The 72089-nt window shown below is 46.5% G+C and overlaps 3 protein-coding genes across 3 annotated transcripts in view; 2 read left to right on the plus strand and 1 right to left on the minus strand.

The window, feature by feature from the left end:
* Positions 1 to 512: 512 nt before the first annotated feature.
* On the plus strand, positions 513 to 20151 carry LOC138647492 (extracellular calcium-sensing receptor-like). The gene is made up of 8 exons (XM_069736517.1): positions 513 to 715; positions 1018 to 1312; positions 5199 to 6029; positions 10368 to 10595; positions 10797 to 10920; positions 12590 to 13362; positions 13601 to 13606; positions 19463 to 20151. Exons 1-8 carry the CDS (start codon positions 513 to 515, stop codon positions 19598 to 19600), a joined length of 2598 nt encoding a protein of 865 aa, XP_069592618.1. The 3' UTR covers positions 19601 to 20151.
* A 511-nt stretch (positions 20152 to 20662) lies between these two features.
* LOC138647493 (extracellular calcium-sensing receptor-like) lies at positions 20663 to 37070 on the plus strand. The gene is made up of 6 exons (XM_069736518.1): positions 20663 to 20910; positions 27904 to 28192; positions 28946 to 29767; positions 32331 to 32558; positions 35697 to 35820; positions 36175 to 37070. The coding sequence occupies exons 1-6, from the start codon at positions 20663 to 20665 to the stop codon at positions 37068 to 37070; spliced, it is 2607 nt and encodes an 868-aa protein (XP_069592619.1).
* Positions 37071 to 68972: 31902 nt separating this feature from the next.
* The window catches only part of PDE6H (phosphodiesterase 6H), a 14258-nt gene continuing 11141 nt past the window's right edge, over positions 68973 to 72089 (minus strand). The window contains exons 2-4 of the mRNA XM_069736127.1: positions 71179 to 71359; positions 69559 to 69599; positions 68973 to 69367 (exon numbers count right to left, since the gene is read on the minus strand). Of these exons, the coding sequence (XP_069592228.1) occupies positions 69291 to 69367; positions 69559 to 69599; positions 71179 to 71327 (267 nt within the window). The 5' untranslated portion in view covers positions 71328 to 71359 and the 3' untranslated portion in view covers positions 68973 to 69290. The remainder of the gene's footprint in view (positions 69368 to 69558; positions 69600 to 71178; positions 71360 to 72089) is intronic.

Here is a 72089-nt window from a genome sequence, read left to right on the forward strand (position 1 = left end):
CTATCTATTATTTATCTATCTATCTATTATTTATCTATCTATTATCTATCTATTATCTATCTATCTGTTATCTATCTATTATCTATCTATCTATCTATCTATCTATCTATCTATCTATCTATCTATCTATTATTTATCTATCTATCTATTATCTATCTATCTATTATCTATCTATTATCTATCTATCTATCATCTATCTATTATTTATCTATCTATTATCTATCTATCTATCTATCTATCTATCTATTATCTATCTATCATCTATTTATCTATCTATATCTATTATCTATTATCTATCTATTATTTATCTATCTATTATCTATTATTATCTCTCATCTATCTATTTATCTATTATGTATCTATCTATCTATCTATCTATCTATCTATCTATCTATCTATCTATCTATCTATCTATCTATTATTATCTCTCATCTATCTATTATCTATATATATCCATCCATCCATCTTTTTTTTGTCCCCTTTTTCTCGCCCTCCTGTCCTCCGCTCAGACGATGCTTCCCTTTCTCTGGATCTCTACGTTCCTCCTGGTATCGGTGACTGAATCTTCTCCATCCTGTCGATTCTCAGAGACGCCATTAGCGACTTATAAACATGGCGGACAGATCATCCTCGGGGCGCTTATTCCTGTGCACCAAAAAACTGTCAAACAAACATTAAGATTTACAGCAAAGCCTCCGTCCCGCATGTGCGAAAAGTAAGTGAACCCTGTCCATTATTTACGGACGGGCGATGATGTAGATCGCAAGACGAGGATAGAAAACTGCGCGAGATCTGAGGTTCCGGGTCTGAGAGAAGATTATTTCTGCATTATTCTCCATTATCAGGAGATAGGAGACCCCTCACATCTGTAGACAATCGTGTCTGTGCGTTGACCGATACTTTGTAGGAAAGGAGAGATTTGTGCTTCGCATTTTTTACCCCCATTTCTAATATTTGGGGTCTTCACATCAGAATATAGAAGTCCTGAGATTTCTCTTTTCACCTCTTATTCCTTAGGTTTTACATGGAGAAATACCAGTACATCCTCGCAATGTTATTTGCCGTGGAGGAAATCAATGCGAGTCCTCTGCTGGCGCCGAACGTCTCGCTGGGCTACGAGGTTTATGACTCTTGTTATTCGGACCTGGCCGCCATAGACAGCGTCATGTATTATCTGTCAGGACACCGATCCAAGGTGCCAAATTACAGCTGCCGCTCAGAGCCCCCCAAACTGTCTGCCGTGGTGGGAGACTCACCGTCGTCTGGGTCGGTTGCAATCGCACGAATATTGGGGCTCACACATTTCCCACAGGTAAAGAGGTGAAAGGAAAGAGGTCTGAGGTCTGCGCAGGGCATGGTACTGTATGCACCGGACAGAGGTCTGGGGTCTGCGCAGGGCATGGTATTGTATGCACCGGACAGAGGTCTGGGGTCTGCGTAGGGCATGGTATTGTATGCACCGGACAGAGGTCTGGGGTCTGCGTAGGGCATGGTATTGTATGCACCGGACAGAGGTCTGGGGTCTGCGCAGAGCAAGGTACTGTATGCAGCGGACAGAGGTCTGGGGTCTGCGCAGAGCAAGGTACTGTATGCACCGGACAGAGGTCTGGGGTCGGCGCAGGGCATGGTACTGTATGCACCGGACAGAGGTCTGGGGTCTGCGCAGGGCAAGGTACTGTATGCACTGGACAGAGGTCTGGGGTCTGCGCAGGGCATGGTATTGTATGCACCGGACAGAGGTCTGGGGTCTGCGCAGGGCAAGGTACTGTATGCACTGGACAGAGGTCTGGGGTCTGCGCAGGGCATGGTATTGTATGCACCGGACAGAGGTCTGGGGTCTGCGCAGGGCAAGGTACTGTATGCACTGGACAGAGGTCTGGGGTCTGCGCAGGGCATGGTATTGTATGCACCGGACAGAGGTCTGGGGTCTGCGCAGGGCATGGTATTGTATGCACCGGACAGAGGTCTGGGGTCTGCACAGGGCATGGTACTGTATACTTGTACATCAGTCACTGTTGGTCACATCTATTCCTGTACGTCAGTCACTCTTGGCCACGTCTATACCCGTACGTCAGTCACTGTTGGCCACGTCTATACCTGTACGTCAGTCACTGTTGGTCACGTCTATACCTGTACGTCAGTCACTCTTGGCCACGTCTATACCTGTACGTCAGTCACTGTTGGTCACATCTATACCTGTACGTCAGTCACTGTTGGCCACATCTATACCTGTACGTCAGTCACTGTTGGCCACGTCTATACCTGTACGTCAGTCACTGTTGGTCACATCTATACCTGTATGTCAGTCACTGTTGGCCACGTCTATACCCGTACGTCAGTCACTCTTGGCCACGTCTATACCTGTACGTCAGTCACTGTTGGTCACATCTATACCCGTACATCAGTCACTGTTGGTCACGTCTATACCTGTACGTCAGTCACTGTTGGTCACGTCTATACCTGTACGTCAGTCACTGTTGGTCACGTCTATACCTGTACGTCAGTCACTCTTGGCCACGTCTATACCCGTACATCAGTCACTGTTGGTCACATCTATACCTGTACGTCAGTCACTCTTGGCCACGTCTATACCTGTACGTCAGTCACTGTTGGTCATGTCTATATCTGTACGTCAGTCACTGTTGGCCACGTCTATACCTGTATATCAGTCACTGTTGGTCACATCTATACCTGTACATCAGTCACTGTTGGCCACGTCTATACCCGTACGTCAGTCACTGTTGGCCACGTCTATACCTGTACGTCAGTCACTGTTGGTCACGTCAATACCTGTACGTCAATCACTGTTGGCCACATCTATACCCGTACGTCAGTCACTGTTGGTCACGTCTTTACCTGTACCTCAGTCACTCTTGGCCACGTCTATACCTGTACGTCAGTCACTGTTGGCCACGTCTATACCTGTACGTCAGTCACTCTTGGCCACGTCTATACCTGTACGTCAGTCACTGTTGGTCACGTCAATACCTGTACGTCAATCACTGTTGGCCACATCTATACCCGTACGTCAGTCACTGTTGGTCACGTCTATACCTGTACATCAGTCACTCTTGGCCACGTCTATACCCGTACGTCAGTCACTGTTGGTCACGTCTATACCTGTACGTCAGTCACTGTTGGTCACATCTATACCTGTACATCAGTCACTGTTGGTCACATCTATACCTGCACGTCAGTCACTGTTGGTCATGTCTATACCTGTACGTCAGTCACTGTTGGTCACATCTATACCTGTACGTCAGTCACTGTTGGTCATGTCTATATCTGTACGTCGGTCACTGTTGGCCACGTCTATACCTGTACATCAGTCACTGTTGGCCACATCTATACCTGTACGTCAGTCACTGTTGGTCACATCTATACCTGTACGTCAGTCACTGTTGGTCATGTCTATATCTGTACGTCAGTCACTGTTGGTCATGTCTATATCTGTACGTCGGTCACTGTTGGCCACGTCTATACCTGTACATCAGTCACTGTTGGCCACATCTATACCTGTACATCAGTCACTGTTGGTCACATCTATACCTGTACATCAGTCACTGTTGGCCACATCTATACCTGTACGTCAGTCACTGTTGGTCATGTCTATATCTGTACGTCAGTCACTGTTGGCCACGTCTATACCTGTACATCAGTCATTGTTGGTCACATCTATACCTGTACATCAGTCACTGTTGGCCACGTCTATACCCGTACGTCAGTCACTGTTGGCCACGTCTATACCTGTACGTCAATCACTGTTGGCCACATCTATACCCGTACGTCAGTCACTGTTGGTCACGTCTTTACCTGTACGTCAGTCACTTTTGGCCACATCTATACCTGTACGTCAGTCACTCTTGGCCACGTCTATACCTGTACGTCAGTCACTCTTGGCCACGTCTATACCTGTACGTCAATCACTGTTGGTCACGTCAATACCTGGACGTCAATCACTGTTGGCCACATCTATACCTGTACATCAGTCACTGTTGGTCACATCTATACCTGTACATCAGTCACTGTTGGCCACATCTATACCTGTACGTCAGTCACTGTTGGTCATGTCTATACCTGTACATCAGTCACTGTTGGCCACGTCTATACCTGTACGTCAGTCACTGTTGGCCACGTCTATACCTGTACGTCAGTCACTGTTGGTCACATCTATACCTGTACATCAGTCACTGTTGGCCACATCTATACCTGTACGTCAGTCACTGTTGGCCACGTCTATACCTGTACGTCAGTCACTGTTGGTCACGTCAATACCTGTACGTCAGTCACTGTTGGTCACGTCTATATCTGTACGTCAGTCACTGTTGGTCACGTCTATACCTGTACTTCAGTCACTGTTGGTCACGTCTATACCCGTACGTCAGTCACTGTTGGTCACGTCTATACCTGTATGTCAATCACTGTTGGCCACGTCTATACCTGTACGTCAGTCACTGTTGGCCACGTCTTTACCTGTACGTCAGTCACTGTTGGCCACGTCTTTACCTGTACGTCAGTCACTGTTGGCCACGTCTATACCTGTACGTCAGTCACTCTTGGCCACGTCTATACCTGTACGTCAGTCACTGTTGGCCACGTCTATACCTGTACGTCAGTCACTGTTGGACACGTCTATACCTGTACGTCAGTCAATGTTGGCCTCGTCTATACCTGTACGTCAGTCACTGTTGGTCACGTCTATACCTGTATGTCAATCACTGTTGGCCACGTCTATACTTGTACGTCAGTCACTGTTGGACACGTCTATACCTGTACGTCAGTCAATGTTGGCCTCGTCTATACCTGTACGTCAGTCACTGTTGGTCACGTCTATACCTGTACGTCAGTCACTGTTGGCCTCGTCTATACCTGTACGTCAATCACTGTTGGCCACATCTATACCTGTACGTCAGTCACTGTTGGCCACGTCTTTACCTGTACGTCAGTCACTGTTGGCCACGTCTATACCTGTACGTCAGTCACTGTTGGCCACATCTATACCTGTACATCAGTCACTGTTGGCCACGTCTATACCTGTATGACAGTCACTGTTGGCCACGTCTATACCTGTACATCAGTCACTGTTGGCCACTTTGTTACCTGTATGACAGTCAGTGTTGGGCTATGCTGATGTGGTTGATGTATTGTTACCGCTTTTGGGGTCTTTTGAATCACTATTCTCCCGGTTTTCTTTCCAGATTAGCTATGCCTCAGCTCTTCCCTCCTTGGCCGATAAGACCCAGTTCCCTTCCTTTGTCCGCACAGTCGGTACCGTGGACTCTCAGCCCGTTGCTGTGGTCCAGATGATGAAGCACTTTAACTGGTCCTGGGTTGGCATCTTGTCTTCCAATAATGACTATGGAGATGAAGGAAGCCAGAAGCTGAAGGTGGAGATGGCAAAGAACAGCATCTGTGTGGCTTTTGCCAAAACCCTCTCTACCCCTCCAAGCAAAGAAAGTCTCAATATCATCATCGCCTCCATACAAAAAACCAAGACCAATGTCATTGTCCTGTACGCGTACGCCACCGAGCTGATCGCTTTTTTCCAGGCCATCATTGCCAGCAAGATCTCTGGGAAAGTCTGGATCGCGGTAGGGAGTTGGCTGCCCTCAGCCGTCTTTACACAAAAAGATCTATGGACCGTCCTTAATGGGACTCTTGGTCTGGCCAAATACAGCTCTAACATCCCAGGTTTCCAGGACTTCCTCTACGGCGTAGAACCAGCAAAGTACCCCAATGATATCTTCATCAGGGAGTTTTGGGAACAAGTGTTTCCTTGTAAGTGGAAGGAGAATTATACGGGCAACAAATCCAGTGCCACCAATGTCACGTGGTGCACCGGCAAAGAAGACCTGACCAAAGTGGACAATTCAGTGTACGACACCACAAACTTCAGGTTATCTGTGTCGGTGTACAATGCTGTGTACGCCGTGGCACACGCTATACATAACATGCTGTCCTGCCAGGAGGGGACCGGACCGTTCAGCAATGGCACATGTGCAGACGTCAAGGATTTCCAACCATGGCAGGTATGGAGCGAGTGAGAATGTGTAGAATCGTCAGTGAAAGTATAAACTATATCCTCTGATACGTTGTGTCCTCTGCTCTGGACTCACCATACAGTTAGGTGCAGGAATATTTGGACAGTGATACATTTTGGCATTTTAGCCGTTTACTAAAACATATTCCACATCCAGTCCTATCATCAATCAGGGCTTAAAGTGGCGACTCTCAGCTTTAGTCTGAGGGATTTGCATCCTAATCGGAGGAAGGGTTTAGGAATTACAGTTATTTAATATGGACCTACCTCTCTTTCAAGGGACCAAAAGTAACTGGACAATTCTCTGAAATGCTCTTTAATGGCTGCTTGGGCTATTCCCTTGTTAACTCATCATAAATTAAGCAGCTAAAAGGTCTGGAGGTGATTCCAGGCGAGGCATTTGCATTTAGAAGCTGTTCCAACGTGCGGCCAGAGGAGCACTCAATGGAAGATAAACAGACCATCCTTAGGCTGTAAAAAATAAGAGATCCATCAGGGAGGAGATAAAGCAGAAATATTGGGTGGCCTAATCAACAATTTGATGCATTCAGTAAAAAAAAAGAGCGCACTGGTGAGCAGCGAACGGAAAAAGGCCTGGACGTCCCCGGAAGACAACAGCGGTGGATGATCGCTGAATCCTTCTCATGATGAAGAAAACCCCAAGTGAAGAACACTCTCCAGGAAGTCGGGGTCTCAGTATCTAAATCTGCCATGCAGAGAAGACTTCAGGAGAGCGAATACAGAGAATTCACCACAAGGTACCAACCAATAATTAGCCGGGAAATACAAAGGCCAGATTAGACTTTGCCAAAAAACATCTAAGGAAGCCGTTCAGTTCTGGAATAACAAAACTAAGATCAACCTGTACCAAAATGGTGGGAAGAAGAAAGTCTGTAGAAGGCTTGGAGCGGCTCCTGATCCTCGGCACATCCTGTGTAACACATGGTGGAGGCGGTGTGATGGCGCGGGCTTGCATGGCTTCCGATGGCATCAGGTCACTAGTGTTTATTGATGACATCACTGAAGATAGAAGCAGCCAGATGAATCCCGTATGTACAGGGCGACATTTTCTGCTCAGATTCAGCAAATGCAGGGTTGATAGGACAGCACTTCACAGGACAGATGACAGTGACCCAAAACATCCTGCAAAAGCAAAGAAGTGGAATGTTCTGCAATGGCTGAGACATCACTAGCCCCATCGAGCCGCATTTCACAGGCTGAAGACAAAACTGAAGGTAAAAAAGCTACAAACAAGTTAGAACTGAAGTTATTGCAGTAAAGGCAAAAAAACTCACACCGGAGCACACCAGTGATGGTGACGGCCATGGCCTCCAGACTTCAGCTGTCATTACTCGTATATAAAGCCTCAAACCGGAGGAGAACAGTGATGGTGACGGCCATGGCCTCCAGACTTCAGCTGTCATTATATAAAGCCTCAAACCGGAGGAGAACAGTGATGGTGACGGCCATGGCCTCCAGGCCGTCATTATACAAAGCCTCACACCGGAGGAGACCAGTGATGGTGACAGCCATGGCCTCCAGACTTCAGCTGTCATTATATAAAGCCTCAAACCGGAGCACACCAGTGATGGTGACGGCCATGGCCTCCAGACTTCAGCTGTAATTATATAAAGCCTCAAACCGGAGCACACCAGTGATGGTGACGGCCATGGCCTCCAGACTTCAGCCGTCATTATGCAAAGCCTCAAACCGGAGGAGACCAGTGATGGTGACGGCCATGGCCTCCAGACTTCAGCTGTCATTACTCGTATATAAAGCCTCAAACTGGAGGAGAACAGTGATGGTGACGGCCATGGCCTCCAGACTTCAGCTGTCATTATATAAAGCCTCAAACCGGAGGAGAACAGTGATGGTGACGGCCATGGCCTCCAGGCCGTCATTATACAAAGCCTCACACCGGAGGAGACCAGTGATGGTGACAGCCATGGCCTCCAGACTTCAGCTGTCATTATATAAAGCCTCACACCGGAGGAGAACAGTGATGGTGACGGCCATGGCCTCCAGGCCGTCATTATATAAAGCCTCACACCGGAGGAGACCAGTGATGGTGACGGCCATGGCCTCCAAACTTCAGCCGTCATTATATAAAGCCTCACACCGGAGGAGACCTGTGATGGTGACAGCCATGGCCTCCAGACTTCAGCTGTTATTATACAAAGCCTCACACCAGAGGAGACCAGTGATGGTGACAGCCATGGCTGTTATGAACAGGTAATTCAGAACCACAATGGACCTTGAAGTTCAGAGCACACAAGGTGACCTGACATTTACCAAAAACATAGGACGAGCTCTGAGACGTGGAAACTCTGCTGACTGCAATCCCTAATCCTAACACACCACACTAGAGGTAGCCGTGGATTGCGCCTAACGCTCCCTATGCAACTCGCACAGCCTGAGAAACTAACTAGCCCTGAAGATAGAAAAATAAGCCTACCTTGCCTCAGAGAAATTCCCCAAAGGAAAAGGCAGCCCCCCACATATAATGACTGTGAGTAAAGATGAAATACAAACACAGAGATGAAATAGATTTAGCAAAGTGAGGCCCGACTTACTGAATAGACCGAGGATAGGAAAGATAGCTTTGCGGTCAACACAAAAACCTACAAACAACCACGCAGAGGGGCAAAAAGACCCTCCGCACCGACTAACGGTACGGAGGTGCTCCCTCTGCGTCTCAGAGCTTCCAGCAAGCAAGAAAAAAACCAATATAGCAAGCTGGACAGAAAATATAGCAAACAAAAATAACACAAGCAGAACTTAGCTTATGCAGGATAGAGAGGCCACAGGAACGATCCAGGAGGAAGCAAGACCAATACTAGAACATTGACTGGAGGCCAGGATCAAAGCACCAGGTGGAGTTAAATAGAGCAGCACCTCACGACTTAACCTCATCACCTGAGGAAGGAAACTCAGAAGCCGCAGTACCACTCTCATCCACCAAAGGAAGCTTATAGACAGAACCAGCCGCAGTACCACTCACGACCACAGGAGGGAGCTTGGCCACAGAATTCACAACACATGGCCTCCAGACTTCAACCGTCATTATACAAAGCCTCACACCGGAGGAGACCAGCGATGGTGACAGCCATGGCCTCCAGACTTCAGCTATCATTATATAAAGCCTCACACCAGAGGAGACCAGTGATGGTGACGGCCATGGCCTCCAGACTTCAGCCGTTATTATACAAAGCCTCACACCGGAGGAGACCAGCGATGGTGACAGCCATGGCCTCCAGACTTCAGCTGTTATTATACAAAGCCTCACACCAGAGGAGACCAGTGATGGTGACAGCCATGGCCTCCAGACTTCAACCGTCATTATACAAAGCCTCACACCAGCGGAGACCAGCGATGGTGACGGCCATGGCCTCCAGACTTCAGGCTGTCATTATACTAAGCCTCACACCAGAGGAGACCAGTGATGGTGGCGGCCATGGCCTCCAGACTTCAGGCCGTCATTATACAAAGCCTCACACCAGAGGAGACCAGTGATGGTGACGGCCATGGCCTCCAGACTTCAGGCCGTCATTATACAAAGCCTCACACCAGAGGAGACCAGTGATGGTGGCGGCCATGGCCTCCAGACTTCAGCCGTCATTATACAAAGCCTCACACCAGACGAGACCAGTGATGGTGACGGCCATGGCCTCCAGACTTCAGGCCGTCATTATACAAAGCCTCACACCGGAGGAGACCAGTGATGGTGACGACCATGGCCTCCAGACTTCAGCCATCATTATACAAAGCCTCACACCAGAGGAGACCAGTGATGGTGACGGCTATGTCCTCCAAACTTCAGGCCGTTATTGCTGAGATGGATTCTCTACAAGGGGTTAAACATGGAAATTTTATTTATGGGGAAGTGAATGTATCTAATTACTTATGAGCCCCTGAAATGAGGAGGCTTTATAGGAAAATGACTGCAATTCCTAAACGTTTCACAAGAGATTAATATTTAACCCTTTTTGTGTAAATCAATTTTATTGAATAAAATCACTTTTACAAAAACCATTAAAGTAAGTTAATAGCAAAATGATACAACTTGAAATAACATTCGAGTCATTGACCCTATAAACAATATTCTATAAGCCCACACCATGACTCCGTTGTCTTATTTAACCCTTTTTAATTTAACCTGAAAGTCTCTACTTCAATTGCAAAATAGCGGCCTGCAGAGCTGAAATCTTGAAGATTTGTCACTGGCCAAATATTTCTGGACCAAACTGTATGTGATACTTTGTATCCTCCGCTCTGTGCTCGCTGTAGATACAATGTCACCATTTTCTGCCTCTTCTTTGCCTTCAAGCTTTTCTATTACATTAAGCGTGTGCTCTTCCTGACCTCGGCCGGGGAGAGAGTCGCCTTTGATGAAAAGGGAGAATTGAAAGGACTTTATGATGTTCTGAACTGGCAAATGTCTGAGGATATGAAGGGAGAACTCGTCAACGTCGGGATCTTTGATGACTGGGGCCCCAATGGTAAAAAGCTGATCCTGAATGAAAAAGGAATCATATGGGGAGAGAAGTACAAGGAGGTGAATGGTCCTGATTCTTCATTCTTGCTACATTACCTGATGTTCTGCAGCAGCTGTCTCTGACCTGTGATTCCCTAGCTGGAACTACAACTCCCAGCATGCCCTAACAGCTGCTTGCCCACTTGGATTTCACATTGCCAATTGTTGTTTCCCATTATTACTACAATATTATCAGGTCACTCATCTGTTGTCTTCTTTCAGGTCCCCCCATCTGTGTGTTGTGATAGTTGCCCCCCAGGATTCCGGAAGGCTCCCAGAGAGGGGCAACCCTTTTGCTGCTATGATTGTCATCCTTGTTCAGATGGAGAAATTTCCAACCAGACCGGTGCGATCCTAGTTTATAAAAATGCCGACATTTTCTTTTCTAGCTCTGGATCTCTTGCAAAGTTCGAAGTTTATTGGTTCAGTTATTACTGTGATATCGATAATAGAGGAGACGTCAGTCGATCGCTGCACGTTATAAAGACGGAGCGATTACTACTAGTGATGAGCGAGTGTACTCGTTGCTCGGGTGGTCTCCGAGTATTTGTGACTGCTCGGAGATTTAGTTTTTCTTGCTGCAGCTGAATTATTTACATCTGTTAGCCAGCTTGTATACATGTGGGGATTCCCTAGCAACCAGGCAACCCCCACATATACTCAGGCTGGCTAGTAGCCACAAATCATCCAGCTGTGGCAAGGAAAACTAAATCTCCGAGCACTAAAAAATAGTCGGAGATCACCCGAGCGTGCTTTAGAAAACCCGAGCAACGAGTATATTCACTCATCACTAATGATTACCACTACTATTTTTACTAATATTACTACTGTTACTATTACTACCACTATTATTACTGCTACTAGATGGTGGTCCGATACTAACGCATTGGGTATTCTAGAATATGTATGTAGTTTATTTATGAAGATTTCCATGTAGTATATTGCTCAGCCACGTAGTACATTGCACAGCCGCGTAGTATATTGCAGAGCCACATAGTATATAGCACAGCCCACGAAGTATATAGCACAGCCACATAGTATATAACACAGCCCACGTAGTATATAGCACAGCCACGTAGTATTTAACACAGCCGCGTAGTATATTGCACAGCCACGCAGTATATAACGCAGCCACGTAGTACATAACACAGCCCACGCAGTATATAACACAGCCCACGCAGTATATAACAGCCCACGCAGTATATAACACAGCCACGTAGTATATAACACAGCCACGTAGCATATAACACAGCCACGTAGTATATAACAGCCCACGTAGCATATAACACAGCCACATAGTATATTGCACAGCCACGCAGTATATAACACAGCCACGTAGTACATAACACAGCCCACGCAGTATATAACACAGCCCACGCAGTATATAACACAGCCACGTAGTATATAACACAGTCACGTAGTATATTGCACAGCCACGCAGTATATAACACAGCCACATAGTACATAACACAGCCCACGCAGTATATAACACAGCCCACGCAGTATATAACACAGTCACGTAGTATATAACACAGCCCACGCAGTATATAGCACAGCCACGTAGTATATAGCACAGCCCATGTAGTATAGTATAGTGTAGTATGCCCGCTGCATAGGCAGCATCAATAGTAAAAAGTTGGTCACACAGGGTTAATGGCAGCGTTAATGGACTGCTAAAACCCTATGTGGGCACTGACTGGAGGGGAGTAGGGAGGGGCCAATTCGCGGCCGGACTGTGCCTGTCGCTGATTGGTCACAGCCAGCCGCGACCAATCAACGACGCGGGATTTCCGCGACAGACAGACAGACAAACAGACGGAAGTGGACCTTAGACAATTATATAGTAGGATTACTACCACTACTGTTACTATTACTACCATTATTACTATTCCTGCCCCTCTCTATTGATTTTTAGCCTTAATAAGATGTATCTATGGCAGACATTCAATAGAAATGTTACAATTCTGGAATAGACTTGATACATTGTATCTAAGCATTGTTCACTCTTTATTCAGATGCCACCGAGTGCATGAGGTGCCCAGAGGATCAGTGGTCCAATGAAGACCGAGTCAAATGTATCCCGAAGGTGGTTGAGTTTCTCTCGTATGGAGAGCCCTTGGGCGTAGCATTGTCCACCATCACCAGCGCCTGCTCGCTCCTCACCATCTCAGTTCTCTATATCTTCATCCGTTTCCGGGACACTCCACTGGTGAAGGCTAATAACAGGAGCCTGAGCTATCTTCTGCTGGTGGCTCTGCTCTTCTGCTTCCTCTGCTCCTTCTTGTTCATCGGCCGTCCTTCCATCATCACCTGCCTCATACGACAGGCCGTGTTCGGGACCATATTTTCCCTTTGCGTCTCTTGCATCTTTGCCAAAACTATTACTGTTGTCATTGCCTTTAGTGCCACAAAACCAAACAGTTCCCTCAGGAAATGGGTGGGATCCTCAATTCCCAACTCCATGGTCCTCACTGGCTCAAGCATCCAAAGTGTGATCTGCATGTCGTGGGTCATCATGTATCCGTCATTTCCAGAACTCAACATGAAGACAACGAAAGGTGTCATCACCGTGGAGTGCAGGGACAGGTCCATCACCTTCTTCTACATCATGTTGGGATTCCTGGGATGTTTGGCTCTTTTGACCCTGGTCATTGCCTTTCTGGCCAGAAACCTCCCTGATGGATTCAACGAGGCCAAGTTCATTACATTCAGCATGTTGGTCTTCACCAGTGTCTGGATCTCCTTTATCCCTGCCTATATCAGCACCAAGGGCAAGTACACGGTGGCCGTGGAGATTTTTTTTTTTTTTTTTAAATTCGTTTATTAATTTCAGAATAGACAAACATTGCACATATTACATTTATCATTATTAAACATACCATCAGATACAAATGATTACAAACATCATCGCATCCAAAGTTCAGAGGCAATAGACTGTGCATGTTGAATCACTAGTACCTACAAAATACCTACTATACAACTTAAACAACTTTAACCTTTAGTAATAAGTCGCCAAAAGAAAACAGATTCAAGTTTGCTCTGCAACGATGTCCCCAAACCCCATGCCCTCCTCCCCGTGCATATATCTAATCCACGCAGACTACAGAGTATGATGAGATGAGTTCCATCTACCCCAAATTTTTTCGAATTTACCTGGACATCCTCTATTATGGTACAGTGTTCTTTCATATGGGATAACCGAGTTCACCAGGTCAATCCAAGCTCTGAGAGACGGGGAGGAGCCACCCATCCACCTTAATGCCAGTACCTTTCGTGCTAAGAAGAGCGTTTCTCGAAGGAAGATCCCAGTATGGTGATCCCAGGTCTCTGTATCCCACACCCCAAATAGGCAAGTCAATGGTTCAAGTGGGACAGGGATTAACAATAAAGACGTTAACAATGTCGTGACTTCTTTCCAATAATGAAGGATTACCGGGCACCGCCATATCATGTGGGTAAAATCCGCATCATGTGCGTGACACCGTAAGCAGTCTGACGTCTGAAGGCGGCCCATTTTAAAAAGTCGTGTCGGAGTCAGATAAGTCTGATACGTAATATATAGCTGGGTCATCCTATTGTTAACTGAGGGAGAAACTTTAGTTGGAGATTCCAAAATATCTTCCCACTCCTCTCCCAGTGTATCGGGAAGGAGTCCCTCCCATTTCTTTTTTAAGGTGTTAATAGTGAGCCCATCTCCCACGGATAATAGGTATGTGTATAAAGAGGAGATGAGCCCCTGAGGACCCTGTGATTTGAGAATGCCTATAAGGGGTAAAGATGAAATTGCTCGACTTGCACCTGCATTTCGCATATGTGACTGGAAAGCTGACCTCAGCTGTAAATAACGGAAGAATTGAGATCTTGGGATATTGCAGGTATCCCGCAATTGCTCAAAGGACACAAAAACATCCTGGTTATACAAATTACCTACCGAGAGAACACCACATGAGATCCAGAACTCAGTAGACGGGTGATTTAGTAATTCTGGAAAATAACTATTATACCACAGTGGCATTTCGGCTATTATATCTGTATATTTAATAACTTTTTTAATTTGTCTCCATATTAATCTCGCTTGTCGAAGCAATGGCAGCAAACGGGGAGCACTGACTTTCTCCATTTCCAAAAAACCCAGTGGACAGTCAATACGGGCAGAATGGATTATATGGCTTTCTGAATTAGGTAGGGGGTTGCTAGGCATCCATTTGCTTATCGCCCTAGCCTGCCCAGCAAGATAATATAGATAAAAGTCTGGTAAGGCTGCCCCTCCCCCCCTTGTCGGTCTCTGTAGAGTAGATAGCTTGAGTTTGGGTCTAGTCTTCCCCCATATAAAGGACGTGGTCAGGGAGTTTAAGTTTGCAAAGAAAGATTTGGGTATTGGCACAGCACTATGTTGTAGACAATAATTAAATTTGGGGAGCAATATCATCTTAACTAAATTAATGCGACCTGCAACGGAGAGAGGGAGTTTGCTCCAAGCTATGAATTTAGATTTGGCCAGGTCCAATAGTGGATAAATATTAAGTCGTAGGTCCAGCTGACTATATTGAGACATATGTATTCCTAGATATTTGAAATTGGAGACTACAGGTAGTGACGAGAGATTTTCGAGACGGGGCATCGGCGCATGAGACAGAGGCATCAGAGCAGACTTATCCCAATTGATATAGAGACCAGAGAATTTGCTAAAATTATCTATAGTCGTTATTACTCGCGGTAGTGTTTCTTCTGTTTTATCCATAAATATGATCATATCATCAGCATATAGACCGATGGTATCTACACGATCCGCAATACTTATTCCCTTGATATCTGTGGAAGACCTTATGCGTATTGCCAATGCTTCTATCGCGAGGGCAAAGAGGGCCGGGGACAGAGGACATCCCTGACGGGTTCCCCTATGTAAAGTAAAGGAATCAGAGATAGAATTATTCACAATTACCCGTGCCCTAGGATTCCTATATAGTGTATCTATCCCTCTAATAAATTTATCTCCAAAACCGTATTTCTGCAGACATGCAGAAAGAAAAGGCCACTCGAGGGAGTCAAACGCTTTAGCTGTGTCTAGGGATGCCAGAGCCCAGTTATTATCCAATTCTAGGGAGCTATATTGAATCACTGATTGGACCCGCCGAATATTAATAGAGGTACTTTTCCCAGGCATAAAGCCTGTTTGATCTGGGTGTATAAGATCTAATATGATTGTATTTAGTCTAGTGGCCAATATTTTAGTGAAGATTTTATAATCTACGTTTACCAATGATATGGGGCGATATGATCCACATTCCAAGGGGTCCTTTCCCTCCTTCTTAAGTACAATGATATTTGCATCATAAAATGTTTCAGGCATAATTTCTCCCTCCCATATATTCTGAAGCACCTTCAATAAGAGTGGTGCCAGGTGGTCCCGATATTTTTTATAGAACTCAACGGGAAACCCGTCAGGTCCAGGGGCCTTCCCGGTGGCCATATCCATTATAGCCTGTTCCACCTCCTCCAGAGTAAACTCGGCTTCCATAAAAGCTTGCTGGGTTGGGCTCAGTAAGGGGAATGTCATGTCTGATAGATAGTCTATACATTCAGGGACCCCAAGACCACTACCCGATTTGTACAGTGACTTATAGTAATTGCAAAAACTTTGAAGAATTTCCTCGGTGGAGGATACCAACGAACCATCGAGTGTCCGAATCTGTAGTACCGTGTTGGAGGTGTTATGCTGACGTACCAAAAAAGCTAGGAGTTTACTGGCCTGATTCCCCATTTCAAAATAAGACTGACGGGTAAAAAATAATTTACGTTTTGATTTAGTGTCTATATTTTGGGTGTATAATCTTTGGGAAGTGAGCCACTCCACCCTGTTGCCGTTAGTTTGATTGGCCACATAGGCGGCTTCCGAGTCCTTCAGCCGTCGCTCAATCTCGTCATCTTCCCCCGCCGTCACCCTCTTTATATAGGAGATTGTAGAGGACAGACATCCCCTCAAGTATGCCTTTAGAGTGTCCCAGAACAGATTGAGATTCGAGGGGTCTGGGTGAGTAGAGACAAAGCAGTTTAACTGATCAACCGTTCTATCACTAGCATCTATTAGTTTCAGCCAGAAGGGATTCAATTTCCAAGGTATATTATTATTTGACTGACCGTATTTAAGTTTGAGAACAATTGGGCTGTGATCTGATATCCCCCTGTTACCATGTTCGACACTATTCACCCACAGCGCTAGGTCGCTAGATCCAAATATGTAATCTATACGGGATAGAGACTGTCTAGTTGAAGAATGACAAGTATATTCCTTTATCTCAGGGTGACGTGTTCTCCATAGGTCTAACCATCCGCTACCGTTCATAAATGATGCCAATTGAGAGTGAGATTGAGAAAGGGGCCCCCTTGACATCTCGCCGTCTAGTCTCAGTCTGTCTTTAAGATTATCCATGACTAAATTAAAGTCTCCCATACAGATAACACTAGCATTAGGATAATTTAGGGAGAAACCCAGTGCCATGCGGAGAACCGATATGCCGGCCGGGGGTGGGTTATAAACACATAATATCACATATTCCTTCATATTAATAAAGGCATGAACAAAAACAAAGCGACCTTCGGGATCGCGTCGTGACTCTCTAGCCTCCCACCTGACATTCCTATGTACCAACAGGGAGACCCCTCTGGAGTAACTGGTGTGAAATGCGTGAAGGGACCATTGCACCCACGGTTTTTGAGTACACTTAGCTGTGTCTCTGGTCAAATGCGTCTCCACAAGTGCTACAATATGTGGATGATACCTTTTAATTTGTGAAAATACCTTAATTTTCTTTCGAGGAGTCTTAATACCCCGTATGTTCCACGTCATACATACAATCTCAGATCCCATATCTACGTTCGGGAAAAGGCATAATATACACCACAGCCTGGGCGGGAATCAGGAACATCATACAGAGCATAAGGTTATCACTGGCGACTAATAAACATAACAAACAATTGAAACTGGTGTAAAATACCAAACCAAACAACATTTGAACAGTGGAGGAGTGTAATCCTACACTCCTATAGTTGAGTAGAATAGGGGATACCCTCACTAGAATCAGCGTCCGGTATAGTTGACAAACTCAGCACCCACATAGAGAGCTCTAGATTGTGTTGCCATCAGATAGAAAGAGCTACTCAAGAGTCCGGGGTACTAGGCCCCTTGTATGACCGTAACCATTCGACCGCCTCCGCCGGGTCAGTGAAGAACAGGGAGGAGCCTTCATGAACAATACGGAGTCGAGCTGGATAAAGCATGGAGTAAATGATGTTTTTATCCCTGAGCTGCTTTTTGACTTCCATAAATCGAACTCGCTGCTTTTGAAGTTCCATAGAGAAGTCCGGGAAGATTGATATAGTGGCATTATTGAATTTAATAGGGGCCTTCTGCCTTGCCAAGCGAAGAATTGCATCCCTGTCTCTGCAGTTAAGGAGACGTGCCAGAAAGGGTCGGGGCGGAGTTCCAGGAGGAAGAGGTCTCGTTGGGACCCTATGGGCCCTTTCCACAGAAAATGTTGAGGAGAATCCGTCTCCCAGGGAGGTTTTAAGCCAGTCCTCTAGAAATTGTTCAGGTTGCTGACCCTCCGAGCGTTCTGGTAGGCCAATAATTCGGATATTATTACGGCGCAGCCTGTTTTCCAGGTCATCTGCCTTTTGCTTCCAGGCATTCACAGAGCCAGTGGCCTTTGATAACTTAGCCTCCATTGGGGCAATGGTGTCCTCTATCTGAGACACCCTTGTTTCAACCTCTGAAATACGCCCTCTCATAGTTTGTATATCTTGTCGCAGACGGCCCACTTCAGTATGCACGTCTTCTATTTTCTCAGTGAGAGAGGACCTGGTGAGAGATATGGCCTGCATCAACTGCTCAGATGCTTGTTTAAGAGTCAGTTCGTCTTGTTCTCCCTCCTCATTGCTGTCAGAAAGACGATTTTTGCGTTGACTCTGCGTGGGATTATTTCTGAGAGAGCGTGTATTATCTGGGGCATCTTCTCTGGCATATTTCCTCAACTTGTCAGCAGCCCCCGCTCCTTTAGGATGATGCATAGTGATTGGCAGAAGATCCCCACCAAAGGACCAGAGTTATTATTATGGCAGTCTATTCTCCACTAGCAGACCGGACAGGGCCAAACACCGGGATGCACCCCCGAGAGGCAGCAAACCAAGCAAAAAGTCTCAGATATCTGCAAATGTATCAACTTAGGGGTTTGCCCAGGCACCGTGTCCCAGAGCAGCCACAGTTCCCCAGGAAGAACAGCAGGGAGGGGGAACGATCCCTCCAAAGTAATGGTGCAAGCAGGGGTTTTGATAAGGGGAGTGCAGGGCCCAATTTTCCAGGGCGCACACCGCTCTGCCCCTTTTAGTGTTTCAGGCCGGTAGCTCACCTCCTGAATGCACCGCAGTCTTGCTATATAGCGCCTCTCTCCTTGCTGCTGGAGAGTGCGCTATGGTAATGGCCGCCGTCTCCCAGGGCCCGCCCGCCGCTCCAGACCCGGCACCTGTCTCCTGCTCCTCGATGTTCCACAGCGTCCCCGCTGTATGTAAGTGCCTGCCGTGCTCCCCGGGGGATCCACCCGGCTTCAGCCGCCGCCGGCACTGCGTCCCGCCCGTCGGAGCCGCGCTCAAAGATGGCCGCCGCAGCTCAGGGACTCTGCCGCTCTTCCAGGCCGCCACAAATACCGGCTCTCCAGCGTTCCACCGCCGCCGCCCGAGGAGTCGCCGGTCTCCCGAGCTCTCAAAGCACCGTCTCAGCCGGTGCAGGCTGCAGTTCAGGGGAATTAGTGGCCGGATTCAGGTCAGGATAATGGGAGCCTCCAAAAGGTGCGTCTTCTCTCTTGGCTTACATAGCCACGCCCCCCGCCGTGGAGATTTTTGCTATCCTCACCTCCAGCCTTGGACTGACTTGCTGTATTTTTGCCCCGAAATGTCACATTATCGTTTTGAAACCTCATATGAACACTAAAGAGTATTTAATCTCAAAGAGTCAGATCGTAAAGAAAACATAGAAATCATCTGAGTGGTGGCAGACTGGGCACCAGACTAAACAATCAATCTTTATAACTTGCACCCACAATATTTGACTTATCAGAATGTGATATTTTATGTGACAATCAATGTATAAAATGTGCAGCTGATATCTGGGCCGTTAGAGCAAAATCAGTTGGGTTACATTTCCTGCGTTCCCATCCCACTGGTTAGCTTTACTGTGTAGACTGAGACATGTTCAGCAGAGCCATCTCATGATCACTAGAGGGCAGGGATCTATTGTATGGCCTTGGTAATACAGGATGGTAATGCCATACACTGACCCTCCATTATCCCTGCGGGAGGTGCCGTATCTGTCCGGAAAGTGTATCAGTCTGTCTCTCATTCTTTGCAGCTGCCATAAAGCGCACTCCCCCTGCTGCGCCGGATATACAGACCGTACAGGGATTATCTACTACAGGCGGAAATATACAAAGGGGGGAAATAACCTTCCCCAACAATAGGAATAACATAGACGACACGTCCGCTGTCATTTCTTAGGTCTTTATACCTTTGTTTGAGGCCGGGTAATAAATTCACCGTTTTCACAATGTTCACGTCTTCTTCTCTTTCGTTTAATATTCTGTGGATATTTGTAATGATTTTCACATATGCAATTTTCCAATCACCTGCCGTGGTCACGGTTGTCAGCAGATGTCATGGATCAATGACCATGAAGGCGGCCAACGCTTTCCTCATCCTGCGTCTTTCCATCATCTCGCTCCTCGGTGGCCTCCAAAATCTCACCGAAAACAAATCTGTGGCTTTACTACGAACCCCAGATGTCTGGAAATAACGAGTCTCCCGAGCGGCCGCTAATCGCAGGCCAGACTTGTCCTGGAGGACCAGAGAATTGGATGTTTCACAGGAGGCTTCGCCAGATCCACCAGGAATAGATGAGTGGATTGGAAACTGACACAATGATTTATTCAATTTTCCCCAATTATCCCATTAGAACATCTCAATTATCCTGTCACTTGGCGGCTGATCAGGTAATCATGGGGGCACAGCTATAAGAGAGGCTCCTCCCGGTGGTCACACACATGACTCCGGCCGTTCACTGCCGCGTCTCCGACCTCCCGATGAGGTTATCCAAGATTCTAGTTTTTCTAGCGCTCATTGTAGTCGTCCAAGAATCTGCCCAAAATCGATGCCACCTGGAAAAAGAAAGTATTAAATCCTTCTCCTCCCGGGGAGACATTGTCCTCGGAGTCATCACTCTCATCCATTCCACCATCAACCAAACATACGAGACGTTCAACGAGAAACCGGAGGCTGCGACCTGCGAAGAGTAAGAGAAAGACCTGATGGAGAAGACGTAGGAAGAGAGAAGAGGGGATTTGTCTATAAATCATCTATTTATTATCTATTATCTATCATCTATTATCTATCTATTATCTATTATCTATCTATCTATTATCTATCGATTTATCTATTTATTATCTATGATCTATCTATCTATTATCTATCTATCTATCTATCATCTATCTATCTATTATCTATCTATCTATCTATCTATTATCTATTATCTATCTATCTATCTATCTATTATCTATCTATTTATTATCTATCTATTTATCTATCTATCTATTATCTATCTATTATATATCTATTATCTATCATCTATCTATTAACTATCTATCTATTTATCTATCTAATATATATCTATTATATATCTATTATCTATCTATTAGTGATGAGCGAATATACTCGTTACTCGAGATTTCTCCAGCACACTCGGGGGTCCTCCGAGTATTTTTTAGTGCTCGGAGTTTTAATTTTTCTTGCCGCAGCTGAATGATTTACATCTGTTAGCCAGCATAAGTACATGTGGGGATTCCCTAGCAACCAGGCAACCCCCACATGTACTTATGCAGCTAACAGATGTAAATCATTCAGCTGCGGCAAGGAAAATTAAAACTCTGAGCACTAAAAAATACTCGGAGGACCCCCGAGTGTGCTGGAGAAATCTCGAGTAACGAGTATATTCGCTCATCACTTCTATCTATCTATCTATTATCTATCTATCTATCTATCTATCTTTCTATCTATCTATCTATCTATCATCTATCTATCTAATAGAAAAAAGGAGGCAGCACTCCAATAAATGATGAAAAAAGTGGACTTTATTAGTCCATATGGTGAGGCCACAGCATATGGGCTAATAAAGTCCACTTATTTCATAATTTATTGAAGTGCGCCTGCTTTTTTCTTCTATATTATTTATACAAATGGATATTTGGAGGGTTTTGCATCCTGAATTTATGTATACTGTGCTGTTCCATTTTTCTTCAACCTATCTATTATCTATCTATTATCCATCTATCTATTAATCTATTATATATCTACTATCTATTATCTATCCATCTATCTATCATCTATTATCTAGCTGTTATCTATCTATCATCTATCTATCCATTTATCTATCTATCATCTATCTATTATCTACTGAAACGCAGCGGTCGTACCGTTACGCAGTGAAGAGGCAGTGACCCACAAAGTTCAAACACAAAACTCCTTTAATGTGTTACTTCACGGCATTAAAGTCCAATTCACACACAAGTGCAGATAATATTAGTGTCCATTTCACAGCACTACATACTACACGGCGTCCTTTAGACTATTTTATTATTATTATTTATATATCATTGATTCCATGGTGCTGTACATGAGAAGGGGTTACAGACTACAGTCACTAAACACGCTTGCCTGCCCTGTGACCAGTAGTCATGGGCGACTGCGCCACCGTGTCAATGTCTCTTACTCAGTCCATGATATCCTCCGGATAGCAGCTGGGAACCATATCCCCCTTTTTTGCAGCCACTAAACACGCCAGTCCTCCTCTGACCAGTTGCTGTGGGCGTATGCACCGCTGTGTATGTTGTGGGTGCCAGACCTTTCATCTACCTTGGCTGTTCGGCTTTGCTTGCTTGTGTCGCTTCACACACAGCCAGCGCTCTGCAGAGCCTCCTGCTCTGCACTCCTGCCAAACACCAGACTCACACTGACATTACACCTGACACACCCAAACCCTTTACTTCAGGGCTTTTAACAAAGAAATCTGTGGCCTCCAGCCACATGGAAAAAAAAGGCAACAGCCCAGAGCAGGTTTCCCCTACATCTGCCTTGGACACTAGCAGGTCCAAGACTACACTTATTTTTATTATTTCTAGTCTGCATTGCAGCTACCGCTATGCCCATGACTGCGACGCACTCCTGTGGCCTTCATATAGTGACCCATACCTGTGACACTGGTCACTGCTTCACCATTGCAATCACAGCTACACCTGCGACTGCAATGCCCCCTCATGGCCTCACTACGCCTCGGGGAGAACAAACAGTGACCCCTACCTGTGACACGGGTCACTGCCTCACACTATCTACAGTTGAAATCAGAAATTTCCATCCACTATATATAAAGACGCATCTGCAGGTTTTTCTCAATATCTGACTTGAAATCAGAATAAACCTTTCCTGTTTTAGGTCAGGTAGGATTACCATAATTATTAATATTTGCCAAATGCCAGAATAATGAGAGAGAGAGAGAATGTTTTAAGACATTTTTCTTACTTACTGCAAAATCAAAAGTTTCCATACACTAAGATTACTATGCCTTTAAACAATTCTGTTCTGCCCATGTAATGATGTCATGTGTTTGGAAGCTTCTGATAGATTTTTATGGCAACATCTGAGTTAATTAGAGACACACCTGTGGATGTATTTTAATGCACACCTGAAACACACTGGTTCTTTATCAGCCAAGATATCAGGAAGAGAATTGTGGACTTGCACAAGTCTTGCTCATCTTTGGGTACAATTTCAAGACACCTGAAAGTGCCTCGTTCATCTGTGCAAACAATTATACGTAAGTATAATCAAGATGATAATGTCCAGCCATCATAAAGCTCAGGAAGGAGATGGGTTCTGTGTCCCAGAGATGAACGTGCTTTGGTCCGACATGTGCACATCAACCCAAGGAGAAAAGCAAAAGACCTTGTGAAGATGATGGCAGAAGCTGGTAAGATTGTGTCAATATCCACAGTGAAACGAGCAATGTATCAACATGGGCTGAAAGGCCACTCTGTCAGGAAGAAGCCATTACTCCAAAAGAATCATAAAAAAGCCAGATTAATGTTTGCAAACGCACACAGGAACAAGGACCTTAATTTTTGGAGACCTGTCCTGCGGTCTGATGAAACTAAAATATTAAAATGTAACTTTTTTGGCATAATGACCATCGTTATTAGGTCTGGAGGAAAAAGGGAGAAGCTTGGAAGTCTAAGAACACCATCCCCACTGTGAAACATGGGGGAGGCAGCATCATGTTGTGGGGTTGTTTTGCTGCAGGTGCACTTCACAAAATAGATGAGAAAAGAAGATTATGTGACAATACTGAAGCAACATCTCAAGACATCAGGTAGAAAGTTAATGCTTGGGCGGAAATGGGTCTTCCAAATGGAGAATGACCAGAAGCATACTGCAAAAAGGGTAACAAAGTGGCTTCAGGATTAATAATTATGGTAATCCTAATTGACCTAAAACGGGAAAGGTTTATTCTGATTTCATGTCAGATGTTGAGAAAAACATTCAGATGTGTCTTTTTATATAGTGGATGGAAACTTCTGGTTTCAACTGTATTATCTATCTATTATCTATATATTATCTATCTATTATCCATCTATTATCTATCTATCTATATATTATCTATATATTATCTATTATCTATTTATTATTATTTATTTATATGGCACCATTAATTCCATGGTGCTGTACATGAGAAGGGGGTTACATACAGGGTTATAGATATCGTTTTCAGTAAACAAATTTACAATGACAGACTGGTAGAGAGGCATACTGTGATTCTTTACTGTAAGAGCAGTAAGACTATGGATTCTTTACTGAATGATCAGTGAGACTATGGATTCCTTACTGTACGAGCAGTGAGGCTGTGGATTCCTTACGGTAAGAATAGTGAGGAAAGAAGGAAATGGAGAGTCAATAATTTAAATGTTGAAAGAATATCAGTTGAACTTGACCCTTATTCATTCATTCATTTTTCTATGATGAGAAATCCAGTGGGCGGTGCTACAGAGTGACTGACAGTTTTCTTTATGCACAGTCCTACAGGATCCGCCCACAGGACTCCTAAGAATAGAAATGGGGATATAGGAAAAGTTCTTTTTTTAAAACTATATCTAGGTCTCGGCTTCTCCTGCTTTATAACATTCTGGCTGCACAACTTAACAGGTTCCATTTAAAGCGGTTGCTCCATTGCAGACATTAATGTCACGTTGTCCTCCCCACAGTCAGTAAAGTCACATTGTCTTCCCCACATTCATTAATGTCACATTGTCTTCCCCACAGTCATTAACGTCACATTGTCTTCCCCACATTCATTAATGTCACATTGTCTTCCCCACAGTCATTAACGTCACTTTGTCTTCCCCACATTCATTAACGTCACGTTGTCTTCCCCACATTCATTAGCGTCACGTTGTCTTCCCCACATTCATTAACGTCACGTTGTCTCCCCCACATTCATTAACGTCACGTTGTCTCCCCCACATTTATTAACGTCACGTTGTCTCCCCCACATTTATTAACGTCACGTTGTCTCCCCCACATTTATTAACGTCACGTTGTCTTTCCCACATTCATTAACGTCACGTTGTCTCCCCACATTCATTAATGTCACGTTGTCTTCCCCACATTCATTAACGTCACGTTGTCTCCCCCACATTTATTAACGTCACGTTGTCTTCTCCACATTCATTAATGTCACGTTGTCTTCCCCACATTCATTAACGTCACGTTGTCTTCCCCACATTCATTAACGTCACGTTGTCTCCCCACATTCATTAACGTCACGTTGTCTCCCCACATTCATTAACGTCACGTTGTCTCCCCCACATTCATTAACGTCACGTTGTCTTCCCCACATTCATTAACGTCACGTTGTCTTCCCCACATTCATTAACGTCACGTTGTCTTCCCCACATTCATTAACGTCACGTTGTCTTCCCCACATTCATTAACGTCACGTTGTCTCCCCACATTCATTAACGTCACGGTGTCTTCCCCACATTCATTAACGTCACGTTGTCTTCCCCACATTCATTAACGTCAGGTTGTCTTCCCACATTCATTAACGTCACGTTGTCTTCCCCATATTCATTAACGTCACGTTGTCTTCCCCACATTCATTAACGTCACGTTGTCTTCCCCACATTCATTAACGTCACGTTGTCTTCCCCACATTCATTAACGTCAGGTTGTCTTCCCCACATTCATTAACGTCACGTTGTCTTCCCCACATTCATTAACGTCACGTTGTCTTCCCCACATTCATTAACGTCACGTTGTCTTCCCCACATTCATTAACGTCACGTTGTCTCCCCCACATTTATTAACGTCACGTTGTCTTTCCCACATTCATTAACGTCACGTTGTCTCCCCACATTCATTAATGTCACGTTGTCTTCCCCACATTCATTAACGTCACGTTGTCTCCCCCACATTTATTAACGTCACGTTGTCTTCTCCACATTCATTAATGTCACGTTGTCTTCCCCACATTCATTAACGTCACGTTGTCTTCCCCACATTCATTAACGTCACGTTGTCTCCCCACATTCATTAACGTCACGTTGTCTCCCCACATTCGTTAATGTCACGTTGTCTTCCCCACATTCATTAACGTCACGTTGTCTTCCCCACATTCATTAACGTCATGTTGTCTTCCCCACATTCATTAACGTCACGTTGTCTCCCCCACATTCATTAACGTCACGTTGTCTTCCCCACATTCATTAACGTCACGTTGTCTTCCCCACATTCATTAACGTCACGTTGTCTCCCCACATTCATTAACGTCACGTTGTCTCCCCACATTCATTAACGTCACGTTGTCTTCCCCACATTCATTAACGTCACGTTGTCTTCCCCACATTCATTAACGTCACGTTGTCTTCCCCACATTCATTAACGTCACGTTGTCTTCCCCACATTCATTAACGTCACGTTGTCTTCCCCACATTCATTAACGTCACGTTGTCTTCCCCATATTCATTAACGTCACGTTGTCTTCCCCACATTCATTAACGTCACGTTGTCTTCCCCACATTCATTAACGTCACGTTGTCTTCCCCACATTCATTAACGTCACGTTGTCTTCCCCACATTCATTAACGTCACGTTGTCTTCCCCACATTCATTAACGTCACGTTGTCTTCCCCACATTCATTAATGTCACGTTGTCTTCCCCACATTCATTAACGTCACGTTGTCTTCCCCACATTCATTAACGTCACGTTGTCTTCCCCACATTCATTAACTGTTGTGAATTCCGCTCTTGGGCTCCCTCCGGTGGTTGTTAGTAGCATTTTTGTGAGTTCTGCTCTTTGGCTCCCTCCTGTGGTTTTGAGTGGTATGGCTGCTTCTTGGATTTAGCTTCTGCAGCTGTTTTCACTGATCGTCTTTCTGGCTCGGCTATATTAGTCTGGCCTTATCCCTCATTCAATGCCAGTTGTCAATTGTTCCTGCCTGGAGTCATTGCTCTTAGGACTTTCCTGACACTCTGACCAGTTCATCAAAAGCTAAGTCCTTGCTTGTCCTTTTGCGGTTCTCTTGTTGTGGACTTTGTTGTTCAGCACTTTCTTTGTTTTGTTCATTTGTCCAGCTTTTCAGTATGGATCTATTCAGTTAAGCTGGAAGCTCTGGGCAGCAGAGTTTGCCCTCCACACCTTTAGTCAGGTGTGGAGATTTTTGCATTTCTCTGCGGTGGACTTTTTCTAGTTTTTTTTACTGACCGCACAGCGTTCTGTTCTGTACTATTTCTATTTAACTAGAAGTGGCCTCCTGTGCTAAATCTTGTTTCATACTACGTATGTCATTTCCTTCTCGTCTCACAGTCATTACATGTGGGGGGCTTATCTATCCTTTGGGGATTTTCTCTGAGTCAAGATAGTTTTCCTGCTTCTATCTTTAGGGGTAGTTAGCTCTTAGGCTGTGACGAGATGCCTAGGCAGAGTTAGGAGCATTCCATGGCTACTTCCAGTGTTGTGTTGAGCTTAGGGACTGCGGTCAGTATAGTTGCCACCTGCTCAGAGCTAGACGCATGTCGCTCCCTAATCACCAGATCATAACAATTAACGTCACGTTGTCTCCCCACGTTCATTAATGTCACGTTGTCTTCCCCACATTCATTAACGTCACGTTGTCTCCCCACATTCATTAATGTCACGTTGTCTCCCCACATTCATTAACGTCACGTTGTCTTCTCCAGTTTCCTTATCAGATATTACAGAGACGTCCTTGCAGTGGTTTTCGCCATCGAGGAGATTAATGAGAATTTTCACCTCCTGCCGAACTTCACCCTGGGATTTAATATCTTTGACTCGTGTGTGTCGGAGGCTCGAGCCCTCCAGGCCACCCTGATGCTTCTCTGGCCGGAGTCCAGTTCTGAGTCCAGTCCTCGCTGGAAGGATCCATTCCTGGCCGGGATTATCGGAGACTCCATGTCCACCTTGTCAATCCCCATAGCCAGGATCCTGGGTCCGTGCCACTACCCTCAGGTAAAGCTCTGCGGGTCTGGAGGCTGGTGGGGCAGCGATACATTGTATGGACACCTCATTCCTTGGTAACATGGACAGCAGGTCCTGGGTGGGAAGACGATGGCCACTTCTAGAGAACGTCTTCTGCAATATCTCCAGCATGAAACGTTCTCTATTGAGGCTGAAAAACCTTAAAGAGAAAATGTCATAAAAAATCATCTGTTAGTTAAATCGGATTTTTTTTGTTACATGTATTATTTATTTATTGGCGATGTTTATTCTAAAAAAAATTAGGAACTTGACAAGTTTTTCACCTCTGGGGAATTCTTGGACTCATACAATCTGCATTTCAGATACAGTAAAGTTCCTTACTATCCCAGTAGGCATGAAAATAAAAGACAACACATCTATGTATGGCAGGTGGAACATGAAGATGCGGGCACTGATGAATTGGGGCACAAGGAGGTGGGGATACTGGTGAATTGGGGCACATGGAGGTGGGGGTCACTGGTGAATTGGGGAACATGAAGATGCGGGCACTGATGAATTGGGGCACAAGGAGGTGGGGTCACTGGTGAATTGGGGCACATGGAGGTGGGGGTCACTGGTGAATTGGGGCACGTGGAGGTGGGGTCACTGGTGAATTGGGGCACAAGGAGGTCGGGGTCACTGGTGAATTGGGGCACATGGAGGTGGGGTCACTGGTGCATTTGGGCATAGAAACATCATGTGACATTTACTTAATTGGAAATTTTTACTGTTCTTAATTTCCAGATCAGTTTTGGAGCTTTCAATCCTGACTTAGGTGACAGACACCAGTTTCCCACGTTCCTGCGCACCGTGCCCAATGAGAACATCCAGAATAAAGCCATCTCTCAGCTGCTGAAGCATCTCGGATGGACATGGGTGGGCATCTTGACCAGGGATGATGATCTGGGGGCACTTGATGGCCAAAACTTGAAAGAAGAGATAAGTCGTAACCAGGGCTGTGTGGCTTTCCTGGAGAAGATCCATTACCGATACTCCATAGAGAGGATCAGAAAGATATATGACATTGTCATGAACTCTACCGCCATTGCGGTTGTTGTGTACAGTGAGGAAATGCACGTGAAGCCTCTTCTGGACATGATGGCAGAGGCCGGGACAAAGGGTAAAATCTGGATCTATACCCTGAGCTTCACCTTCATCCCAGGCATGTTCTCAGAAGGAACCTCCAAGCTACTGAATGGTTCCATTGGTCTCGTCCTCCATAGCGAGCCTCTGCCCCAGTTTGACGGTTATCTTAGAAACATCCACCCAAACAAATACCCGGAAGACATCTACATAAAGGAGTTTTGGAAGGTGGCATTCAATTGTACCTGGTCCTCCAACGCTCCTCTTGCCAATGACACTGGAGATGTAGTGACCTGCAGAGGGGATGAAGATCTGGAGGACAAGGTGCAGTCCCTGTTTGAGCTGGCGGATCTGAGTTACACCTTCCAGGCTTACATTGCAGTTTATGCCTTTGCTTATGCTCTTCACAACCTCCTGTACTGTGTGAGCCCTGCACAGGCGTCCACCACCACCTGTGGAGAAGAAGCTCTGCTGCCCTGGCAGGTACCCAGCTCACCAGGCCATTATCTAGAATATGTCCCTGGGTTGTAGATTCTAGATCTCACAATGTGGCGGTAACATCACGTTCTGGCTCCAAGAAGTAATTCCATCAGTTAGTTCTGCCCTGTGCGTGTGTGGCTCCGCGGGGATTTAGGTGATGTAGGAGATAGAGACAATTACAACCTGTTTATGAAATGAAGGATATTACTGACTTTGTAAATAGTTTGGAATATTTTTCTAGTTTTGTGCAAACAGCTCCTCCGCAAACCCATCCTCAGTAACACTTACACTGTATCTTACACTGTATCTGTACAGTCTCATGTTCTTCCTCCGCAGACCCATCCTCAGTAATACTTACACTGTATCTTACACTGTATCTTTACAGTCTCACGTTCTTACTCCGCAGACCCATCCTCAGTAATACTTACACTGTATGTTACACTGTACCTCTACAGTCTCACTGTGAGGATAATGTATATTATAAGTTTTAGTCTCTCATTGCCAGCACCTATAGGGTGGGCGTTGACCCCCTTTACTTCAGGATTTAGCTTTTCTTTTCAATGGGTGTAGAAGAGCTTTTATTGCTTTTTGCTGCAAATTCCTGACTTTGAGCAACTTACTCCTCATGCCCCTCCCAAAAGAATTTTTACCATCGCTGGTGTTGGCTCAAACCTTCATCCAGCAGAAACTGGTCTGATCTCCTTCTGTAAAGGCAAGAAGTCCTTTGTTCCATTATAGTGAGATATTGGGCCTATGGTTTAGGCTAGGAAAATAATACGTCCAGTTTGTGAATCTCCATCGGCGGATCTATCGGCCACGGTAAGCGCGGGCTTCTAGTTCCAACAGGGACAGAATATGGATTTCTCTGGAACTATGCATCCCACCGCTGCCACCAATATGTCATGATTCACACCGCGACAGTCACCATCGGAGTGACTGTCGTGGTGTGAATCGTGACATATTGGTGGCAGCGGTGGGATGCATAGTTCCAGAGAAATCCATATTCTGTCCCTGTTGGAACTAGGAGCCCGCGCTTACCGTGGCCGATAGATCCGCCGATGGAGATTCACAAACTGGACGTATTATTTTCCTAGCCTAAACCGTTGGCCCAATATCTCACTATAATGGAACAAAGGACTTCTTGCCTTTACAGAAGGAGATCAGACCAGTTTCTGCTGGATGAAGGTTTGAGCCAACACCAGCGATGGTAAAAATTCTTTTGGGAGGGGCATGAGGAGTAAGTTGCTCAAAGTCAGGAATTTGCAGCAAAAAGCAATAAAAGCTCTTCTACACCCATTGAAAAGAAAAGCTAAACCCTGAAGTAAAGGGGATCAACGCCCACCCTATAGGTGCTGGCAATGAGAGACTAAAACTTATATTATACATTATCCTCACTCACGTTCTGCCTCCGCAGACCCATCCTCAGTAATACTTACACTGTATCTTACACTGTACCTTTACAGTCTCACGTTCTTCCTCCGCAGACCCATCCTCATTAACACTTACACTGTATATTAGACTGTACCTTTACAGTCTCACTTTCTTCCTCCGCAGACCCATCCTCAGTAATACTTACTGTATCTTACACTGTACCTTTACAATCTCAGTTTCTTCCATCTGTTCCCTCTTTCTTGGTTACATATATTTAGTAAGAAGTGAAGCAGCTGGAAGTTGTTTCATTTTTGTCTTTTAAAAGTATCGAATCAATTACAAGTGAAATCAATCATGGGGAATCCTGTGTGAGTTTTCAGAATAATCTGTCAGTGCGCACATAAGGAAAAAAAAACCCTGTTTATTGCCACTATATGAGTTGTTTTCTGTATTTTCACCATTTCCCCCTCTGCAGACGCTATCCCAAATTATCAGTTTTTTTATGCATTAGTGGAGACCAGGTGCTATTATGTTTCTCGTACACAGAACACACACAGAAATGGGGGATTCCTGTTCTCCTGTCACTATGAAGCACATGGCAAGAAACAGAAGCTGCTTGAAGGAAAATATAGAGCAGTGCTGAGCAGTGTAACTGTGAGTCCAGCAATGGGGTGAGAAAAAACACTATCTATAAAGCAACAACATGAAGGACATTATATAACAGTACAGGGCATGGTAGCTGGGAATCCAGCACTTGGGTGAGATAAAATAATAGAAAGCAGCAGAATAGTATACATTATAGAGCAGTACTAAGCAGTATGGCTGGGAATCCAGCACCAGTGTGAGATAAAATATCTAATAGAAAGAAGCAGCATGGAGGAAATAATATAGCAGCACAGAGCAGGGTAGCTGGGAATCCATCGCTGGGGTGAGATAAAATAATAGAAAGCAGCAGCATTTGTGTATATTTTTTTAGTAATTCTTCCTTGTCTAGATTCCACCCGATGCTTTGTGGATGGTGAGCGTTATCATTTTCACTTGTGGTTGTTGTTTTTTTTCATCTTTTTAGTCTGATTCTTTGGAAATCTATGATTGTGTCGCAACGTTCAATGAATATCTCAATACTTGGAGTTTGTACACAGACTCCTGGAAATATGGAGGTCATGATGTGACCACAGATTTTTATTTATTTCAGGTCTACCGTTATCTGATGGGAGTTTCCTTCACGACCCGCTCAGGGGATGAACTATTCTTTAATGATATCGGTGAAGTTCCGGCCACATTTGATATAATGAACCTTCTGATACTTTCTAATAATGAGTACAGATTGGTGAAGGTGGGAAGATACGATTCTCGGACCGCTACGAGTGAGCCGATCTCTCTAGATATTGGGACTGTCGTATGGAACCAGGAATATAAGGAGGTGACCTGTCCGTCCATTACTGTGCTATAACCTGATTTTATGCAGCCCCTAATCTATGCAGAACATGTTCCCATTAAATGCATTGTAATATTGTTTTTATATTTTACACCCAGAAAAGAACAACAGCAGGGGCTAATAATACTGAATCGTAAGAAATAGACACAAAAAGGATGTGATTGATAGATTAAGGATTTCTCCTGTTGGACCTTTTGGCTCCTGTTGTAAAAGAAGCCCTTTATACTGTGCAGAGAACTCCCCCCTAGTGGTGGCTGCAGACAGCATCTTATCATGTATCTCTGTATACAGGGAGCTCCCCCTAGTGGTGGCTGCAGACAGGATCTTATTATGAATCTCTGTATACAGGGAGCTCCCCCTAGTGGTGGCTGCAGACAGGATCTTATCGTGTATCTCTGTATACAGGGAGCTCCCCCTAGTGGTGGCTGCAGACAGGATCTTATCATGTATCTCTGTATACAGGGAGCTCCCCCTAGTGGTGGCTGCAGACAGGATCTTATCATGTATCTCTGTATACAGGGAGCTCACCCTAGTGGTGACTGCAGACAGGATCTTATCGTGTATCTCTGTATACAAGGAGCTCCCCCTAGTGGTGACTGCAGACAGGATCTTATCATGTATCTCTGTATACAGGGAGCTCCCCCTAGTGGTGGCTGCAGACAGGATCTTATCATGTATCTCTGTATACAGGGAGCTCCCCCTAGTGGTGGCTGCAGACAAGATCTTATCATGTATCTCTGTATACAGGGAGCTCACCCTAGTGGTGGCTGCAGAAAGGATCTTATGTATCTCTGTATACAGGGAGCTCCCCCTAGTGGTGTCTGCAGACAGGATCTTATCATGTATCTCTGTATACAGGGAGCTCCCCTAGTGGTGACTGCAGACAGGATCTTATCATGTATCTCTGTATACAGGGAGCTCCCCCTAGTGGTGGCTGCAGACAGGATCTTATCATGTATCTCTGTATACAGGGAGCTCCCCCTAGTGGTGGCTGCAGACAGGATCTTATCATGTATCTCTGTATACAGGGAGCTCCCCCTAGTGGTGGCTGCAGACAGAATCTTATCATGTATCTCGGTATACAGGGAGCTCCCCCTAGTGGTGGCTGCAGACAGGATTTTATCATGTATCTCTGTATACAGGGAGCTCCCCCTAGTGGTGACTGCAGACAGGATCTTATCATGTATCTCTGTATACAGGGAGCTCCCCCTAGTGGTGGCTGCAGACAGGATCTTATCATGTGTCTCTGTATACAGGGAGCTCCCCCTAGTGGTGGCTGCAGACAGAATATTATCATGTATCTCTATATACAGGGAGCTCCCCCTAGTGGTGGCTGCAGACAGGATCTTATCATGTATCTCTGTATACAGGGAGCTCCCCCTAGTGGTGACTGCAGACAGGATCTTATCATGTATCTCTGTATACAGGGAGCTCCCCCTAGTGGTGACTGCAGACAGGATCTTATCATGTATCTCTGTATACAGGGAGCTCCCCCTAGTGGTGACTGCAGACAGGATCTTATCATGTATCTCTGTATACAGGGAGCTCCCCCTAGTAGAGACTGCAGACAGGATCTTATCACGTATCTCTATATACAGGGAGCTCCCCCTAGTGGTGGCTGCAGACAGGATCTTATCATGTATCTCTGTATACAGGGAGCTCCCCCTAGTGGTGGCTGCAGACAGGATCTTATCATGTATCTCTGTATACAGGGAGCTCCCCCTAGTGGTGGCTGCAGACAGGATCTTATCATGTATCTCTGTATACAGGGAGCTCCCCCTAGTGGTGACTGCAGACAGGATCTTATCATGTATCTCTGTATACAGGGAGCTCCCCCTAGAGGTGACTGCAGACAGAATCTTATCATGTATCTCTGTATACAGGGAGCTCCCTCTAGTGGTGACTGCAGACAGGATCTTATCATGTATTTCTGTATACAGGGAGCTCCCCCTAGAGGTGACTGCAGACAGAATCTTATCATGTATCTCTGTATACAGGAGCTCCCCCTAGTGGTGACTGCAGACAGGATCTTATCATGTATCTCTGTATACAGGGAGCTCCCCCTAGTGGTGACTGCAGACAGGATCTTATCATGTATCTCTGTATACAGGGAGCTCCCCCTAGTGGTGGCTGCAGACAGGATCTTATCATGTATTTCTGTATACAGGGAGCTCTCCCTAGTGGTGGCTGCAGACAGAATCTAATCATGTATCTCTGTATACAGGGAGCTCCCCCTAGTGGTGGCTGCAGACAGGATCTTATCATGTATCTCTGTATACAGGGAGCTCCCCCTAGTGGTGACTGCAGACAGGATCTTATCATGTATCTCTGTATACAGGGAGCTCCCCCTAGTGATGACTGTAGACAGGATCTTATCATGTATCTCTGTATACAGGGAGCTCCCCCTAGTGGTGACTGCAGACAGGATCTTATCATGCATCTCTGTATACAGGGAGCTCCCCCTAGTGGTGGCTGCAGACAGGATCTTATGTATCTCTGTATACAGGGAGCTCCCCCTAGTGGTGGCTGCAGACAGGATCTTATCATGTATCCCTGTATACAGGGAGCTCCCCCTAGTGGTGGCTGCAGACAGGATCTTATCATGTATCTCTGTATATAGGGAGCTCCCCCTAGTGGTGGCTGCAGACAGGATCTTATCATGTATCCCTGTATACAGGGAGCTCCCCCTAGTGGTGGCTGCAGACAGGATCTTATCATGTATCCCTGTATACAGGGAGCTCCCCCTAGTGGTGGCTGCAGACAGGATCTTATCATGTATCCCTGTATACAGGGAGCTCCCCCTAGTGGTGGCTGCAGACAGGATCTTATCATGTATCTCTGTATATAGGGAGCTCCCCCTAGTGGTGACTGCAGACAGGATCTTATCATGTATCTCTGTATACAGGGAGCTCCCCCTAGTGGTGGCTGCAGACAGGATCTTATCATGTATCTCTGTATATAGGGAGCTCCCCCTAGTGGTGGCTGCAGACAGAATATTATCATGTATCTCTGTATATAGGGAGCTCCCCCTAGTGGTGGCTGCAGACAGAATATTATCATGTATATCTGTATACAATTTGGGGATTAATTCAAAATACAGTTTCAACGTTTCTTCATATTTAGGTTCCACATTCAGTTTGCAGTGAAAGTTGTGAACCAGGAAACCGTAAAGTCTCCGTTCAGGGCCTCCCCATATGCTGTTTCCAGTGTGTTCCTTGCTCGCTTGGGGAAATCACAAATGAAACTGGTAATGGAGGTTATTTTTCTTCATCTGTCTCTTGTTGCTTTGTTTGTTGGTTAAATGATTGTAATAATTTATAGACAATTGGATTTCTTGCTCCTGACGTCACCGAGTCTATGATGTGAAATAATGAGAACCACATATTATTTTTGCTAAAAATGCATCATGCAAATAAAAATCATCACATACATTATGGTTAATGCAGGGTCCTAGGGGGCAGGACGCAGAGCACACTGAACCTTCATGCTCGGCCCCCCAGGCCCTGGTATAACACTTACCGGAGCGTTTCTCTAACTTTCTATGCTACGTGTTTTATCTTTATCTGATATTAAGTCATTCATGAATAATTTTTGACTCCAGATGCAGCTGTTTGTATGAAATGCCCAGAAGACATGTGGCCCAACGAGAAGCGGGACAGCTGCCTCATGAAGGTAGTGCAGTTCCTGTCCTACGAAGAGACAATGGGGGTCTCCTTGTCTGCTGCTTCCATCACGTTCTCCATTAAAACAATCACAATATTATGCATCTTCAGAAAATTCTCAGAGACACCGGTGGTGAAGGCCAATAACAGAAGCCTCAGCTACGTCATCCTTGTAGGACTCATCGTGTGTTTCCTCTCTTCACTCATTTTCATTGGGTATCCTTCAGGGGTCGTCTGCCTCCTCCGCCAGGTTGTGTTTGGTGTCTCCTTTTCAGTCGTTGTCTCTGGGATGTTGGCCAAGACAATTACGGTCATCCTCATCTTCCAGTCCACAAAATCCAATGCAATCGGCAAACGCTTCGACTCCAAGATCTCACATGTGGTCATGTTCATCTGCCCTCTGTTCCAGGTTGGCATCTGCATTGTTTGGCTTGGGACAATTCCCCCTTATGCAGAATTAAACATGACGTCTAAACCTGATACAATCATTGCACAATGTAACGAGGGGTCCAACCTGTTCTTCTACTGCATGTTGGGATATATGGGACTATTGGCCACTGTAAGCTTCATTGTGGCGTTTTTATCCAGAAAACTCCCGGACAGCTTCAATGAGGGCCAATATATCACCTTCAGTATGTTTGTGTTTCTCAGTGTCTGGATATGTTTTATTCCGGCTTATCTGAGCGCTGAAGGGAAGGACCTGGTCACAGTTGAAGTTTTTGCAATCATGGCTTCCAGTGTTGGTCTGTTGGGTTGTCTTTTCTTCCCTAAATGTTATATCATCCTGTTCAGACCAGAAATGAACACCAAACAGTATGTACGGGGGAAGCAATAACCTGGGTCCACCTGAAGTTCATATGGGTCCACCTAAAATGCATTTGTATCCTCCTAAAGTTTATGTATGTCCTCATAAAGTTCATGTGTGTCCACCTAAAGTTCATTTGTGTCCATCAAAGTTCATGCGTGTCCTCCTAAAGTTCATGCGTGTCCTCCTAAAGTTCATGCCTGTCCTCCTAAAGTTCATGCGTATCCACCTAAAGTTCATGCGTGTCCTCCTAAAGTTCATGCGTGTCCTCCTAAAGTTCATGTGTGTCCACCTAAAGTTCATGTGTGTCTACCTAAAGTTCATGAGTGTCCTCCTAAAGTTCATGCGTGTCCTCCTAAAGTTTATGCGTGTCCACAGAAAGTTCATTTGTGTCCATATAATGTTCATGCATGTCCACCTAAAGTTCATGCGTGTCCTCCTAAAGTTCATGCGTGTCCACCTGAAGTTCATGCGTGTCCACCTGAAGTTCATGTGTGTCCACTTAAAGTTCATTTGTGTCCATATAATGTTCATGCATGTCCACCTGAAGTTCATGCGTGTCCTCCTAAAGTTCATGCGTGTCCACCTAAAGTTCATGCGTGTCCACCTGAAGTTCATGTGTGTCCACTGAAAGTTCATTTGTGTCCATTAAAGTTCATGCTTGGCTTCCTAAAGTTCATGCATGTCCACCTAAAGTTCATGTGTGTCCACCTAAAGTTCATGTGTGTCCATATAATGTTCATGCATGTCCACCTAATGTTCATGTGTGTCCACCTAAAGTCCATATGCTTCCATATAAAATTAATGTTTCCACCTAAAGTTTATGTGTGTCCTCCTGAATTTCATGTGTTTTCTGCTAAAGTTTACATGTTTCCACCTAAAGTGAAGTTCTTATGTTGAAAATTCTAGATCCCAGGTAATTTCTAATGCCATAAAACTCCTCATTGTCCCCAAAGTTTTTGGTCCTATTCCTTCAGAAATGTGAATGATGGTATATTCATTAAGAAGACCACTCGTAACTGTTGGTCACAGTGTTACGTTTTCTTACGTGGCATTTGAGGTTGATGTTTTTACTTTGGTTTCTCTTAGTCTCTATGTACATTGGTAAACTGATACATTTCCTTTCTCCATGTCTTTACTTTCTGTTTTCTTTTCCTGCACTTGTGTCAGGATTCAGGGGAATTATTGGGATAGGGAGCAACTCATGGCAGGGTCTGATTGCGTTATTATTGAGGACAGCCTGTGTCTTAGAGAAAAATTGTACAATCTATAAAGACATCTCCAGAGAGGGGACATATCACACTAACATTGAAAATATGGAATGAATTATAACTGGGGAAGTAAGAAAGAGCTGATACGTCAATCTCCATTGAAGTAGAATCTCCTGGCGTGAACAGGTAATTACCCCAGAGGATCTGATGAGGACCAAACAACAAACCTAGCATTCGTATACTCAGAGGTGGAGAAGTACAATTCCTGAGGCAAGAGCTTCCTCTGTTCAAAGGGATAATCCTAGACTCTCTGGAGCCAGTGATGAATATTGGGGTCTGCATGAATCTGATATTTATGGGAAATATATTTTTGCTATCGCAGCGAAGGGACGAACATAATGCATTCATTAACATCACAGTAAAGCCTTAATATTGGATGCTGCTATCCTTGACATGTTTTATCATTCTAGAAAGGTAAAATAGTGATTGTAAACATGACAACGATATCCCCCTCCTGGGACCTCCAGGGGTGAAGATATCCTGAAAGTTAGGAATCTCATATGTATTTAAAAGACCTAGCACATCCGACGAATAGCCCCCATATGACATCACTAAAGGGACATATGTGGGCGTCACCTTGATCTAATAAAAATCAGAGTTTGGGTTTCTGCCATTGATCAGTTCTGGAAGACGCAGAAATCTGTATACAGGGAGCTCCCCCTAGTGGTAGCAGCAGACAGGATCTTATCATGTATCTCTGTATACAGGGAGCTCCCCCTAGTGGTAGCAGCAGACAGGATCTTATCATGTATCTCTGTATACAGGGAGCTCCCCCTAGTGGTAGCAGCAGACAGGATCTTATCATGTATCTCTGTATACAGGGAGCTCCCCCTAGTGGTAGCAGCAGACAGGATCTTATCATGTATCTCTGTATACAGGGAGCTCCCCTAGTGGTAGCAGCAGACAGAATCTTATCATGTATCTCTGTATACAGGGAGCTCCCCCTAGTGGTAGCAGCAGACAGGATCTTATCATGTATCTCTGTATACAGGGAGCTCCCCCTAGTGGTGGCTGCAGACAGGATCTTATCATGTATCTCTGTATACAGGGAGCTCCCCCTAGTGGTAGCAGCAGACAGGATCTTATCATGTATCTCTGTATACAGGGAGCTCCCCCTAGTGGTAGCAGCAGACAGGATCTTATCATGTATCTCTGTATACAGGGAGCTCCCCCTAGTGGTAGCAGCAGACAGGATCTTATCATGTATCTCTGTATACAGGGAGCTCCCCTAGTGGTAGCAGCAGACAGAATCTTATCATGTATCTCTGTATACAGGGAGCTCCCCCTAGTGGTAGCAGCAGACAGGATCTTATCATGTATCTCTGTATACAGGGAGCTCCCCCTAGTGGTGGCTGCAGACAGGATCTTATCATGTATCTCTGTATACAGGGAGCTCCCCCTAGTGGTGTCTGCAGACAGGATCTTATCATGAATCTCTGTATACAGGGAGCTCCCTCTAGTGGTGGCTGCAGACAGGATCTTATCATGTATCTCTGTATACAGGGAGCTCCCCCTAGTGGTGACTGCAGACAGGATCTAATCATGTATCTCTGTATACAGGGAGCTCCCCCTAGTGGTGGCTGCAGACAGGATCTTATCATGTATCTCTGTATACAGGGAGCTCCCCCTAGTGATGACTGCAGACAGAATCTTATCATGTATCTCTGTATACAGGGAGCTCCCCCTAGTGGTGACTGCAGACAGGATCTAATCATGTATCTCTGTATACAGGGAGCTCCTCCTAGTGGTGGCTGCAGACAGGATCTTATCATGTATCTCTGTATACAGGGAGCTCCCCCTAGTGGTGACTGCAGACAAGATCTTATCATGTATCTCTGTATACAGGGAGCTCCCCCTAGTGGTGACTGCAGACAAGATCTTATCATGTATCTCTGTATACAGGGAGCTCCCACTAGTGGTGGCTGCAGACAGGATCTTATCATGTATCTCTGTATACAGGGAGCTCCCCCTAGTGATGACTGCAGACAGGATCTTATCATGTACAGTATCTCTGTATACAGGGAGCTCCCCCTAGTGGTAGCAGCAGACAGGATCTTATCATGGATCTCTGTATACAGGGAGCTCCCCCTAGTGGTGGCTGCAGACAGATCTTATCATGTATCTCTGTATACAGGGAGCTCCCCCTAGTGGTGTCTGCAGACAGGATCTTATCATGTATCTCTGTATACAGGGAGCTCCCCTAGTGGTGGCTGCAGACAGGATCTTATCATGTATCTCTGTATACAGGGAGCTCCCCCTAGTGGTGGCTGCAGACAGGATCTTATCATTTATCTCTGTATACAGGGAGCTCCCCCTAGTGGTGGCTGCAGACAGGATCTTATCATATATCTGTATACAGGGAGCTCCCCCTAGTGGTGGCTGCAGACAGGGTCTTATCATGTATCTCTGTATACAGGGAGCTCCCCTTAGTGGTGGCTGCAGACAGGATCTTATCATGTATCTCTGTATACAGGGAGCTCCCCCTAGTGGTGGCTGCAGACAGGATCTTATCATGCATCTCTGTATACAGGGAGCTCCCCCTAGTGGTGGCTGCAGACAGGATCTTATCATGCATCTCTGTATACAGGGAGCTCCCCCTAGTGGTGGCTGCAGACAGGATCTTATCATGAATCTCTGTATACAGGGAGCTCCCCCTAGTGGTGGCTGCAGACAGGATCTTATCATGTATCTCTGTATACAGGGAGCTCCCCCTAGTGGTGGCTGCAGACAGGATCTTATCATGCATCTCTGTGTACAGGGAGCTCCCCCTAGTGGTGGCTGCAGACAGGATCTTATCATGCATCTCTGTGTACAGGGAGCTCCCCCTAGTGGTGACTGCAGACAGAATCTTATCATGTATCTCTGTATACAGGGAGCTCCCCCTAGTGGTGGCTGCAGACAGGATCTTATCATGTATCTCTGTATACAGGGAGCTCCCCCTAGTGGTGGCTGCAGACAGGATCTTATCATGTATCTCTGTATACAGGGAGCTCCCCCTAGTGGTGTCTGCAGACAGGATCTTATCATGTATCTCTGTATACAGGGAGCTCCCCCTAGTGGTGGCTGCAGATAGGATCTTATCATGTATCTCTGTATACAGGGAGCTCCCCCTAGTGGTGGCTGCAGGCAGGATCTTATCATGTATTAATATCTATAGAGGGAAATTCAAGCTTTCTTATGAGTCTGAAAACAGAGTTATTGTGTAATAATTCATGTGTTTATTATTTTACAAGCACAGATCTTTTATAGACATAGAATATAGAAGATAATTCTCCGTATATAAGGAATATGTGAACCTCATCCAGATCTAATGAATCATTATTTATAACAAATCCCGTTGCAGAGAATAGTAAGACCTGGAGGACAGGATGTCGGTTTTCTCCGGACGCCATGTTCGCCATCTCCGGAGTCTAATCATCAGTTACACAGATCCGTCGTGCAGCATCGGGTTGATGGTTTAAAGGCCTTCAGTGTCAGACAATTTGCCTCTTTGATGCATCCTCGTGTCAGTACTACGACTATGAGAGAGGAACAGGGGTGAAAATCCCAATAAATGTAGGAAATACTGAATATTCGGACAGATACATTGTAACTAGTGATGAGCGACATTTCTCGATCATGCTCGGGGGTCCTCCGAGTATTTTTTAGTGCTCGGAGATTTAGTTTTCATCGCCGCAGCTGAATGATTTACATCTGTTAGCCAGGATAAGTACATGTGGGGGTTGCCTGGTTGCTAGAGAATCCCCACATGTAATCAAGCGTGCTGGAGAAATCTCGAGTAACGAGTATATTCGCTCATCACTAATTGTAACACAAGATGGGGGAATGGAGCGATTAGTTTTCTCTGCTGTGTAACGAGGGTCTCTGCTGCGTCTCTTACCCGGCTTGGTTTCCGTCATGACAAAGCAATGGTCCACACCCTTATCGCAGGTGACGGTGGTGCTGGTGCAGGTCCCTAACCCCACACAGGAGCTCCTCCTGCACCTCAAGGCGTCTGCTGCAGAGACAGAGAACATCATAGATCCAATAATACGACGTCTCCGTATTCTGGGCCAACCCCTGCGTCGCTGCTTCTTGTAGTACACAATTATCTACAGCACTATTGTTCCTTATATTTGGATTGTTAAAAATGTTTAAGATAAAAAAATAGTAAAAAGTCACCTACGTGGACATTTACACCTGTGCTGGAGGTCATTATCCAACATTCTTTACATACCAATGTGACAACAAGTAACAAAGTGACAAAAAGTGCAACAAAGTAACAACAAGGAAATGCAAAACAAGATGTTTACCATGAATGAAGAGAAGACTGAAAGTGAAGAGGAGGATGATGGTGGTCTTCATACTGAGCTGCTGGGTGTCTCTGTGGCTCCTCTATATGTGCCCGATATTTATACCCCAGTTTGCTTTGTGTCATCATCTTCCAGTAATTACTTCTCTGATCCCATACTGATTGCAGACTCTGCCAGGAAGTTCAGTCCAGAATTACTCAACCACTTTCTTCCCTGTTTGTTTTGTATGTTTTGGTCACTGGAGGATGGGGGGAGTTGTAGTCATGCCCAGCACCATACACCATTGTGTAACAATCTCCTACATCGCAGATAAAATGTTGCAATGATGACATGTGCAAAAACCAGCAACAGCGAAACCTGAACCCAAAGGGTTAAAAATGAATACATTTGATATAAGCAGTGAGAATAAACACAGGAGAAAGCGACGTGACACGGAACAATGATCTGGATAAAGGCTCATACTCATCCGCGAGGAAAAGGGACTGGTGCAATCCGAGGAAAATCAGACAGCGCTCTGACCAACGTTAACCTGAGTCAAAAAGTGTCAGCAAGCTGCGAATGTCCACGTATATCGGATGAGAATCGCCAATGCAAGTCAATGGGTGAAAGAAAAAAATTGCACAAGATATGGACCATGCGAGTGCTGTCTGATTTTTACGCACCGGTGTCTTTTGAAAATCCAGCAATTCATCTGCCAAGTACAGTAAAATCACTGCGTGACCCGACAGATTAGAATGGATAGAATAGATACAGTATATATGGAGCGCCCCCAGACACAGGGCCGCGGGTTACTCGGTACCGGTCCTCTCTGTCTCAGTTCTGGGATTGTTACGGCGGCTGGACCCGGTCCGTGACCCTGCTAAGGGGCATCCAATGAAAGGGTGATGGAATGTTTGTCAAGGGTTCGTGACGCCACCTGTGGTGTTCGGTCAGGGTGACCGACGCTGCTTAGGGGTCTGCTGGGGGATGTTATGGCAGCTAGATGGTGTACCTTCCCACAGGTGAAGTATGTCCCCAGGGCTTCCCAGAGTGTAGGTGGTGATGGTGTGAGGTGCAGTCAATAACGAGGACACAGGGTTGCAGTCTCTTTACCTCTTTACTAAAGACTTCGGGATCCGCAATCCAGAGCACTGTTAACAGGGCTATCTGAGACCGGCCGGTCCGAAGGCACATCCAGAGTTCCCTTTGCAGGTGGAAATCAGTGCCTACCACTAGCGCCTGTGTGTTGTAGTTCTTTCCTGCTGAGCATTCGGGATAGTCCTCACAACTTTCGTATCTGTTCTTTCTCTTTCTCTCCGTCCCCCAAGTTATTGTCTGGATAGGACGCACCTGTTTGACGGGAAGACTCGGAGCTATTCTGGGACCCTAGAGACGTCCCTCTCCACGTTTGCCCCCTATGTCTGCTTAGGTGATGTAAGGTAGACAGCCAACCTAAAATCAACTGTCCTGCCGCTGTTTGAAGTAATGCTTGGAGTCTGTTACTTCCTCGGCGTTCCGGCCACCGGCTACGCGCCTCAGTAGGATGTTGCCGATCTCGGGGCACGACTCTTACTGGTTTATCTCCTTGTGCTGCGATTTCGTTTCCCACTTCTCCACAATATCCTTTGCTTCGTGTCCTTTCTTAGGATGCCGCCGCAAGGTAGTGCAGGCGCGGCTCCGTCACTTTCTACTCTTTCTGCTAGGTACCTGCCAGGATCCCACCCCTGACAGGTCCTCCCTGGAGCTCTCCCAGGCTGCATTCTGTCCTAACTTCCTATCCAACCCCCAGTTTTACCAAAGTGTGAGGAGTGGCCTAATACATAGTGCCTTTTGCTCCCCCTGGTGGCCGGAGTGTGAAGTGTAATGTGTGACTGTGATACCTGGTCAGGTGAACTCCTTTAGTGCAATCAGACATAACATCACTCCCCTTAGTGGCAGAGCGACATTACTGCAACGACCAGGACTCTGGGGCGCTGCATATACACATAGAATAGATAGATATAAAGATGTCAGTTACATACTGTATATAGTTAGTATAGTGCGTGTGCACCTTACTGTACATGTATATTTTATATACTAAATTATTTTCTGAAAAAAATAGCGTGGGATCCCCCGATATTTTATTAACCAGCACAGGGAAAGACGATGGCTGGAGGCTGATGTTTATAGCCTGGGAAAGGGGTAATACCCATGGAGCTCCCAAGGCTATTAATATCAGCTCACAGCTGTATAATTAGTCTTTACTGATTATTAAAATGGGGAACCTCTTCAAGCAAAATGAAAAAAGGGTCCCCGTATAATTAATAACCAGCAAAGGTTAGGCAGACAGCTACATTAATAGGCTAGAAAGAGGCCATTGATATTGGCCCCCTCCAAGACTAAAAACATCAGCTCTCAGCTGTCCCAGAAAAGGCGCATCCATAGGATACATCAAATCTGGCACTTCGCCTCCGCTCATCCCACTTTCCCTGGTGCTGTGGCAGACTATCGTGCTGTAACTCCGAGGGTTGTCCTTGTGTAACGTTATCTGTTGTTTTTCTCCTGTATTTTTGCTATGTTTCATTAATGTCTATAAATATTGGTTATTGTCATCTAACTGGTTCAGGCTTCTGTTGTTACTGCATTATAGTGTGGAGAGACACAATTTATGCTTTTGTGATTGGGCATTGGCGTAACGATCGCGGTTGCATCAGTTGCCACTGTGAACAGGCCCGGTGGGTTAGGAGCCCACCAACGCCACATAGTCTAAGAAAAATACATATTACCTACGCTCCCAGGAAGAAGCATCTGCGAAACGCGCGTCGAGGTGAGGGCAGACAACTGTTAACACCTCTTAGTCAGCTGTAAACACCATCCATAGGTAACATGTATTTTTCTTAGCCTATGTTGCACTGACTACCTCTCTATTGTGCCCTGTTATATACACAAGTGGCAACAATTACCTACATTGTTGTAGCACCCAGCTATAGATAGTCTAAGAAGGGAAACCTTTTCCCTAACAAAACTCCAACTTCTCTCAAAAATAGAAGAGGAAAAAACCCTATATAGCAACAAATTTGTTATCTGGGTTCTGAGCAAAGATAAGAAACTTTCAAATGGCTAAGTTTTCTTCCAACATTTGCTATTAATACTATTGCCGCTTCTTCTTATTCTGACAGATTCAGCATGCGTTACCTGATATTGGTGGAACTCCGCTTTTACCTCAGGCTCAGACTGGTGTGGAGCGAGAGTCCCAGTAGGCAAGTAAATGTCCCCAATAGGCAGCATAGGTCCCCAATAGGCAGCATAGTGCCCAATAGGCAGCATAGTCCCCAATAGGCAGCATAGTCCCCAATAGGCAGTAAAGGTCCCCAATAGGCAGCATAGGTCCCCAATAGGCAGCATAGGTCCCCAATAGGCAGCATAGTCCCCAATAGGCAGCATAGTCCCCAATAGGCAGGATAGTCCTCAATAGGCAGGATAGTCCTCAATAGGTAGGTAAATGTCCTCAATAGGCAGCATAGGTCCCCAATAGGCAGCATAGTCCCCAATAGGCAGCATAGTCCCCAATAGGCAGGATAGTCCTCAATAGGCAGGTAAATGTCCTCAATAGGCAGCATAGGTCCCCAATAGGCAGCATAGTCCCCAATAGGCAGCATGGTCTCCAATAGTCAGGTAAATGTCCCCAATAGGCAGCATAGGTCCCCAATAGGCAGCATAATCCCCAATAGGCAGCATAGTCCCCAATAGGCAGGTAAATGTCCCCAATAGGCAGCATAGGTCCCCTATATGCAGCAGAGGTCCCCAATAGGCAGCACAGGTCCCCAATAGGCAGGTAAATGTCCCCAATAGGCAGTATAGGTCCCCGAGAGGCAGGTAAATGTCCCCAATAGGCAGCACAGGTCCCCAATAGGCAGCACAGATCCTCAATAGGCAGCATAGTCCCCAATAGGCAGCATAGTCCCCAATAGGCAGCATAGTCCCCAATAGGCAGGTAAATGTCCCCAATAGGCAGCATAGGTCCCCAATAGGCAGTGTAAGAGGGTGAACTGTAGTCCCACTGAGAGGGCACTAGGACCCTGTGGTTTTTGCCTATTGCAGAAGAGAACAGACCGTGCAAAACTCCCAGAGACAATGTGTGCTGCTGGGTGGGGTCTAGTGTCTCGGGTGTAAAGTGAAACTAGGAAGTGAGAGCTGAGAGAGAAAAAGGCGAGAAGCAAAGGCAGAAGCTGCTGTGATATCTTAAAGAGAGACTGTGTGTGGATTTACTGCAAGTGTTTTTGGAGGAAAAGAAGCTTTTGAGAGACTTTTTGTTGCTAACGTTCCCCTGGAGAAGAATTAACCTTTTGTTTAACTCTGTGAGGGACTTGTGTGGCTAACGTTTCCTGGAGAGGAGTTAACCCTTTATTTAACAAAAGACTGAGACTTTACTAAGAACCCAGTACGTATTTGGAAGTCTGTGGATTCCCTGTGCATTGAGTGGAGAACCAAGTCTGGACAGACTGCTGATACAGAGACGGACGGATTGTCGTGGAAGCATTCCTAGGAGCTACAGAAGCAGAGACTACATCGTGAGACCACTAACTAAGTCCCCGGCGTTTGGGCTCGGCATCGGCCGACAAGACAAGAGGAGTTTGCTGTAACTTATTGGCGCTGAAAATATGAACTGGCTGCAGCCTGTGCGGATTCCTGCCTGAGAGGAAATCCATCTCAGGATACGGTACCATAGTTATAGATACCCGGGTATCTCTGCTCAGAGTGTTAAATTGTTACTTTAGAGGTGTATCTTATATTAGAGTTGTGTAAGTTATACTCAATGTGCCATTCCAGGGGCTCCCTTAATAACACTACATTCAATTTACACTTGTTCCTGTTTTTAGTTGCCTGTTAGGTAAATTTCTTACTAGTCTGTTGTAGTACACAGTTCTCAGGAGACCTTTGAATGGCACAGTGATTTCAGCTGCTGCTGAATTAGTGTATCTTTGGGGTGCATCTGTCTTAATATTCTCCATATTACCTTGATTATTTTGCCTTTGAGTAAATACCGTTGGAGATTTCTGCCTTGGTCTTGGTTTGTGACTCACTGGATCTTATTCGGACCTCTGGTCATTACATTTTTGGCGTAGTCGGCAGGATCCAGTGTTTGTCATGGACGAGGGCGATGGTGGAAATGACCCCGCTGTATCCGCATCCTCCTCGGGGGTTGGGGTTCCCCTGGCAGCCGCGGCGACTTCGGGAGGGTATGTGCCTGTAGGAGCTTTACTTCAGCACATGCCGAAATACGATGGGCGCAATATGGCGTTGCAAGATTGGGCTGAGAGAATCCGGAGTATTCTGCGCATGTGTAATTTGACCCCCGCGTTACGCGCTGAGCTGGCATTAAATGCACTGGAGGGTGATATTAGGCGTATGGTGATGGTGCGCCCAGAATCAGAGAGGGATACATTAGAAAAGATTTTGGAACTGTTAGAGGGGAGTTTGGGGGGCCGAGCGCGTGTGGCCCAGCTTCGGTCCCTATTCTTTAATCGTCCCCAGAGAGAGTGTGAGTCCCTGATGCAGTACTCTAATATTTTACAAGAGATGTTGAATGAGATGCAGCGACTAGACCCGGGGGCCATGGGGGCGTTCCGGGAGGTAGACCGCTTGCTCCGGGACCAATTCATCACCGGTTTAGCCAATAGACTTCTCCGGGACAAGCTGTTGGAAATGGCCCGGGTTGCACCAGAGTTATCTTTCTGGCAGATTTACCGAGCTGCAGTGGAAAGGGAAGAGAAATCAGCCTATGTTCCCGAGGGGTCAGTGAACAGTGCCCAGCTGGAGGAAGGTGTGTCATCAGGGTCGGGGGGAGAGGGGCTGGTAAGCGTGGTACAAGCTTTGCGTGCTGAGGTGAAGGAGTTGAAGCTGAAATTGTCTCAACTGACAGTTGATCCCGCCTCTACCCCCTCGCGGGAACCTCCTGCCTCACCCCCTGAAACGGTGACCCCGCAAATGGCCAGGTCGTCCTATCAGAATGAGTCAAGCCCTCGCCCACGAGGAACAATCACCTGCTGGAAGTGTGGCCGCCAGGGACACATCTCGCGTTACTGCCGGGCGCTTACAGCCCCAGAAACCCCGTCGCCGGCTTTAAACTTCCGGCCGCTGCCATGAGAGGGCAAGCAGCAGCGGCCCCACCCACACAAAGCCCTCGACGGAATGAACAAGATTTGTTTGCATGTAGTCCAGTGATAGAAGCAGAGTTTGAAGGGCGGAAGATGAGGTGCTTGGTTGACACGGGATCCGAATGTACTATAATGCCTCTAGAAGTATATGAGAGATACTTCAGTCGACTAGTGATTCCAGAGGATGGCCGAGTGATACGACTGACCGCCGCAAATAATGGTCAATTGTCAGTAAAAGGGATCGTGTGGATGCAACTAAAAATGTTTGGTCAAGAGCTGGGGCAGAAAGGGGTAGTACTGGTGGATCACCCCCCTAGAAGAGGGATGGAAGTGACGCTCGGAATGAACGTGCTGCGAGATTTGAATCACCAGATGTATGCCAGTGAAGGACCCCGATACTGGGCCCGTGCGACAAGACACCGACCCACACAGAGAATTCTACACCGTCTAGTGCTGAGTTGCGACTTGCTGAAAAGTGCGGTCCCAGGTGGCCGGGTGGGCCGGGTCCGAGTGACTTCGAGGGCCCCGATCCTGCTGGGACCCAGACAAGAGGAACTCTTAATGCTGCCTGTGGGAGCTGCACAGAGATTGAATGGGCTTGAAGTGCTACTTGAGCCCGCCCGAGAGGGTTCCTCATTTGCCAAGGTACATGTGGCCCGTTCTTTGGCGATTGTGAAGAATGGACGAGTACCGGTCCGATGCATCAATGTTTTAGATGAAGCTGTTGCAATTCCCGCTGGGACCATATTGGCTGAACTGTTCGTACCGGCAGAGAAGGTGCCGGAAAATGCAGGGTTCGAATTGCGACCAGACCAACAGTCATCCTGGACATTCGCGGTCGAGGTAGGCCGGACTGAACCTCCTACGGAGGAATGGAATGTTCATGTGATCATGGAGCAGATGGGAGTGGATCGGGAGAAGCTGACCCCCGTGCAGTTGGAGCAGTTGGAGAGAGTTTTGTGGGAACATCAAGAGACCTTTTCCCGACATGGAGAGGACTTCGGGTGTACCCAGACGATTGAGCATGAGATTCCAACGGGGGATACTCCACCCATTAGAGAAAGATATCGCCAAATTCCTCCGGCGCTCTATCAAGAGGTGAAGAGCATGGTGGCCAGTATGCTGGACAACCAAGTGATCCGAGAGAGCCGGAGTCCCTGGGCGGCCCCTGTAGTCTTGGTCCGCAAGAAGGATGGGACACTCCGATTTTGTGTGGACTATCGGAAATTGAATGCCCACACCGTACGGGACGCATATCCTTTACCCCGTATTGAAGAATCCCTGTCGGCCCTGGGTCGGGCCAAGTATTTCTCAACGTTGGATTTGGCAAGCGGGTACTGGCAGGTCCCAATGGCTGAAAAAGATCGGGCCAAGACGGCGTTTGTATTGCCAATGGGGCTCTTTGAGTTCAACCGGATGCCCTTTGGCCTCGCTACCGCCCCGGGAACCTTCCAACGCCTGATGGAACATTGCTTGGGTGATCTAAATTTTGAATCAGTCCTGATATATTTGGACGACATTGTGGTGTTCGGAACCTCATTTGAAGATCATCTGGAGAAGCTGCGTCAAGTTCTCCGGCGGCTCAAGAGCTACGGCCTGAAAATAAAGCCAAAAAAATGTCAGCTGTTACGAAACCAGATTGAATATTTGGGGCATCTGGTGACCCCGGACGGGGTACTACCTTTAGCCAGTAAGATTAAGGCGGTACAAGAGTGGCCACCTCCTTGTGACCTGCGAGAAGTGCGGGCCTTCCTGGGCCTAGCAGGATACTATCGGCGGTTTGTGCCTAAATTCTCACAAGTGGTGAGTCCCTTGAATGAACTTTTGAGAGGGACAGCGCTGGGTCCTCGAAATCGCCCCATTCCATGGGGGCCCCTACAGAAAAAGGCATTTGATGGAGTGAAAACCGCCCTAACGAGTGCCCCATTGCTGGCCTACGCCCGGTTTGACACCCCTTTTTTGTTGTATACCGATGGTAGTCTTCATGGGTTGGGGGCAGTACTAGCACAGGTGCAGGACGGCCGAGAACGAGTGATTTCTTATGGCAGCAGATCTTTAAGAGACTCCGAGCGAAATCCGGCTAACTACAGCTCATTCCGTCTGGAATTGCTGGCCCTGGTGTGGGCAATGACAGAACGCTTCGCCGAGTATCTAACAGGAGCTGAGGTGCTAGTCATGACAGATAACAACCCGCTAGCTCACTTAGAGAATGCAAAACTGGGGGCGTTGGAGCAGCGGTGGGTCGCCAGACTGGCCAAGTTCAATTACCGCATTAAATTTCGCTCTGGTCGAGAGAACGGCAATGCAGATGCATTGTCAAGAGTGCCCCTTGGGTCATCCGGGGAAGATGTTGATGAACAACTTGAGGATACTGAAACTCCAGCTTTGGGGCAAATACCTATCTTCCAAAGTGTGGTACACTCAAGTAGGGTGGCCACCGGGATGCCCTGTGTCCTGGGTAAAACACCCTCAGATTGGACAAGAGTCCAGGATGAGTGTCCGGACGTTGCACTTGTGCGCCGTTGGGTACAAAACAAGGCCTGGCCCAGTGCAGAGGACAAGGCTCAGTTGTCCATGGAAGGAATGAAACTCCTTCGACAATGGGATAAATTGTGTGTGGAACAAGGTCTTTTGTATCGTAAGGTGTACCTGCCATCGGAGCTGCAGCATCGGTACCAACTGATAATTCCTGTGGGGATGGGGCCGGTGGTCGCTCGTGAGGCGCATGAGAAGGGGGCCCATTTTGGAAGTGAAAAGACACTTCAGTGGTTGCAGCGAGTCCTCTACTGCCCTGAGTTGGGAGGGATGGTGGCCGACGCGTGTCGGCAGTGCCGAATTTGTGGGCTCAACAAAAGCCCTGAGCAGCGGGCTCCCACACAGTCTATTAAGACTTCAGCTCCACTGGAACTACTCATGATTGACTACGTGTTGATAGGGTACTCTACATCAGGGTACTCCTACTGCCTGGTGATGACAGATCACTTTACCAAGTATGCTGTAGCGGTGCCGACAAGAGATCAGACGGCCAAGTCGGCGGCTGAGGCAGTGTGCCGACATTTCTTCCAAGTGTTCGGGTGTCCGCAGAGAATACATTCAGATCAAGGGGCCTGCTTTCAGGGAACGCTGATGAAAGAGTTGCACCAGCTCTATGGTATCGAGCAGTCGAGAACAACGCCTTACCACCCTCAGGGTAACGGGGCGTGTGAGCGTTTTAATCGGACCCTGTTGCAAATGTTGAGGTCCTTAGAGAGTCAGCAACAGACATGCTGGCCTGAGTATCTCCCCGAATTGATGTGGGCTTACAATAACAGGGTGCACAGTACTACTGGTTACTCACCACACATGTTGATGTTTGGTAGACCTGGCCGAGACATTGAGGATTTGAACATGCCAGATCCCTCCTCCGCCCCCCTTCGGACTGCATCCGAGTGGGTACGAGAGCATCGGCGGCGGTTGAGGGTGGTGCATCAGGTGGTGGGTGACCGCCTTCGCCAGGTGGTCCATAAGGACACGCGACCTGTACAAACAGAGCTGTTCTCTCCGGGAGACAGAGTGTTGGTGAGGACAAAACGACGGTCAGGAAAGCTGAGTGACCGATGGGAGGCGATACCGTATCTGATAAAAAAACAGGTGAACCCTGAGATTCCAGTGTACGAGGTCGAACCGGTGGGGACAGGGGGGCCAACCCGTAATTTGCATCGTAACATGTTACAGCGGTGCTGGTTTGAAGATTCGGCGCCTACCCCCCTAGAGCCAGAGGCCATGTTTCAAGGGGCGGAAGCTCTGAATGATCTTGAGTTTGATGGTGTGTTTACTCCTGCGCCTGCTTATTTGCCCCCTGTGACCGATCTGGCCTCGGGTGATGAGAATGTTGGGGATATGGAGGATGTTGTTGAGGAGAGTGCATCAGGTCAACTGCTTGGTCCTGACGCTGTATCACAGGACATCGAGCCGCAGGAGGAGACAACTCCACTTACGCCCACTGACACGACCATGGAAGAGACTCTAGCTCCCTCTAAGGTCGCACCTGTTGATGTAGGGCTCAGGAGAACTACACGATCTACGGCAGGAATACCGCCTCAGCGATATGCTCAAGATGAATTTGAGTGGGAAGGTATGTCGAGGACGCCAACCTCTAGTGGGGTGGCATGTAAGAGGGTGAACTGTAGTCCCACTGAGAGGGCACTAGGACCCTGTGGTTTTTGCCTATTGCAGAAGAGAACAGACCGTGCAAAACTCCCAGAGACAATGTGTGCTGCTGGGTGGGGTCTAGTGTCTCGGGTGTAAAGTGAAACTAGGAAGTGAGAGCTGAGAGAGAAAAAGGCGAGAAGCAAAGGCAGAAGCTGCTGTGATATCTTAAAGAGAGACTGTGTGTGGATTTACTGCAAGTGTTTTTGGAGGAAAAGAAGCTTTTGAGAGACTTTTTGTTGCTAACGTTCCCCTGGAGAAGAATTAACCTTTTGTTTAACTCTGTGAGGGACTTGTGTGGCTAACGTTTCCTGGAGAGGAGTTAACCCTTTATTTAACAAAAGACTGAGACTTTACTAAGAACCCAGTACGTATTTGGAAGTCTGTGGATTCCCTGTGCATTGAGTGGAGAACCAAGTCTGGACAGACTGCTGATACAGAGACGGACGGATTGTCGTGGAAGCATTCCTAGGAGCTACAGAAGCAGAGACTACATCGTGAGACCACTAACTAAGTCCCCGGCGTTTGGGCTCGGCATCGGCCGACAAGACAAGAGGAGTTTGCTGTAACTTATTGGCGCTGAAAATATGAACTGGCTGCAGCCTGTGCGGATTCCTGCCTGAGAGGAAATCCATCTCAGGATACGGTACCATAGTTATAGATACCCGGGTATCTCTGCTCAGAGTGTTAAATTGTTACTTTAGAGGTGTATCTTATATTAGAGTTGTGTAAGTTATACTCAATGTGCCATTCCAGGGGCTCCCTTAATAACACTACATTCAATTTACACTTGTTCCTGTTTTTAGTTGCCTGTTAGGTAAATTTCTTACTAGTCTGTTGTAGTACACAGTTCTCAGGAGACCTTGGAGTGGCACAGTGATTTCAGCTGCTGCTGAATTAGTGTATCTTTGGGGTGCATCTGCCTTAATATTCTCCATATTACCTTGATTATTTTGCCTTTGAGTAAATACCGTTGGAGATTTCTGCCTTGGTCTTGGTTTGTGACTCACTGGATCTTATTCGGACCTCTGGTCATTACAGGCAGCATAGTCCCCAATAGGCAGCATAGTCTCCAATAGTCAGGTAAATGTCCCCAATAGGCAGCATAGGTCCCTGTAATGTATAAGAATTAGATCTGTCTCTTTAAGAAAGCGAGGGCGGGAGTTGAGAGGAGTTTCAGTTTCAGTTCTGGCCTGAGGAGGAAATCTTATGCTGCTGTTATGCTGTGTGCTGGAGGAAATGAGAAGAATAAACTACAGTTAAAGCTTACTCTCTCTTAAATTCCTTACACCGTGTGGACATTACAACTGGCGACGAGGATGGGATGCGATCACCTGCTACTGTGAGTACTGACCCCTGCTTTACTGCTTCACACGCCAGCGCCACTGAGAGACTCCAACATGGCTGAATACTTGCACATGTTCCCACAGTTTGATATGACTGATGTCACTAATCTCTCTCATAACTGGAGAAAATGGTTAAATCGATTTGAGAATTTCCTGGAAGCAATAGATATAAACGAGGAGAACAGAAAAAAAGCCGTGTTCCTGCATTGTGCGGGCACAGGAGTCTGTGACATATACAGCACATTACCAGCAGCGGAGACAGACACGTACAGCAAATGCTCCAAAGCTCTCACTGACTACTTCAACCCTAAACAAAACATCAGATGTGAAAGATACAAGTTCAGGATTGCTAAGCAGCTTCCAGAAGAATCCATAGACACCTATGTCACCCGGGTGTGCATTTACTGACGTAGATGATGAAATCCTAACTCAAGTAATTGTCACCTGCTCGTCTAATACCATAAGGCGTAAAGCTCTGCAGCAGGATCTCTCTCTGCATGATTTACTCAAGATGGCCCGTGCTATAGAGATGGCAGATCATCAGGCAATGGAGAGTGGGGATCATTTACATGTGCATAATCTCAAATATAACAGTGCACAAGGCAAGCAGGCCCCGCAACAGAAGAAATGTTATAGATGTGGACAAGATTTCCCTCACCACATGAACAAATGTCCGGCTATAGGACAAACTTGCAGTAAATGTGGAAAAGGGACCATTGTGCAGTTGTCTGTAAATCAGCGCCCAACAAGTCTCCTCTGTCAATTACAAAGCCTGCAAATATAAAAATGGTAAATCAGGATATAGGAGAAGTGTCTGTGGCTGAAAACTATGTGTTCACGACGTCTGCCACTGGCTCAGTGCAGTCTCCATGTATTACAGTCACCATCTGCAACACGGATATCACCTTTACCATAGATACAGGAGCTTCGGTGGATATCATAGACAGCAATACTTATGAACAGTTGAAAACAAAGCCAGTCCTACAGCAAGTGCAGACTAAAATCTTCCCATATGGATCTAAAACACCTCTAGTTACAATGGGACAATTTGATGCTGAACTTAGCTATAAAGAAAATAGGCAGAAAACCACTTTTCACCCATTACAAGGATCCGGAGGCTGTCTTCTCAGCTATCACCCATTACAAGGATCCGGAGGCTGTCTTCTCAGCTATCACCCATTACAAGGATCAGGAGGCTGTCTTCTCAGCTATCACCCATTACAAGGATCAGGAGGCTGTCTTCTCAGCTATCACCCATTACAAGGATCAGGAGGCTGTCGTCTTCTCAGCTATCACCCATTACAAGGATCCGGAGGCTGTCGTCTTCTCAGCTATCACACATTACAAGGATCCGGAGGCTGTCGTCTTCTCAGCTATCACACATTACAAGGATCAGGAGGCTGTCTTCTCAGCTATCACACATTACAAGGATCCGGAGGCTGTCTTCTTCTCAGCTATCACACATTACAAGGATCCGGAGGCTGTCTTCTTCTCAGCTATCACACATTACAAGGATCAGGAGGCTGTCGTCTTCTCAGCTATCACACATTACAAGGATCCGGAGGCTGTCTTCTTCTCAGCTATCAGCCATTACAAGGATCGGGAGGCTGTCTTCTTCTCAGCTATCACCCATTACAAGGATCCGGAGGCTGTCTTCTTCTCAGCTATCACACATTACAAGGATCCGGAGGCTGTCGTCTTCTCAGCTATCACACATTACAAGGATCCGGAGGCTGTCGTCTTCTCAGCTATCACCCATTACAAGGATCAGGAGGCTGTCTTCTTCTCAGCTATCACCCATTACAAGGATCAGGAGGCTGTCTTCTCAGCTATCACCCATTACAAGGATCCGGAGGCTGTCTTCTTCTCAGCTATCACACATTACAAGGATCAGGAGGCTGTCTTCTTCTCAGCTATCACACATTACAAGGATCCGGAGGCTGTCGTCTTCTCAGCTATCACCCATTACAAGGATCCGGAGGCTGTCTTCTCAGCTATCACCCATTACAAGGATCAGGAGGCTGTCTTCTCAGCTATCACCCATTACAAGGATCCGGAGGCTGTCGTCTTCTCAGCTATCACCCATTACAAGGATCCGGAGGCTGTCTTTTTCTCAGCTATCACACATTACAAGGATCCGGAGGCTGTCTTCTTCTCAGCTATCACCCATTACAAGGATCAGGAGGCTGTCTTCTTCTCAGCTATCACCCATTACAAGGATCAGGAGGCTGTCGTCTTCTCAGCTATCACACATTACAAGGATCCGGAGGCTGTCGTCTTCTCAGCTATCACACATTACAAGGATCAGGAGGCTGTCGTCTTCTCAGCTATCACACATTACAAGGATCCGGAGGCTGTCGTCTTCTCAGCTATCACACATTACAAGGATCAGGAGGCTGTCGTCTTCTCAGCTATCACACATTACAAGGATCGGGAGGCTGTCGTCTTCTCAGCTATCACACATTACAAGGATCAGGAGGCTGTCGTCTTCTCAGCTATCACCCATTACAAGGATCAGGAGGCTGTCGTCTTCTCAGCTATCACACATTACAAGGATCAGGAGGCTGTCTTCTCAGCTATCACACATTACAAGGATCAGGAGGCTGTCTTCTTCTCAGCTATCACACATTACAAGGATCCGGAGGCTGTCTTCTTCTCAGCTATCACACATTACAAGGATCCGGAGGCTGTCTTCTTCTCAGCTATCACCCATTACAAGGATCAGGAGGCTGTCGTCTTCTCAGCTATCACACATTACAAGGATCCGGAGGCTGTCTTCTTCTCAGCTATCACACATTACAAGGATCGGGAGGCTGTCGTCTTCTCAGCTATCACCCATTACAAGGATCAGGAGGCTGTCGTCTTCTCAGCTATCACCCATTACAAGGATCCGGAGGCTGTCTTCTTCTCAGCTATCACCCATTACAAGGATCAGGAGGCTGTCGTCTTCTCAGCTATCACCCATTACAAGGATCCGGAGGCTGTCTTCTTCTCAGCTATCACCCATTACAAGGATCCGGAGGCTGTCTTCTTCTCAGCTATCACCCATTACAAGGATCCGGAGGCTGTCGTCTTCTCAGCTATCACACATTACAAGGATCAGGAGGCTGTCTTCTTCTCAGCTATCACACATTACAAGGATCCGGAGGCTGTCTTCTTCTCAGCTATCACACATTACAAGGATCCGGAGGCTGTCGTCTTCTCAGCTATCACACATTACAAGGATCAGGAGGCTGTCTTCTTCTCAGCTATCACACATTACAAGGATCCGGAGGCTGTCTTCTTCTCAGCTATCACACATTACAAGGATCCGGAGGCTGTCGTCTTCTCAGCTATCACACATTACAAGGATCCGGAGGCTGTCGTCTTCTCAGCTATCACACATTACAAGGATCCGGAGGCTGTCTTCTTCTCAGCTATCACACATTACAAGGATCCGGAGGCTGTCTTCTTCTCAGCTATCACACATTACAAGGATCCGGAGGCTGTCGTCTTCTCAGCTATCACACATTACAAGGATCCGGAGGCTGTCGTCTTCTCAGCTATCACACATTACAAGGATCCGGAGGCTGTCTTCTTCTCAGCTATCACACATTACAAGGATCCGGAGGCTGTCTTCTTCTCAGCTATCACACATTACAAGGATCCGGAGGCTGTCGTCTTCTCAGCTATCACACATTACAAGGATCCGGAGGCTGTCTTCTTCTCAGCTATCACACATTACAAGGATCCGGAGGCTGTCTTCTTCTCAGCTATCACACATTACAAGGATCCGGAGGCTGTCGTCTTCTCAGCTATCACACATTACAAGGATCCGGAGGCTGTCTTCTTCTCAGCTATCACACATTACAAGGATCCGGAGGCTGTCTTCTTCTCAGCTATCACACATTACAAGGATCCGGAGGCTGTCGTCTTCTCAGCTATCACACATTACAAGGATCCGGAGGCTGTCTTCTTCTCAGCTATCACACATTACAAGGATCAGGAGGCTGTCTTCTTCTCAGCTATCACACATTACAAGGATCCGGAGGCTGTCTTCTTCTCAGCTATCACACATTACAAGGATCCGGAGGCTGTCTTCTTCTCAGCTATCACACATTACAAGGATCCGGAGGCTGTCTTCTTCTCAGCTATCACACATTACAAGGATCCGGAGGCTGTCGTCTTCTCAGCTATCACACATTACAAGGATCCGGAGGCTGTCGTCTTCTCAGCTATCACACATTACAAGGATCCGGAGGCTGTCGTCTTCTCAGCTATCACACATTACAAGGATCAGGAGGCTGTCTTCTTCTCAGCTATCACACATTACAAGGATCCGGAGGCTGTCGTCTTCTCAGCTATCACACATTACAAGGATCCGGAGGCTGTCGTCTTCTCAGCTATCACACATTACAAGGATCCGGAGGCTGTCGTCTTCTCAGCTATCACCCATTACAAGGATCCGGAGGCTGTCGTCTTCTCAGCTATCACCCATTACAAGGATCAGGAGGCTGTCGTCTTCTCAGCTATCACACATTACAAGGATCAGGAGGCTGTCTTCTTCTCAGCTATCACCCATTACAAGGATCAGGAGGCTGTCGTCTTCTCAGCTATCACACATTACAAGGATCCGGAGGCTGTCTTCTTCTCAGCTATCACCCATTACAAGGATCAGGAGGCTGTCGTCTTCTCAGCTATCACACATTACAAGGATCAGGAGGCTGTCTTCTTCTCAGCTATCACACATTACAAGGATCCGGAGGCTGTCGTCTTCTCAGCTATCACACATTACAAGGATCCGGAGGCTGTCGTCTTCTCAGCTATCACACATTACAAGGATCCGGAGGCTGTCGTCTTCTCAGCTATCACCCATTACAAGGATCCGGAGGCTGTCGTCTTCTCAGCTATCACCCATTACAAGGATCAGGAGGCTGTCGTCTTCTCAGCTATCACACATTACAAGGATCAGGAGGCTGTCGTCTTCTCAGCTATCACACATTACAAGGATCCGGAGGCTGTCGTCTTCTCAGCTATCACACATTACAAGGATCCGGAGGCTGTCGTCTTCTCAGCTATCACACATTACAAGGATCAGGAGGCTGTCGTCTTCTCAGCTATCACACATTACAAGGATCCGGAGGCTGTCGTCTTCTCAGCTATCACACATTACAAGGATCGGGAGGCTGTCTTCTCAGCTATCACCCATTACAAGGATCAGGAGGCTGTCGTCTTCTCAGCTATCACCCATTACAAGGATCCGGAGGCTGTCTTCTTCTCAGCTATCACACATTACAAGGATCCGGAGGCTGTCTTCTTCTCAGCTATCACCCATTACAAGGATCAGGAGGCTGTCTTCTTCTCAGCTATCACACATTACAAGGATCAGGAGGCTGTCGTCTTCTCAGCTATCACCCATTACAAGGATCAGGAGGCTGTCGTCTTCTCAGCTATCACACATTACAAGGATCCGGAGGCTGTCGTCTTCTCAGCTATCACACATTACAAGGATCCGGAGGCTGTCGTCTTCTCAGCTATCACACATTACAAGGATCCGGAGGCTGTCTTCTTCTCAGCTATCACCCATTACAAGGATCAGGAGGCTGTCTTCTCAGCTATCACACATTACAAGGATCCGGAGGCTGTCGTCTTCTCAGCTATCACCCATTACAAGGATCAGGAGGCTGTCTTCTCAGCTATCACCCATTACAAGGATCAGGAGGCTGTCGTCTTCTCAGCTATCACACATTACAAGGATCCGGAGGCTGTCGTCTTCTCAGCTATCACACTGCCTTGAAGCTAGGACTCATCCAGATTGTTCATACTATAACCGACCCTGCGGACCTGGATGTACAAGCCATGGTGAACAGTTTTCCCTCCCTATTTAGTGGATTGGGGAAATTAAAGGACTCTCAAGTGCATCTTCATGTGGATGACAGTGTCCGTCCAGTAGCCCAGGCTCACAGGCGTATTCCATTTCACCTGAGAAAGAAGGTAGAAAAGGAACTCCAATTACTCATGGATGATGATGTCATTGAAACTGTTTCTGGTCCCACTCCGTGGGTCTCTCCACTTGTGGTAGTTCCAAAACCAAAGACTCCAGAGCAGGTGAGACTGTGTGTTGACATGCGCCTGCCCAACACTGCTATTCAAAGGGAAAGACACATCTCACCCACAATTGATGACATTATTCATTTATTAAATGGAGCAACTGTTTTTTCAAAGCTCGACCTCAATAAGGGCTATCATCAATTAGAATTGAGTCCAGAATCCAGATACTTAACAACATTTTCCACCCATGTGGGTCTCAGAAGATACAAAAGATTGACGTTTGGGGTCTGCTCAGCAGCAGAAATTTTTCAAGATACGATAAGGAGCGTCATTCAACATATTCCAAATGCCTTTAATTACAGTGATGACATACTGGTTTTTGGGAAAACTCAAGCTGAACATAATCGTGCTCTATATGCTATCTTTGAATGTCTGCTCTCTGCTGGACTCACTTTAAACAAAGAAAAATGCGAATTTGATAAAAATTCATTGGAGTTCTATGGTCACATTTTCTCGGCGGAAGGAGTACGACCTGATCCCAAGAAAGTGGAATCCATCAGAGCAGCTTCAATTCCACAGGAAGCCAGTGAAGTGCGCTCTTTTCTTGGAATGGCAAGTTACTGTGCTAGATATATTCCAAATTTTTCGACAATCAGCACTCCATTAAGGGAACTTACGAAACAAAATTGCGTTTTTCAATGGTCCCAAGACTGTCAGGCCTCTTTTGAAACAATCAAAAACGAACTCTGCTCAACAACCACCATGGCCTATTTTGATCCAGCTCTTCGAACCGAACTGATTGTGGATGCTAGTCCCGTGGGACTGGGTGCAATCTTAGCACAATACAAGGATGACAATCAAAGTCCCCACATCATTTCTTATGCAAGTAAAAGCTTAACAAGCACTGAAAGAAAGTATTCACAACCTGAAAAAGAAAGCTTGGCAGTCGTCTGGGGATGTGAACACTTTCACTTATTTCTCTATGGCGCTCCCTTCACCATTGTCACAGATCATCAAGCTCTCCTTACAATTTTTGGAAATCCCCGAGCTAAAATGCCAGCACGGATTGAACGATGGGGTCTACGTCTACAGGGCTATAATTACAAAATTGTTCACAAACCTGGAAAATACAGCAATCCGGCTGATTATCTCTCAAGACATCCCACGAATGATGATTTACCTGTGCATTCCTCCATTGAAGAATACATCCACTTTGTTGCAGCTCACGCCGTGCCAAAAGCACTTTCTGTTGATCAGTTTGTGAATACGACAACAAGTGACAAGACACTCTGTGCCTTAATACAAATTATCCAAAATAGAAGGTGGCATGAAATTCAAAAGAAAAAATTTCCTGAAGATGGGATTGATCTGAAAGAGTTAAAACTATTTTCAAATGTACGTGAGGAATTATCAGTCACTGAAGATCAACTCATCCTTCGTGGTACCAAACTGGTTGTACCTAAGGCCTTGCGCAACCTAGTCATACAGATAGCACACGAAGGTCATCTAGGAATTGTTGGCACAAAAAAGTTACTCAGAGAAAAAGTGTGGTTCCCAAATATGGATAAATTGGTGGAAGAGAAGATTGGACATTGCTCCACTTGTCAATTAATTACTCCATCATCAACTCTAGAGCCATTACAAATGTCTCCGTTACCCACTGCTGTATGGGAGGAAGTGGCAGTCGACATATATGGACCATTACCAAATGGCCAATACATTCTAGTAACAATTGATGAATATTCTAGATACCCTGTCATTTCATTCATCTCTTCAACGTCTGCTAATAGTGTCATACCAGAACTGGACGACATATTCTCTGCATATGGTATTCCAAGAGTGGTCAAAACAGATAATGGACCTCCATTCAATGGACATGTGTTTGCACAGTTTTCTGAATACTTGGGGTTCGGCCACAGAAAAATCACACCTTGCTGGATCGTAGAACGTTTCATGCGCACCATGGGGAAACGAATCAAGGCAGCTAGCCTGGAGCACACCCCACTGAAACAGTCACTATACAAATTCCTGCGCAATTACCGCAACACGCCACATTCCACCACTAAGGCTGCGCCATCTCATCTAATGTTCAGCAGAACTCTTCGTACACGGATCCCTGATGTGACCAGTCATCCCTTACCAAATGACTCTTCAGTGCGATCAACGGATTTCTTTAACAAGCAAGCCATGAAACATTAAGCAGACAGAAGGCGACGGGCACAGCCATGTGCCATCAAAAGAGGTGATATGGTTGTTGTGCGTCAATAATCAACCAACAAAACAGCTGTATATAGTCCTGCAAAATATAATGTTACTGAGAGAAAAGGCAGTATGGTCACGGCTGAGCGAGACGGACACTCCATCACTCGAAATTCCTCACATTTTAAAATCATACCGCAGAACAATGATAATGAACTCCCACCAGTGGAAGATTTGATACCCGACGGTGGAGAGGACCAACAAGAGGTGACTGATCCGTCAGCACTGGACACCCCAATGAACGCAGACATTACCCTACACGGGAAAGAAGGGCTCCATCGAGACTTATTGAAGAGATATAGTTTAAAAAAAAAGGGGAATAAGACAATACAGACATATGGTTTTTCTTGGACATTTTCGTGTTGTTACATTGTCAATATTTGTTTTAGGTTGTTAATATATGTATATAAAAAAAAAAAAAAAAAAGGGGATGATGTAATGTATAAGAATTAGATCTGTCTCTTTAAGAAAGCGAGGGCGGGAGTTGAGAGGAGTTTCAGTTTCAGTTCTGACCTGAGGAGGAAATGTTATGCTGCTGTTATGCTGTGTGCTGGAGGAAATGAGAAGAATAAACTACAGTTAAAGCTTACTCTCTCTTAAATTCCTTACACCGTGTGGACATTACAGTCCCCTATAGGCAGCATAATCCCCAATATGCCGCATAGTCCCCAATAGGCAGCATAGTCCCCAATAGGCAGGTAAATGTCCCCAATAGGCAGCATAGTCCCCAATAGGCAGTATAGGTCCCCAATAGGCAGCAGAGGTCCCCAATAGGCAGCATAGTCCCCATTAGGCAGGATAGTCCTCAATAGGCAGGTAAATGTCAATAGGCAGCATAGGTCCCCAATAGGCAGCATAGTCCCCAATAGGCAGCATGGTCTCCAATAGTCAGGTAAATGTCCCCAATAGGCAGCATAGGTCCCCAATAGGCAGCATAATCCCCAATAGGCAGCATAGTCCCCAATAGGCAGGTAAATGTCCCCAATAGGCAGCATAGGTCCCCTATATGCAGCAGAGGTCCCCAATAGGCAGTATAGGTCCCCGATAGGCAGGTAAATGTCCCCAATAGGCAGCACAGGTCCCCAATAGGCAGCACAGGTCCCCAATAGGCAGCACAGGTCCTCAATAGGCAGCATAGCCCCCAATAGGCAGCATAGTCCCCAATAGGCAGGTAAATGTCCCCAATAGGCAGCATAGGTCCCCAATAGGCAGCATTGTCCCCAATAGGCAGCATAGTCTCCAATAGTCAGGTAAATGTCCCCAATAGGCAGCATAGGTCCCCTATAGGCAGCATAATCCCCAATAGGCAGCATAGTCCCCAATAGGCAGCATAGTCCCCAATAGGCAGGTAAATGTCCCCAATAGGCAGGTAAATGTCCCCAATAGGCAGCATAGGTCCCCAATAGGCAGCATAGGTCCCCAATAGGCAGCATAGGTCCCCAATAGGCAGCATAGTCTCCAATAGTCAGGTAAATGTCCCCAATAGGCAGCATAGGTCCCCTATAGGCAGCACAGGTCCCCAATAGGCAGCACAGGTCCCCAATAGGCAGCACAGGTCCCCAATAGGCAGGTAAATGTCCCCAATAGGCAGCATAGGTCCCCAATAGGCAGCACAGGTCCCCAATAGGCAGCATAGTCCCCAATAGGCAGCACAGGTCCCCAATAGGCAGCATAGTCCCCAATAGTCAGGTAAATGTCCCCAATAGGCAGCATAGGTCCCCTATAGGCAGCATAGGTCCCCTATAGGCAGTACAGGTCCCCAATAGGCAGGTAAATGTCCCCAATAGTCAGGTAAACGTCCCCAATAGTCTGCATTGGTCCCCAACTTGCATGATAGACCAGACCTGGCTTCCACCATTTTCAGAGTGCTCGGCAGCTGCTTAGAAGAACCCATGGCTGCTGTTTTTTGGCACAAGGTTAGAGGAGGCTGGGTTTTTATAAAATTGGGAAATTTGCATCACCGGCCTTTCCTTACAATGATGGTGAACAAGCCATAACCCTAAGGCCTCTTTCACATTTCCGTCTTTTGCTGTCTGTCGCAATGCGTCGTTCTGTGCAAAAAACGCATCCTGTAAAGTTGCCCGAGGATGCGTTTTTTGCACATAGACTTGTATTACCGACACATCCTGACGTATGGACACACGTTCCCTGCATTGTGCACTGGATGCGTCGGTATTTGACGGACCATCGGCACAAAAAACATCCAAGGGAACGTTTTTTCGTACGTCGGGTCCTGCATTTCCTACCGCGCATGTGCGGCCGGAACTCTGCCCCCTCCCCCCCGGGACTTTAGAATGGGCAGCGGATGCGATGAAAAACTGCATCCGCTGCCCACGTTGTGCTGAATTTTCACAACGTCCATCGGTACGTCGCGCCGACGCTTAGCGACGGCTGCATACTGACGGAAATGTGAAAGAAGCCTAGCAGGCTAATTAAGGTCTGAAACCTCGGTCAAAGTTATCTGAGCACACAAATCTCCAAAAGTGCCCAAACTTTTGCTTCGGCCCATTTTCCTTTTTGTAATTTTTAAAATATAAAAAATGGCTACATATACTGTATATACACAGCTCTGGCAAAAATGAAGAGACCACTGCAAAATGTTCAGTTTGTCTGATTTCTCTCTTTATTTTTGAGTAAAATGTAAATTGTTCTTTTATTCTATAAACTGCTGACAACGTCTCCGAAGTTCCACGTACTAGGTTTTGTATTTATTTTCAGAAAATTGGAAATGGTCAAAATAACAAAAAATGCATTGCTTGCAGACCTCAAATAATGCAAAGAAAACAAACAAGTTCATAATCATTTAGAAACAACAATACTAATGTTTTACCTCAGGAAGAGTTCAGAAATCAATATTTTGTGGAATAACCATATTGATAATCCCAGCTTTCCTGCGTCTTGGCAGCTTTACACCAGTCTCTCGCTCTGCTCCTGGGTGACCTTATGCAGCTCCTGGTACAATAATGTCAGCCGTTCTTCTTTGTTTGATGGCTTGTGATTATCCATCTTCCTCTTGATTACATTCCAGAGGTTTTCAGTTGGGTTCAGGTCTGGAGATTGGGCGGCCATGACAGGGTTTTGATGTGGTGGTCCTTCATCCACACCTTGACTGACCTAGATGTGTGGCATGGCGCATTGTCCTGCAGGAAAAACCAGTCCTCAGAGTTGGGGAACATTGAGCAGGAGGAATCAGCTGTTTTTTCCAGGATAACCTTGTATGCGGCTTCATTCATACGTCCTTCATAAAGATTAACCTGCCCAATTCCAGCCTTGCTGAAGCCTCCCCAGATCATCACGGATCCTCCACCAAATCTCACAGTGGATACAAGACACTGCGGCTTATACAACTCTCCAGGTCTCCGTCTAACCATTAGACGACCCGGTGTTGGGCAAAGCTGAATATTAGGCTCATCAGAGAGGATTACCTTACTCCAGTCCTCTATGGTCCAGTCCTTATGGTTTTTGGCAGTCTTCAGCCTGGCTCTCCTTTACTTCTCATTGATGAAAGGCTTTTTTCTAGCTTTACATGACTTGAGTCCTGCCTCTAGGAGCCTGTTATGAACTGTTCTTGCCATGCTCTTCACCCCAGCTGCCATTTGCAATTCCTTTTGTAGGTCACTTGATGTCATCCTGTGGGTGCTGAGTGACATTCGAATAAGATGATGGTCATCCCGGTGAGTGGAGAAACGTTTTCACCCTCTGCCGGTCTGTAGCTTTGTTGTCCCCAATGTTTGCTGCTTGACCTTGTTGTAATGGACTGCCATCTTAGAAATTTGAAGGATGGAGGCAACATGACGCTCACTGTGTCCCTCTGCTAGTAAAGCCAGGATTGAGCCCTTCTTTTCCTCACTCAAGACTTTTCTTTTCCACTCCTTTGGCATGGTTAAAAGTTATTTTTTCATTCCTGTTACTTTTGGGACATTACTAGCACTTGTTTTGCCATCCAGCTTGTCCTATTGCAGGAGGATAGTGATCACCACAGCAGGGTTTTTATAGTTTCCTTCATTAAATAATATTTGGTTCAGGTGATCACTAATCAGAAGCACATGAAGTAGAATGAGGCGAACTCTGGTGATGAGTGAATATACTCGTTGCTTGGGTTTTCCCAGAGCACACTTGGGTGGTCTCCGAGTATTTGTTAGTGTTTGGAGATTTAGATTTCATCGCCTCAGCTGGATGATTTACAGCTACTAGCCAGGCCGAGTACATGTGGGGGTTGCCTGGTTGCTAGGGAACCCCCACATGGATTCAAGCTGTCTAGTAGCCGCAAATCATTCAGCTGAGGCACGGAAAACTAAATCTGCGAACACTAACAAATACTCGGAGACCACCCGAGCATGCTCAGGAAAACCCGAGCAACGAGTACACTCCTCATCACTAGTGTCCTCTGGTTGGAAGTCAACTGACTTTTACTTTAGGCCTTTCAGAGATCATTTCAACTTGATTAACTGTTCACAATAACAATTTTGACCAAGGGTGCCCAAACTTTTACATGACACTCTATTATCTATCTATTATCTATCTATTATCTATTGTGGCAGAGTCACTGATGAAGTGATGGAGAGATACGTGTCACTGCGCATGATGGCGTCAGTGATGTAAAACCAGAGCAGTTTCCTCCAGTACACCATGTGTTGAGAAGATGAAATGAGCGTTATTTAACGGGCTGGTTTTAGTGGACCTCCATAGAGCAGGTGGGAGGAGGTCCGCCGTCTCTCCACGTGCAGAGTCCTGAACGGACCTGTGTGATGTCAAGATTATGTGATCAGTCAGATGATGGAGGAATCACAAGGTCTGGACGTAAATGGCTGACTGCCAGAGCTTTCGGTGTTCAGTGGGTGCCTGGAGAGAGAGCACTCCAGGATAGTGTGTGATAATCTGAACCGGGGATATTACTGCCTGTCAGCGAGCTGATCCCACTAGGAAAAGTGCTACGTTTCTTTTGTTTTGCCCAGAGGGCCATGTTTACTTTCCCAAGCTTGGTTTATGCTGTCTTCAATAAACCAATAATTTTCTTAAAGAGACAGTGTTCCAATTATACCTCTGTGTCCAGCCACGTGAGAAACTCTACCACTCCCATCTATCTATCTATCTTCTATCTATCTATCTATCTATTAACTATTATTTATTATCCATCTATCTATCTATTATCTATTTAATAATGAAGACAAAGCTTCTTTCAGTCAGTGACACCAATGGCATCAATTTATTTCATTGTCATAATTTTGTTTCTTTTAAAGAATAGTTTAACAGAAGCCGCAAATGAAACATTTAGTAACAATTTGAAGTGGAGAGGAACCTGCAGCCATTCCTGGCGACACACTTCAGTGTCCGCAGTTCTCTGTGATCGTACTAATAACGGCAATTTAGTGGGATGCTCCTATAGCAGGGTCTGACTACACAATGTAGTCTGTAACCATGGAGACACAGCTCTGCAATTAATTCAAATGATTTCTTACATGGAGATAATTTCATGGCTGCAGGTCCGGGGACCAATTTATTGTAACCAGCGGAACAAATTCACAGAAGGAACATCGCGGTCTTTACTTTTTGATCTATGGGATAAAGTTCCAGTGGCCAAAGGTTCATTATACCGATATTACATCATCGTCACATTATAGCTGTTACATTACAATGATCAGAATATTATTTATTATGATTTCCCCATATAATCAATGTAACATTGTGATGAATACGTTTAGCACCTATCACTAAGCTGGACTGGATATTCTCTGCTCTTCTTGTGAAAACTGCATTCTTTATAATGAAAAAAATAATAATTTCTATAGCTAATCACATTGAGATCAACGGAACATAAAGTCTATTAATCATATCTAATGTAGGGAACACAGAATTTATAGGGATCCGTTCACATACAGCCCTTTCCTGCGGGTTACAGCCCAGGAAGAGCAGATCGATATTTCATTTCTCTAGGAAAAGATTCATTAAAACTCATAATAGATAGATCTAAAAATCTTCTTCCTCCGAGCTCAGGAGTCCGAGGGGCGGAGACGACAGAGAAGATGCTCAATCATTGTCTCCGCCCCCCGGACTCTTGAGCTCAGAGGGAGCAGAGATTGGTATCAATCAATTATAATTGTTATTGAATCTTTTCCTACAAAACAATCTATCGATCCGCTCCTGTCGCCTGCGGAGACGACCAACAGCAATGAGAAGTGGCGCAACATGAAGCTTGTGGGCCCTGAAGCAAAAGCTCCAGCGGGGCCCAATGATTGCAAATCTTCCATAGTGATGACCTTTCCATATAATTCATTATTACTGCTTTGTGCTTTGCTCTTATTATCTTGTTTTGCTTCTCTTCCTCCAGTTTCTTTGTTACAATGTAGCTATTGTTCCGGCCGACTTCCGCCACTGGCGCTCGCCATCTCCGCAGCCTCACTAATAACACAAGACGCCGGATATTCTCTGCTGCTTTTTGCTAAAACTTCATTTTCTATAACAAAAAGGAAACATTTGTAAAACACTACAGTGTCCGGCGCAGGACCGCGACATAACGTAACGTCTATCAGCGATGCCGGCGCATCAGTTCATCGTCAGGGAAGGCGCTCCATTTATTTATTTATTAATATCCATCTTGAGGAATGAACGATTCTCCAGGTGATACAGTCACGAGGGGCGGCTGCCGCGGGCGCAGCGGGTGACGTGGTGGCGGGGGAGCGGTAGACGTTACTTATTGTTTCTGGTTCGTCTTCTCCTGGAGATTGTGATGAAGACATCGGAGGGAACGTTAGATGATTCCAAACTGAGCGAGCTCGTGCAGCTCCAGGTGACTGAAGGCCTCCCATGGGCAGATGACAGTGATGTCTGCGGAGAGAAGAAGATGTTATCCAACCTTCCAACATCTGGATCATCACTTCTAACATTGGAGCGGCCACACGACAGGGATCACAATCCCTGTAATATTCCATACGGCATCTATATACAGGACTGTGGGAAAGCAGGGGGTCTACGGCCCCCACAATCAGCATCTAGAGGTGGAGCACAAGGTTCCTCACCTGTTCCCAGTCCTTCCATTCCAGGAATATCATCTCCGAACCTGCGAGATAAAAGCAAAATCAAACTCAGATCATTCCGCCCAGACATGGGGCCAGATCACAGGATGGTCAGAGGGGCGCTCCATGCCGGTGTACACCCCCACATTGTAGCAGTGTGGGGGGCTTATCTCAGTGAGGGCTTAGTTCCCCACTTCTGCAGATAAATGTTCCCACCCAGCATTAGACTCCATCCTGTAAAATAAACTCTTCTCACATATAAAGGAACACTAAAGATCTACAAAGGTAGTGTCCTGCGTAGCGTTCATGAATGGTAGCGCTGCCCCCTTATCCTGCGTCAGAGGTCGCAGGTGCCCCCTTATCCTGTGTCAGAGGTCGCAGGTGCCCCCTTATCCTGCGTCAGAGGTCGCAGGTGCCCCCCTTATCCTGCGTCAGAGGTCGCAGGTGCCCCCCTTATCCTGCGTCAGAGGTCGCAGGTGCCCCCTTATCCTGCGTCAGAGGTCGCAGGTGCCCCCTTATCCTGCGTCAGAGGTCGCAGGTGCCCCCCTTATCCTGCGTCAGAGGTCGCAGGTGCCCCCTTATCCTGTGTCAGAGGTCGCAGGTGCCCCCCTTATCCTGCGTCAGAGGTCGCAGGTGCCCCCCTTATCCTGCGTCAGAGGTCGCAGGTGCCCCCCTTATCCTGCGTCAGAGGTCGCAGGTGCCCCCCTTATCCTGCGTCAGAGGTCACAGGTGCCCCCCTTATCCTGCGTCAGAGGTCGCAGGTGCTCCCCTTATCCTGCATCAGAGGTCGCAGGTGCCCCCTTATCCTGCGTCAGAGGTCGCAGGTGCCCCCTTATCCTGCGTCAGAGGTCGCAGGTGCCCCCCTTATCCTGCGTCAGAGGTCGCAGGTGCCCCCCTTATCCTGCGTCAGAGGTCGCAGGTGCCCCCCTTATCCTGCGTCAGAGGTCGCAGGTGCCCCCCTTATCCTGCGTCAGAGGTCGCAGGTGCTCCCCTTATCCTGCGTCAGAGGTCGCAGGTGCCCCCTTATCCTGCGTCAGAGGTCGCAGGTGCCCCCCTTATCCTGCGTCAGAGGTCGCAGGTGCCCCCTTATCCTGCGTCAGAGGTCGCAGGTGCCCCCCTTATCCTGCGTCAGAGGTCGCAGGTGCCCCCCTTATCCTGCGTCAGAGGTCGCAGGTGCCCCCCTTATCCTGCGTCAGAGGTCGCAGGTGCCCCCCTTATCCTGCGTCAGAGGTCGCAGGTGCTCCCCTTATCCTGCGTCAGAGGTCGCAGGTGCCCCCTTATCCTGCGTCAGAGGTCGCAGGTGCCCCCCTTATCCTGCGTCAGAGGTCGCAGGTGCCCCCTTATCCTGCGTCAGAGGTCGCAGGTGCCCCCCTTTCCACCTCCTACACAGGAATAGCATTATTAGGCTTCTGGGCGAGGTCCATACGTGGCTCAGGGAGGGTCTGATCTGCAGCTCTGTAGTCACCATAAGATGCAGCAGGTCAGAGGTTACTATCCTGCGGCTCTCTCCACATGGGGCATGCTGGGAGTTGTAGTTGTACAGCACCTGGGGAGCCGCAGGTCTACAGGTATGTGCATTGGGTGATCCCCGTCCATATACGTCGTGGTCTGACATGGACTCACCCTTTGATTCCTTTCTTTGGTGGTTTGCTCTTGAACTGACGGGTCTGCCTCTGTTTGAATTTCGGGGGTCCCTTACGAGGTGTGGTGGGCCCAGTATTATTGCTGTTTGCAGGGGCCAAGGCGCTGGATGCTGGTGAGCTGGAATTCATGTCCGTCAGTGTTGTGCTCCGCTCTCAGGAACCTAAGACAGAACATAGGGTTAATTAGGTCCAGAAAGCGAAGCTTTGCTACATTGTATCCCTGCGCCCTTCTGTGATGTCACCATTATTCCTCAGGCCCAGGAGCTTGTTCTGCAGGAGCGCAGCGCTCCACTACCTCTCGGCTTCCTGACCGCCCCTGAGGACTCGCCGTGGCCAAAATGGATGAGTCTGTGGCCCAAACTGCAGCATCGGGGGAGCCCAGTGATGAAGACTGGCTGGATCCACAGATCTGGGCAGCTCCTTGTATAACAAACAGCTTGCTTTGGATACTGTCACTGCAGAGGCGGTCGGTAACCTAGGTAACGAGCTGTAGACTATAGAATTAAAAATCCCTCTATTTCTGAGAGTGGAGAAGGTTAATAAGGAGATAAATCGCTAATTTGTTTTTCGATGCACTTAGAAGTTTTAACCATTTACGAGCATGATAAACCCCCCATTTAGCTATTTTACCAAGCTCCTCCATTTGCTGCTGTTTTCCTCTACACAGTGGTGATTGCAGCTACATGCAGAGGGTGGTCCTGGGCTCTGTGTCCAGGCTGCATTCTCTCCACTGAACACAAGGTGGCGCCACAGAGCTGATAATGGCCTCTTGGAGCAGCTTCCTTCATTGCTCCCACCTGACTGCAAACGTTTTTTATTTTGTCTTTGCTGCATTTTGGAAGAACTGTTAATATACGGAAACCGTCAACAAGCTGCTGTTACTGTGTGACT

This window comes from Ranitomeya imitator, chromosome 8 (assembly GCF_032444005.1).
Source record: "Ranitomeya imitator isolate aRanImi1 chromosome 8, aRanImi1.pri, whole genome shotgun sequence".
In the NCBI taxonomy this organism is placed as follows: Eukaryota; Metazoa; Chordata; class Amphibia; order Anura; family Dendrobatidae; genus Ranitomeya; species Ranitomeya imitator.

Coding starts and splice junctions, on each gene's coding strand:
- LOC138647492 (XM_069736517.1), top strand. CDS start 513: ATGCTTCCCTTTCTCTGGATCTCTACGTTCCTCCTGGTATCGGTGACT. Junction 1,313..5,198: donor GGCTCACACATTTCCCACAG/GTAAAGAGGTGA, acceptor TTTTCTTTCCAG/ATTAGCTATGCCTCAGCTCT. Junction 10,921..12,589: donor AGAAATTTCCAACCAGACCG/GTGCGATCCTAG, acceptor CTCTTTATTCAG/ATGCCACCGAGTGCATGAGG.
- LOC138647493 (XM_069736518.1), top strand. CDS start 20,663: ATGACTCCGGCCGTTCACTGCCGCGTCTCCGACCTCCCGATGAGGTTA. Junction 20,911..27,903: donor GAGGCTGCGACCTGCGAAGA/GTAAGAGAAAGA, acceptor TGTCTTCTCCAG/TTTCCTTATCAGATATTACA. Junction 29,768..32,330: donor AAGCTCTGCTGCCCTGGCAG/GTACCCAGCTCA, acceptor TATTTATTTCAG/GTCTACCGTTATCTGATGGG.